The sequence below is a fragment of the Coregonus clupeaformis genome, chromosome 5 (assembly GCF_020615455.1).
Source record: "Coregonus clupeaformis isolate EN_2021a chromosome 5, ASM2061545v1, whole genome shotgun sequence".
Lineage (NCBI taxonomy): Eukaryota > Metazoa > Chordata > Actinopteri > Salmoniformes > Salmonidae > Coregonus > Coregonus clupeaformis.
The window spans coordinates 12,203,483-12,264,430 of NC_059196.1; the positions used below are offsets into that span (position 1 = coordinate 12,203,483).

Consider the following 60,948-nt stretch of genomic DNA (forward strand, 5'->3'; position numbering starts at 1 on the left):
GCCGAATACAACAGGTGCAGACATTACAGTGAAATGCTTACTTACAGCCCTTAACCAACAGTGCATTTATTTTTAATAAAAAAGTAAAATAAAACAACAACAAAAAAAGTGTTGAGAAAAAAAGAGCAGAAGTAAAATAAATTAACAGTAGGGAGGCTATATATACAGGGGGGTACCGGTGCAGAGTCAATGTGCGGGGCACCGGCTAGTTGAGGTAGTTGAAGTAATATGTACATGTGGGTAGAGTTAAAGTGACTATGCATAAATAATTAACAGAGTAGCAGCAGTGTAAAAAGATGGGGTGGGGGGGCAGTGCAAATAGTCCGGGTAGCCATGATTAGCTGTTCAGGAGTCTTATGGCTTGGGGGTAGAAGCTGTTGAGAAGTCTTTTGGACCTAGACTTGGCACTCCGGTACCGATTGCCGTGCGGTAGCAGAGAGAACAGTCTATGACTAGGGTGGCTGGAGTCTTTGACAATTTTGAGGGCCTTCCTCTGACACCGCCTGGTATAGAGGTCCTGGATGGCAGGAAGCTTGGCCCCAGTGATGTACTGGGCCGTACGCACTACCCTCTGTAGTGCCTTGCGGTCGGAGGCCAAGCAGTTGCCATACCAGGCAGTAATGCAACCAGTCAGGATGCTCTCGATGGTGCAGCTGTAGAATTTTTTGAGGATCTGAGGACCAATGCCGAATCTTTTCAGTCTCCTGAGGGGGAATAGGCTTTGTCGTGCCCTCGTCACGACTGTCTTGGTGTGTTTGGACCATGATAGTACGTTGGTGATGTGGACACCAAGGAACTTGAAGCTTTCAACCTGTTCCACTACAGCCCTGTCGATGAGAATGGGGGCGTGCTCAGTCCTCTTTTTTTTATTGTAGTCCACAATCATCTCCTTTGTCTTGGTCACATTGAGGGAGAGGTTGTTATCCTGGCACCACACGGCCAGGTCTCTGACCTCCTCCCTATAGGCTGTCTCATCGTTGTCAGTGATCAGGCCTACCACTGTTGTGTCGTCGGCAAACTTAATGATGGTGTTGGAGTCGTGCCTGGCCATGCAGTCATGGGTGAACAGGGAGTACAGGAGGGGGACTGAGCACGCACCCCTGAGGGGCCCCCCGTGTTGAGGATCAGTGTGGCAGATGTGTTGTTACTTACCCTTACCACCTGGGGGCGGCCAGTCAGGAAGTCCAGGATCCAGTTGCAGAGGGAGGTGTTTAGTCCCAGGATCCTTAGCTTAGTGATGAGCTTTGAGGGCACTATGGTGTTGAATGCTGAGCTGTAGTCAATGAATAGCATTCTCACGTAGGTGTTCCTCTTGTCCAGGTGGGAAAGGGCAGTGTGGAGTGCAATAGAGATTGCATCATCTGTGAATCTGTTGGGGCGGTATGCAAATTGGAGTGGGTCTAGGGTTTCTGGGATAATGGTGTTGATGTGAGCCATGACCAGCCTTTCAAAGCACTTCATTGCTACAGACGTCAGTGCTACGGGTCGGTAGTCATTTAGGCAGGTTATCTTAGTGTCCTTGGGCACGGGGACTATGGTGGTCTGCTTGAAACATGTTGGTATTACAGACTCAGTCAGGGACATGTTGAAAATGTCAGTGAAGACACTTGCCAGTTGGTCAGCACATGCTCGGAGTACACGTCCTGGTAATCCGTCTGGCCCTGCGGCCTTGTGAATGTTGACCTGCTTAAAAGTCTTACTCACATCGGCTACGGAGAGCGTGATCACATAGTCATCCGGAACAGCTGGTGCTCTCATGCATGCTTCAGTGTTGCTTGCCTCGAAGCGAGCATAGAAGTGGTTTTGCTCGTCTGGTATGCTTGTGTCACTGGGAAGCTTGCGGCTGTGCTTCCCTTTGTAGTTTGTAATAGTTTTCAAGCCCTGCCACATCCGACGAGCGTCAGAGCCGGTGTAGTACGATTCAATCTTAGTCCTGTATTGACTCTTTGCCTGTTTGATGGTTCGTCGGAGGGCATAGCGGGATTTCTTATATGCGTCCGGGTTAGAGTCCCGCTCCTTGAAAGCGGTAGCTCTACCCTTTAGCTCAGTGCGGATGGTTGGGGTATGTACGGTCACTGTGGGTACGACATCATCGATGCACTTATTGATGAAGCCAGTGACTGATGTGGTGTATTCCTCAATGCTATCTATAGAGTTTTTTTTTCCTCTGGTTGCACATTTAACATGCTGGTAGAAATTAGGTAGAACAGATTTAAGTTTCCCTGCATTAAAGTCCCCGGCCACTAGGAGCACTGCCTCTGGATGAGCGTTTTCCTGTTGACTTATGGCCTTATACAGCTCATTCAGTGCAATCTTAATGCCAGCATTGGTTTGTGGTGGTAAATAGACAGCTATGAAAAATATAGATGAAAACTCTCTTGGTAAATAGTGTGGTCTACAGCTTATCATTAGATACTCTACCTCAGGCGAGCAAAACCTCGAGACTTCCTTAGTATTTGATTTTGTGCACCAGCTGTTGTTTACAAATATACACAGACCGCCACCCCTTGTCTTACCGGAGTCAGCCGTTCTATCCTGCCGATGTAGCGTATGTTTCCATGTCGTCGTTCAGCCACGACTCGGTGAAACATAAGATATTACAGTTTTTAATGTCCCGTTGGTAGGATAACCATAATCTTAGGTCATCCAATTAATTTTCCAATGATTGAAGATTGGCTAATAGGATTGATGGGAGCGGCAGTTTACTCGCTCGCCGTCGGATCCTTACAAGGCACCCCGACCTACGTCCACGATATCTCTGTCTCTTCCTCATGCGAATGATGGGGATTTGGGCCTTGTCAGGTGTCTGTATGATATCCTTCGCGGCCGCCTCGTTGAAGAAAAATTATTAGTCCAATACGAGGTGAGTAATCGCTGTCCTGATATCCAGAAGCTCTTTTTGGTTATAAGAGACGATGGCAGAAACATTATGTACAAAATAAATTACAAATAACGCGGAAAAACACACATAATAGTACAATTGGTTAGAGGGCTGTAAAACGGCAGCCATCTTCTCCGGCGCAAACCCAACACCTCTCATCACCCCGAGAACACCATCCCCACAGTGAAGCATGGTGGTGGCAGCATCATGCTGTGGGGATGTTTTTCATCGGCAGGGACTGGGAAACTGGTCAGAATTGAAGGAATGATGGATGGCGCTAAATACAGGGAAATTCTTGAGGTAAACCCGTTTCAGTCTTCCAGAGATTTGAGACTGGGACGGAGGTTCACCTTCCAGCAGGACAATGACCCTAAGCATACTGCTAAAGCAACACTCGAGTGGTTTAAGGGGAAACATTTAAATATCTTGGAATGGCCTAGTCAAAGCCCAGACCTCAATCTAATTGAGAATCTGTGGTATGACTTAAAGATTGCTGTACACCAGCGGAACCCATCCAAATTGAAGGAGCTGGAGCAGTTTTGCCTTGAAGAATGGGCAAAAATCCCAGTGGCTATATGTGCCAAGCTTATAGAGACATTCCCCCAAGAGACTTGCAGCTGTAATTGTGGCAAAAGGTGGCTATACAAAGTATTGCCTTTCGGGGGAAGGGGGTGAATTGTTATGCATGCTCAAGTTTTCAAATTTTTTTGTCTTTCTTGTTTGTTTCACAAAAAAAAAATATTTTGCATCTTCAAAGTGGTAGGCATGTTGTGTAAATCAAATGATACAAATCCCCCCAAAATCCATTTTAATTCCATGTTGTAAGGCAACAAAATAGTAAAAATGCCAAGGGGGGTAAATACATTTGCAAGCCACTGTATCCATATGAACAACTTTTGCACGAGCATCGACCTGAGGGAACCGTACATCCATGTGCAGGTGCTTCCGTGTCACAGGAAGTTTCTGCGTTTTGATTTCCAAGGAGCAGCGTACGAGTACACAAGAATGCCGTTTGTGTACGCCTTAGCTCCTCGCACCTTTTACAAATGTGTGGAGGCTGCATTGAAGCTGCTGCATCATTAGGGAGTCAGGATTCTGGCATAGTTGGATGACCTGCTGGTTCTCGCCCTGTCAGCAGAACTGGTGATCACACACATGGCCCGACTGGTGATTCACCTCACACGTCTGGGGTTTGCAGTGAAATGGAAGAAGAGCTCGCCTTGGCCGAGTCAGCAGAGTGTCTACCTGGGTCTACAGCTAGACACCGCGACTATGACAACATGGCTTTCGGATCCACAGAATTCTGCGATCTTGTCGACCCTCAACCGGTTACATACAATGCGCACGGTATTGGTGCACTCCGTCATGTCCCTTCTGGGTCTCATGTCAGCGGCCCACACTGTGGTCCCTCTGGGGCTTCTGTGCAGACCTGGATCATTGGAGAGACCCACACGTTCTGACTTGCTGTGTTCCCATGGGCAGAGTGTCCTCGCACATCCCAGTCTTTACAGACGCATCTCTGATGGGATGGGATGGGTAGTGTCAAGCTCTGGCAGTGGGGGATGTGTGGCCTCCAACAGAGCATCACCTCAACCTCCTGGAGCTGGAAACGGTTCTATTGGTGCTACAGAACTTTGCAACCTTGCTCCGAGGATGCAGTGTGTTGGTGTGGTCAGACAACCGGACCACAGCGGCTTATGTAAACCGCCAATGGGGGGATGAGATCTCCTGCTCTTCACACCCTGGCGGAGGAACTGTGGCTGTGGGCTCACAAGCATCTTCTCTCGTTGATGGCAAGCCACATTCCGGGCCACCTCAACATGGGGGCGGACCTCAAGTACAGAGGAGGACCTCAGAAGGACGTGTTGCGCCTACACCCCGACATTGTCAGATCTCTTTTCAACACGAGAGAATGCACATTGTCCCCTCTGGTTCTCTCTTCAGGCCCAGGACGAACCACCAATGGAATTGGATGCGTTCGCACACCACCCGTGGTCGACAGTTCTCCTGTACGCTTTCGCCCCAACATCCTGCATTCTCCCATTGGTGGCACGGGTGAGACTGGAAGGACTGTCGGTCAATCTGATGGTTGGTGCCGCAGAGAATTAACCATTTGTGTTGTCCTGTGGAGAGTGTTCTCTCTTTCCTGCAATATTTGTTAGACATTCAACATTTGCCGTCCACCATTAAGGTGTATGCTTCTGTGATTGTTGGCTGTCATAAGGGTTTTGGCGGAAAGTCTGTTTTTAGCCTTGAAAGCATCTTCTGCTAGAAACGCGGTGGCTCTGGCCTGTGGCCTGAGCGACAGTTCAGCAGTGCTAGATGCCTTGACAACCGCCGTTTGAGCTTTTGGTCCAGGTCTCTTTGAGGATGCTATCTTTAAAGCCAAGCGTGTCAGTGATCTATGCGCTCTGTCGACGCGACCTGACTGTCTCCTCCATCAATTTTCGATCTGAGCAGGGCGGTGTTGCATCCTAATCCGGCGTTCATGCTTAAGATTATTAAGAGCTCTTAAAGATCATAGATCCTTGAGGTGTAAGCCTTCTCTCCTCCTCATCCTGGGGAGAGAGAGGAATGACTCCGTCGTCTGTGTCCTGTCCTCGATTTGGCGTGTTATGTGGAACGCATGACGATAGTTAGGTCATCACCCGAAATGTTTGTGTGCTATGGTGCTGCGGCCATCGGTTGGCCACTCTTAAAATTGCCGTTGTCTGACTGGCTCTGCAATGGCATTGCCTTGCCTTATGAGACTAAGGGGCACCCAGTGCCTTCATCCATTAGAGCTCACTCCACACAGGGAGCTGAGGCCTCCTCTGCCCTTTTCAGGGGTACAGGGGTCGAGGATATCTGCGCGGCAGCGCCGTGGTCGATGCCTTCCCCTTTGATCCGTTTCTTCCTTTTGGATATGTCATCGGGCTCTCTCGCACAGTCTGTACTTACATTTTTACATTTTACATTTTAGTCATTTAGCAGACGCTCTTATCCAGAGCGACTTACAGAAGCAATTAGGGTTAAGTGCCTTGCTCAAGGGCACATCGACAGATTTTTCACCTAGTCGGCTTGGGGATTAGAACCAGCGACCTTTCGGTTACTGGCACAACGCTCTTACCCACTTAGCTACCTGCCGCCCCCACTTGGCTTGCCTGCTGACACATACACTACAAAAGTATGTGGACACCCCTTCAAATTAGTGGATTCGGCTATTTCAGCCACACCTGTTGCTGATAGGTGTATAAAATCCAGCAGCCATGCAATCTCCATAGACAAACATTGACAGCAGAATGGCCTTACTGAAGAGCTCAGTGACTTTCAACATGGCACCGTCATAGGATGCCACCTTTCCAATAAGTCAGTTTGTAAAATGTCTGCCCTTCTAGAGCTGCCCCGGTCAACTGTAAGCACTATTATTGTGAATTGGAAATGTCCAGGAGCAACAACAGCTCAGCCACACAAGCTCACAGAAAGGGACCGCAGAGTGCTGAAGCGTGTAACGCCAAAAAATCATCTGTCCTCGGTTGCAACACACACTACCGAGTTCTAAACTGCCTCTGGAAGCAAAGTCAGCACAAGAACTGTTCGTCGGGAGCTTCATGAAATGGGTTTCCATGGCCGAGCAGCCTAAGATCACCATGCGCAATGCCAAGCGTTGGCTGGAGTGGTGTAAAGCTTGCCGCCATTGGACTCTGGAGCAGTGGAAACGCATTCTCTGGAGTGATGAATCACGCTTCACCATCTGGCAGTCCGACGGATTAATCTGGGTTTGGCGAATCCCAGGAGAACGCTACCTGCTCGAATTCATAGCGCCAAGTTTGATGGTGGGGTAATAATGGTCTGGGGCTGTTTTTCATGGTTCTGACTTGGCCCCTTAGTTCCAGTGAATTGAAATCTTAATGCTACAGCATACAATGACATTCTAGACGATTCTGTGCTTCCAACTTTGTGGCAACAGTTTGGGGAAGGTCCTGTTTCAGCATGACAATGCCCCCGTGCACAAAGCGAGGTCCATACAAAAATGGTTTGTCGAGATCGGTGTGGAAGAACTTGACTGGCCTGCACAGAGCCCTGACCTCAACCCCATCGAACACCTTTGGGATGAATTGGAACACCGACTGTGAACCAGGCCTAATCGCCCAACATCAGTGCCTGACCTCACTAATGCTCTTGTGGCTGAATGGAAGCAAGTCCCCGAAGCAATGTCCCAACATCTAGTGGAAAGCCTTCCCAGAAGAGTGGAGGCTGTTAAAGCAGCAAAAGGGGGACCAACTCCATATTAATGCCAATGATTTTGGAATGAGACACGACGATTTGGTAATGTAGTGTATGTCTCCCACAATGCAGGACATATGGGCTCCTGAGTGGTGCAGTGGTCTAAGGCACTGCAGCTCAGCGCTTGAGGCGTCATTACAGATCCCCTGGTTCGATTCCAGGCTGTATTGCAACCGGCTGTGATTGGGAGTCCCATAGGGCGGTGCACAATTGGCCCAGCGTCGTCCGGGTTTGGCCGGTGTAGGCCGTCATTGTAAATAAGAATTTGTTCCTAACTGACTTGCCTAGTTAAAGAAAGAAAATGTGTGCTCATGATTACTATTGCAGTTCAGTACATTATTTATCTTGCCCACCAGTCGTTGAATAGGTGGTGAGTTGACTAAGGACACAGTACTTACTCCGTTGGTCTACACTCTGTCGTACTTGGTCCTAGCCACATATGGGCCTGACCTTTTTTTCATGAGGGCAGGTCTACAAACATCTGACTCCTCCCTAAAAGCATTACCGCTCCACAATAAAGACCTATAGTTACTGGGTATGTAACTCCAGTTCTGTCAGTGGAGCTGAGCCCCATAGGTCTCGCTGAAGTTTTTTGGGAGGTTTTTGGGAGGTTGATTGTAGAGGCGCACTCCATTATATAGGGGCAGATGTGCTCTCATTGGCTGGATCTCGTGCATTATTAATTTGTCAGGCAATTGGCTGCCTAGGCAGCAGGGTAAACCAAAAGGAGCAAAGAACCCTTATGGGGCTCCACTCCACTCATAGAACTGGAGTTACATACCCAGTAACTATAGTTCTATGTCATCAGATCTGAAGGGACTGGACGGGGATACACTATGTGATGACCCTAACTAACTAGCCTTTCACAGGGGTATTTGGGTCCTGCCAAATTGCTTAAACCCATAGCTATTCTGTCCTTTCAGATCTTTCAGATCTGTTCATATCAGGACAGAATGAGTGAGTGAAAGGGGCTTGGGCTTAAATGCCCTGAATGGAACTGGTGTGGTATAATCTTTGGCTACCGTGTCAGTTTTCCTACCCCAGTAGAAGACGATCTGTGTGTGTGTGTGTGTGTTAGTGTGTGTGTGTGAGCGTGACAGGGCATGCAGAGCATTGCTGCGAGAAGACTTTCCATCTTGACCCCTATGCTCAGATCTTATCACTTTCCCACGCTTCACAGTCCCCCCCACACCTACACACACACAGTAAATAAGGATCTTTATCACCTCGACAGGTTAAATAAGCATTGCCCTGAGTGTTTAACTGGCATTAAATAGTGGAAAACAACACACTGCTTATCTCTGTATGTTCCGATTGCAACAAGCTCTCACAGTCTTACTGCAAATTTCTAAGTTGCTCCAAAAGTCACATTTCAAAGTGTTTTTGTTGCGCTTGCTGGTCTGTATAGTTCCTCCTGCTGCTCTGTATCCTTCCATTTCTCCAAACATCACATTTTGAAGTTAAGGGTTTAGGCACTCATTCCGAAAGGTTAAGGTAAGGGTTAAGGTTTGGGATAGGGTTAAAACATGAAGTTTAGGAACTCAATCCGAAAGGTTAAGGTAAGGGTTAAGGTTTGGGATAGGGTTAAAACATGAAGTTTAGGAACTCAATCCGAAAGGTTAAGTTAAGGGTTAAGGTTTGGGATAGGGTTAAAACATGAAGTTTAGGAACTCAATCCGAAAGGTTAAGGTAAGGGTTAAGGTTTGGGATAGGGTTAAAACATGAAGTTTAGGAACTCAATCCGAAAGGTTAAAGTAAGGGTTAAGGTTTGGGATAGGGTTAAAACATGAAGTTTAGGAACTCAATCCGAAAGGTTAAAGTAAGGGTTAAGGTTTGGGATAGGGTTAAAACATGAAGTTTAGGAACTCAATCCAAAAGGTTAAGGTAAGGGTTAAGGTTTGGGATAGGGTTAAAACATGAAGTTTAGGAACTCAATCCGAAAGGTTAAGGTAAGGGTTAAGGTTTGGGATAGGGTTAAAACATTAAGTTTAGGAACTCAATCCGAAAGGTTAAGGTAAGGGTTAAGGTTTGGGATAGGGTTAAAACATATTTTATTATTATTTTATTTATTTTTAGTCATTTAGCAGACGCTCTTATCCAGAGCGACTTACAGTTAGTGAATACATTTTTATACTGGCCCCCCATGGAAATCGAACCCACAACCCTGGCGTTGCAAACGCCATGCTCTATCAACTGAGCTACATCCCTGCCGGCCATTCCCTCCCCTACCCTGGACCAATTGTGCACCGCCCATGAGTCTCCCGGTCGCAGCCGGCTGCGACAGAGCCTGGATTCGAACCAGGATCTAGTGGCACAGTTAGCACTGCGATGCAGTGTCTTAGACCACTGCGCCACTCAGGAGCAACATAAAATGCAGGCACTTGTTATGAATGGTTAAGGTAATGGTTAAGGTTAGGGATAGGAAAACATTTATTTAAAAAATGTGTCCACGACTAGGGGTCGATCACGGAACTTTCTGATCCAGAGTCATGTGATTAACAGTGTCATGAGATTACGCCCATTCACGACCCCCGTCCAAAACGACCTAGCAAAACCCAAACTGACTTGATAGTGATAGAGCTCACTGTTGCCCCTAGTAGCCAGTTTTGAAGGCATTACCCGGCATCCTCAGGACATGGACAGATGTCCAATTTCAACGTCAAGTTTGAAAGATCTTCCTGCTGATTCTTCAGATCTGTAAATTAGATTAGAGCCTGTTTGACAGTTCAACGTTTGACATTTGATTTAGCTGTTCTGGTATTGTTGATCTAACTCAGTTTCACCCCACTGCCTTGTTTTGTGCTATAACCTATTCAACTGCAAACTTGTTGACATTGTCATAATCTGACATATACAGTACACACAGAGGCTGGCAGTTAGGCTACCTACCTTACCTGTGGGAACAATAACTGACCTGCCCTCTCACACACCCCATCAGCTGTCCACAGTGTTTTCAGGTCCGTGAGCACACACACAGTACTGAAGATATTATCAGGACAGGGAACAGTCTGATAAATGGCCTCTCATGCTTAATTTAAGTCCTTGTCCAAAGCAAGGCAGGTGCGGGAGGGAGATCCCACCTGCCAAAGCAGCCCATGTACAGTATTCACCACGCTGATCCAGCAAGTTGCCTTGGTGGGAGATTGTTGCTGTTTTCACATGCTTTTTGGTGTTTCTGGTTCTGTAATAGGCCAGCGAACAGGAAATTCAGCAGCTCTTAGAGGACAGTGAAAATTGATAAAGGTGCTTCAGTAAAACGAACGTGTTTCCGTCTTGTCGGAGTTATAGGTGGAAAACACAGGAGGCTGCTGAGGGGAGAACGGCTCATAATAATGACCGTAACGGAGAAAATGGAATGGCATCAAACACCTGGAAACCATGTGTTTTATGTATTTGACACCATTCCACTAATTCCGCTCCAGTCATTACCACAAGCCCAATCTCCCCAACTAAGGTGCCACCAACATCCTGTGGTGGAAAAATTAAGGACACTTTTATATATTTCAAAAAGCCTCCTACAGGTTCAGGGACCAATAAGGGACCAATCACAATGGGAATTGAAAACAAAAATGTGATTGGACTGGTTATTGAGAATGTTTCATTTTTTATTCTGATTGTGATTGGGCCCTGAACCAAAGGAGACCATTTCGAAACATATAAAAGCCTCAAGGCCGAAACGCATTCATTTTACTGAAGCACTTTTAGCAACTTCCACTGTCCTCCAAGAATTGCTGAATTTCCTCTTCACATCACATCACATCACTCTTCAATTAATGCACCTTGTTGAGCGAGGTATGCAGGCCTAATATCCCCTTCTAGGTGGTGGGCCGAAGGCGAAAAATGTGAAGTTGATCTATCCATGTCGAGGGAGAAGCTGATTTTTTGTATGTGACAGTAAAACCTTCATATGATGACTATGACATTTGTTGGCACCTTCAATTCTTGCATTTCAACACTGTCTGCTCAAGCAAATTTGTCAAACTGCTAAACTTAAAACCAATCAGAACACCCCTACAAAGCCCTTGTGATGAAGGCAGCCAATGTCCTGCTTCTATCTAATATGTAAACAGCCTCATGTGAAAACGCAAGCTGCTGACTGTCTGTGTGTGATGAAGAGGAACATATACAGATGTCGGATCTTAATTTGCTGACTCTTTTGTGGCGGAGAATTTTCCTGATGCATCAGGAAATTCAGATGAGCCTTGTGAGTGGCTGAAAATAAGCAGTTATCTTTCTCTCTATGCGTTACACTCCATTGCATTGGCTTGGCAGGAGAAAACAGTCCTCCCCGACTCGTTTCGAGGTAAGACATTTTAACAACATCTGATGAAAAAGCTGTGTTCTGTACAATCTAGGCTTGCTAGCCAGCCAAGTTATTTCTGCATTCTGTTGATGAGTCTGTTTTGCTAGCTAGCTGCATGAAGTGGCTGTTTCCCTGGCTAATGTTAGCTAACTTTCTCTTGACACTTTCCCTTCCCCTATTGTGTTGCACCATTGGGGTTGGTGTTACTAATTTAAATTAGAGGCTACGTTATTCTACTCTTATTGTAAACAACTTGACCAAGACAAAAAATATGCAAAACTGTTAACAAAACAGTACACAATCCCGTCACAAATGGCAGTAACCTACTGGAAAAGTGCTACCTATTTGATGATACTTGATGGTATGAGGTCGGTTGATTTACAGAGCCTTCCCCAAACCATAGCTCCCTAGGTACGGTACTGCACTGTATAGCCTACAAACACCGCTTGTTAGGTTAATGCTTCCAGCTATCTATCTGTCAGTGAATACACATTTTGAATCATGTTTTGGCATGATTATATGTATCATTTAAAGAAACTGTGATGAGTGTGATGGAAGGAGTCAGGCGCAGGAGGGTAATCACAGAATTCAGAGTTTATTCCTTTGTTACACAAAATACGCTCGAATAGCGACAAACGAAACAGGCACAGGGGAAACTATCTACCCTGGCAATACACTGTAATGGTATCTCCATACAATACATAGGCACAGAAGAAATATCTACCCTGGCAACAAAATGGTACGAGTAGCTCCACCGAGCTACACTACTCTCACATTCAAACAATCACCCACAAGGACAAGGGGCCAGAGGGAACACTTATACACAGATAATGAGGGGATTACAACCAGATGTGTGTGATTGACAAGACAAGACAAATGTGATGATGATGATTGGGGCGGCAGTGGTTAGTAAGCCGGTGACGACGAACGCCGAAGCCTGCCCGAACAAGGAGGGGAGGCAGCCTCGGTGGAAGTCGTGACAATAAACCCCCCTTGACGCGCAGCTCCAGCAGCGCGCCGACCCCGGCCTCGGGGACGGCCAGGAGGACACGGAGCAGGGCGAGCCGGATGGTGACGGTGGAAATCCCACAACAGGGAGGGATCGAGGATATCCCTCACCGGGACCCAGCACCGTTCCTCCGGACCGTACCCCTCCCACTCCATGAGGTACTGAAGGCCCCCCACCCGACGTCTCGAATCCAGGATGGAGCAGACAGAATACGCCGGGGCCCCCTCGATGTCCAGAGGAGGTGGAGGAACCTCCCGTACCTCAGACTCCTGGAGTGGACCAACCACCACCGACCTGAGGCCACCACCGACCTGAGGAGAGACACATGAAACGAGGGGTTAATATGGTAATTAGGGGGGAGTAACAACCTATAAGTGATCTCGTTGATTCTCCTCAGGACTTTGAACGGTCCCACAAACCGCGGGCTCAGCTTCCGGCAGGGCAGGCGGAGGGGCAGATTCCGGGTCGAGAGCCAGACCCGATCCCCCGGTACGAAGACCGGGTCCTCACTGTAGTGACGGTCAGCGTTGGCCTTCTGACGACGCACGGCACGCTGGAGGTGAATGTGGGCAGCGTCCCACGTCTCCTCCGCGCGCCAAAACCAGTCATCCACCGCAGGAGCCTCGGTCTGGCTCTGGTGCCACGGTGCCAGAACCGGTTGGTGCCACGGTGCCAGAACTGGTTGGTAACCTAAAACACATTGGAATGGTGTTAGGTTAGTAGAGGAGTGGCGGAGAGAGTTCTGGGCATATTCTGCCCATGGCAAGAATACCGACCACTCCCCCGGCTGAGCCTGGCAGTAGGACCGCAGGAATCTACCCACATCCTGATTTACCCGTTCCACCTGCCCATTTGACTCGGGGTGGAACCCAGAGGTCAGGCTGACCGAGACCCCCAGACGTTCCATGAATGCCTTTCAAACCTTGGACGTGAACTGGGGTCCTCGTCGGACACTATATCCTCTGGCACCCCATAGTGCCGGAAGACGTGAGTAAACAGGGCCTCCGCAGTCTGCAGGGCCGTGGGGAGACCGGGCAGAGGAAGGAGGCGGCAGGACTTGGAAAAGCGGTCCACAACGACCAGGATGGTGGTGTTACCTTGGGCGAGGGGAAGATCAGTCAAAAATCAATACTAAGGTGAGACCATGGTCCTTGTGGAACTGGTAAAGGTTGTAACTTACCCGCTGGGAGGTGTTTAGGTACCTTACTCTGGGCGCACACCGAGCAGGAGGAGATGTACACCCTCACGTCCTTAGCCAAGGTAGGCCACCAGTACTTTCTGATCAAGCAGCGAACTGTACGACCGATACCTGGTTGACCAGAGGAGGGTGACGTGTGTGCCCAGAAGATCAGACGATCACGGATAAGAGCAGGCACGTACCGCAGCCCAGCTGGACACTGAGGTGGAGATGGATCTGTGCGTAATGCCTGCTCTATATCCGCGTCCATCGCCCATACTACTGGCGCCACAATGCAGGAGCCCGGGAGTATAGGGGTGTTGTCTCTGGGCCTCTCCTCTGTGTAATACACCCGGGACAGGGCGTCTGCCTTCACGTTCTTCGTACCCAGAATATATGATAGTTTAAAATCAAACCGGGTGAAGAATAGGGCCCACCTGGCCTGGCGAGGATTCAGCCTCCTCGCTGCCCAGATGTACTCCAGGTTACGGTGGTCAGTCCAGATGAGGAAAGGGTGTTTCGCCCCTTCGAGCCAATGCCTCCACACGGTCAAAGCTCGGACAACAGCCAACAGCTCCCGATCACCAACATTGTAGTTCTGCTCCGCCGGGCTGAGCTTCTTAGAGAAGAAGGCACAGGTGCGGAGCTTGGGTGGCGTGCCCCAGCATTGGGACAGGACAGCGCCTATCCCTACCTCGGACGCATCCACCTCCACTACGAACGGTAATGATGGATCGGGGTGGGCCAGTAAATGGACCAGCCGCTCGCCCCCCCAGCCACTCGCCCCCCTGACCAGACCCTGCAGTTTCCTGAAGGCCAGGTCAGCCTCAGCAGACCAGCGGAGCCGGGATAACCCACCCTTCAACAGGGATGTAATGGGAGCTGCGACTTTGCCAAAGCCCCGGATACACCTCAGATAGTAGTTGGCAAAGCCAATAAAACGCTGCACCTCCTTTACCGTGGTTGGAGTCGGCCAATTACGCACGGCTGAAATGCGGTCTCCCTCCATCTCCACACCTGAGGTGGTAATGCGGTATCCGAGGAAGGAGACGGACTGCTGGAAAAACATACACTTCTCTGCCTTGGCATAAAGGTCATGTTCCAACAGTCGGTCCAGCACTTTGCGAACCAAGGACACATGGTCGGCGCACGTAGCGGAATACACCAGAATGTCATCGATGTAGACCACCACACCGCGACCAAGCATGTCCCGAAACACCTCGTTCACAAAGGACTGGAAGACTGATGGAGCATTCATCAAACCGAACGGCATCACCAGGTATTCGTAATACCCCATGGTTGTGCTGAATGGTGTCTTCCTCTCGTCACCTTCTTGGACACGCACCAGATTGTACGCACTACGGAGATCTAATTTTGCATGCCCCATGCATTGACTCGATCACAGATGGAATGAGGGGTAGAGGATAACTATAAAGAATAGTCCCATTGTTAATTGCTCGGTAATCAATGCGCAGACCTCCGTCTTTCTTCTTCACAAAAAAGAAACTTGAGGAGGCGGGTGAAGTTTAGGGATGTATGAACCCCTGGCCCAGGGACTCAGAGACGTATGTCTCCATCGCCTCCGTTTCAGCCTGCGACAGGGGATATACATGACTCCTGGGAGGCACAGCATCTACCCGGAGGTTTATTGTGCAATCCCCCACCCGATGAGGTGGTAATTTGTTTGCCTGCGTTTTGGAAAACGTGTTCGCCAAATCGAGGTATTTGGGGGGAATGCACAAGGTGGAGGTAGTGTCTGGACTTTCCACCGTGGTTGCACCAACGGAAACAGCCAGACACCTACCCTGACACTCTCGTGACCATCCCGTGAGAACCCTCTGCGGCCATGAAAAGGTGGGGTTGTGTAGTGCTAACCAGGGAACACCCAACACAACAGGGAAATCAGGAGACTCAATAATTTAAAAAAGTGACTTGCTCTCTATGGCTCTCTTGTGTAACCATTGTGACTGGTGCTGTAACCTCCCTAACGAACCCTGACCCTAATGGTCGACTGTCAAGTGCTTGGATGGGCAGTGGAATGGATAGGGGAACCAATGCAATAACTAGACTATGTGCTAACGACCTGTCCATAAAGTTCCCAGCTGCGCCTGAATCGACCAGCGCCTTACACTGTGGAACTACCGTGTAATCAGGGAAGTGGATGTGTAGGGTACAGTGCGCAGCAGAGGGCTCTGAAAGAGTGTAGGTGTTCGATACCTGGGGTGATGCAAGAGTGCCCTGCTTGCCGCCTCCAGACCCAAAAGAACACTGACGACAGCGTGCAGTAGAATGTCCTCTTTTGCCACAAGAGTGACACTGGCGCTGTCGCCCTCCGCTCTCCTGGATCGCCGCACCACCCAGCTCCATCATCTCGTGATCCGGGTTGGGGGGGTGGTGGGGGTGAAACGGGCAGGCCCCTCCCAGGACGTCTTCTAGAAGCCAGCAGGTTGTCCAACCGGATGGCTATTTCCACCAGTTGATTGAAGGACAACGTGGTGTCCTGGCAGGCTAGCTCCCTTCAGACGTCCTCTCACAGGTGGCATCAGAAGTGGTCGATGAGGGCCCGCTCGTTCCACCCGGACCCAGCTGCTAGAGTCCTGAACTCCAGGGTAAAGTCCTGCGCGGTCCTCGTCCCCTGCCTCAAATGGACCAGCCGCTCGCCCGCCTATCTCCCTTCGGGATTGTGATCGAAGACGGCCCGGAAGAGGAGAGCGAACTCCCAGTAGTTGTCCGACGAGGCTCCTCCTTCACTCCAGACCACATTGGCCCACTCCGGGCTTTGCCTGAGAGGCAGGAGACGAGGGCGGACACCTTCTCCCGCTCCGAGGGAGCCAGGCTGATGGTGTAGAAATAGAGTTCCATCTGCAGGAGGAAACCCTGGCAGCGGGCCACTGTCCCTTCGTACTCCCTCGGTCGGGAAAGGTGAATCCCTGTGGGTGCTGGAGTGTGGGTGGCTGAATCCGGTCGCTCAGCTGATCTCGAAGGGTCAGGTCCTCTCCTCTCCAGGCATTGGATGACTTGAAGAACCCGATCCATTGCCTCACCCAAGCTGGCTAGCATGTTCGAATGTTCCTGGACCCGCTCCACCACTCCAGACATATTCCCAGTTCCTGATGACTCCATGTTGTTCGGGTGTGTGATTCTGTAGCGAGTGATGTTGGACGGAGTCAAGCGCAGAAGAGGAAATCACAGAATAAATGGTTTATTCAACTAAACAGAGGTACACAGCAATACGTAACATACACCTGTGCGGTAAACGGCGCACTGGGGAAGACAAGGCACAAGGGTGAATATCCCGGCTAAACACAATACAAATCTAGCTCCACCAAGGTATATATCCCCTACAATCAACAATCACACACAGACAAGGGGACAGAGGGAACACTTACAGTGGGGGAAAAAAGTATTTAGTCAGCCACCAATTGTGCAAGTTCTCCCACTTAAAAAGATGAGAGAGGCCTGTAATTTTCATCATAGGTACACGTCAACTATGACAGACAAATCGAGAATTTTTTTTCCAGAAAATTACATTGTAGGATTTTTAATGAATTTATTTGCAAATTATGGTGGAAAATAAGTATTTGGTCACCTACAAACAAGCAAGCTTTCTGGCTCTCACAGACCTGTAACTTCTTCTTTAAGAGGCTCCTCTGTCCTCCACTCGTTACCTGTATTAATGGCACCTGTTTGAACTTGTTATCAGTATAAAAGACACCTGTCCACCTCAAACAGTCACACTCCAAACTCCACTATGGCCAAGAACAAAGAGCTGTCAAAAGACACCAGAAACAAAATTGTAGACCTGCACCAGGCTGGGAAGACTGAATCTGCAATAGGTAAGCAGCTTGGTTTGAAGAAATCAACTGTGGGAGCAATTATTAGGAAATGGAAGACATACAAGACCACTGATAATCTCCCTCGATCTGGGGCTCCACGCAAGATCTCACCCTGTGGGGTCAAAATGATCAAAAGAACGGTGAGCAAAAATCCCAGAACCACACGGGGGGACCTAGTGAATGACCTGCAGAGAGCTGGGACCAAAGTAACAAAGCCTACCATCAGTAACACACTACGCCGCCAGGGACTCAAATCCTGCAGTGCCAGACGTGTCCCCCTGCTTAAGCCAGTACATGTCCAGGCCCGTCTGAAGGTTGCCAGAGTGCATTTGGATGATCCAGAAGAGGATTGGGAGAATGTCATATGGTCAGATGAAACCAAAATAGAACTTTTTGGTAAAAACTCAACTCGTCGTGTTTGGAGGACAAAGAATGCTGAGTTGCATCCAAAGAACACCATACCTACTGTGAAGCATGGGGGTGGAAACATCATGCTTTGGGGCTGTTTTTCTGCAAAGGGACCAGGACGACTGATCCGTGTAAAGGAAAGAATGAATGGGCCATGTATCGTGAGATTTTGAGTGAAAACCTCCTTCCATCAGCAAGGGCATTGAAGATGAAACGTGGCTGGGTGTTTCAGCATGGCAATGATCCCAAACACACCGCCCGTGCAATGAAGGAGTGGCTTCGTAAGAAGCATTTCAAGGTCCTGGAGTGGCCTAGCCAGTCTCCAGATCTCAACCCCATAGAAAATCTTTGGAGGGAGTTGAAAGTCTGTGTTGCCCAGCAACAGCCCCAAAACATCACTGCTCTAGAGGAGATCTGCATGGAGGAATGGGCCAAAATACCAGCAACAGTGTGTGAAAACCTTGTGAAGACTTACAGAAAACGTTTGACCTGTGTCATTGCCAACAAAGGGTATATAACAGAAAGTATTGAGAAACTTTTGTTATTGACCAAATACTTATTTTCCACCATAACTTGCTAATAATTCATAAAAAATCCTACAATGTGATTTTCTGGAAATGTTTTCCTAATTTTGTCTGTCATAGTTGACGTGTACCTATGATGAAAATTACCGGCCTCTCTCATCTTTTTAAGTGGGAGAACTTGCACAATTGGTGGCTGACTAAATACTTTTTTCCCCCACTGTATACAGGTACTGATGAGGGGATATGAACCAGGTGTATGTAATAAACAAGACAAAACAAATGGAATGATGAGATGAGGAGCGGCAGTGGCTAGAAGGCCGGTGACGACGAACGCCGAAGCTTGCCCAAACCAGGAGAGGAGGAGTGCCTCGGAGGAAGTCGTGACAATACTCGTGATTATATTGCAGTTGTATTGTACTCATAATATCTACAGCATCCTTTTCTCGTAGACTCCAACAGCTCTGAATCCAGATGCAAGGCTGTGGCATGACAATAACTAATGGCCCATCCACAGGGCTCCCTCTATTTTTTTTGTCCCATAATCTAAATATCAAATCAATTCTACTGGAATAGAAATAGAGGATAATGAACTAAATGAAAACATTTATGGCTAAATAATAATAATTACACATAAAACCATATCATGTTTGTCCAGTCGCTGTTTGATATGGACACGGTATAAGCCACACAACAGATCATGATTTGGTCATTACTGTTCAGTTCCCTCTGGGATATTTATTAGTGGCAGGTCAAAAGGTCATCTTGGCGGGTCAAAAGAAGATCAAATTCAAAACTAAGTGAATGGTACACCCGGCCACAGACAGACAGGGATTGAATATAAATAATAATACAGTCAAGAAAGCAGCCATGCGCTATCACATATGAAAGTAAATCGTCTTTTGGAGTGAAATAATGTCTCACTTGGTTCTGTTTGTATCCGTATTGATTAGTCTATATGAGAACGGACAACGCGCAATCCGAAAGATGTGATTATGCCCAACCACGTAAGTGAGGGTGGGAAAAATATGTCCATCAAGATACACTACAGAATCCAAAAGTATGTGGACACTTGCTCGTCGACCATCTCATTCCAAACTAATGGGCATTAATATGGAGTTGGTCCCCATTTTGCTGCTGTAACAGCCTCCACTCTTCTGGGAAGGCTTTCCACTAGATGTTGGAACATTGCTGTGGGTACCTGCTTCCATTCAGCCACAAGAGCATTAGTGAGGTCGGGCACTGATGTTGGGCGATTAGGCATGGCTTGTAGTTAGCGTTCCAATTCATCCCAAAGGTGGTCAATGGGGTTGAGGTCAGGGCTCTGTGCAGGCCAGTCAAGTTCTTCCACACCGATCTCGACAAACCATTTCTGTATGGACCTCGCTTTGTGCACGGGGGCATTGTCATGCTGAAACAGGACTTCCCCAAACTGTTGCCACAAAGTTGGAAGCACAGAATCGTCTAGAATATCATTGTATGCTGTAGCATTAAGATTTCAATTCACTGGAACTAAGGGGCCTAGCCCAAACCATGAAAAACAGCCCCAGACCATTATTCCTCCTCCACCAAACCAGAGGCTGTTTGGAACATGGTAGTGCATGTTGCAACCGAGGACAGACAATTATTACGCAATACACGCTTCAGCACTCGGCAGTCCCGTTCTGTGAGCTTGTGTGGCCTATCACTTCGCGGCTGAGCATTTGGTGCTCCTAGATGTTTCCATTTCACAATAACAGCACTTACAGTTGACTGGGGCAGCTCTAGCAGGGCAGAAATTTGATGAAATGACTTGTTGGAAAGGCGACATCCTATGACGGTGCCACGTTGAAATCACTGAGCTCTTCAGTAAGCCATTCTACTGACAATATTTGTCTATGGAGATTGCATAGCTGTGTGCTCGATTTGATACACCTGTCAGCAATGGTGTGGCTGAAATAGAAAATCCACTAATTTGAAGGGATGTCCACATACACATACATACAGTGGGGAGAACAAGCTGCTTGCTTATTGTCCTGTAGCCCATCCCAGCCTTGTGCAGGTCTACAATTTTATCCCTGATGTCCTTACACAGCTCTCTGGTCTTGGCCATTGTGGAGAGGTTGGAGTCTGTTTGATTGAGTGTGTGGACAGGTGTCTTTTATACAGGTAACGAGTTCAAACAGGTGCAGTTAATACAGGTAATGAGTGAAGAACAGGAGGGCTTCTTAAAGAAAAACTAACAGGTCTGTGAGAGCCGGAATTCTTACTGGTTGGTAGGTGATCAAATACTTGTGTCATGCAATAAAATGCTAATTAATTACTTAAACATCATACAATGTGATTTTCTGGATTTTTGTTTTAGATTCCGTCTCTCACAGTTGAAGTGTACCTATGATAAAAATTACAGACCTCTACATGCTTTGTAAGTAGGAAACCTGCAAAACCAGCAGTGTATCAAATACTTGTTCTCCCCACTGTATATAGTGTAAGTCTATACAGTCTCCATTTGTAGATGTATTTTGTGTCCTAGATATATGTAAGACAGCGTTAGTCTTGATAGAAGCAAATCAATTATGAATTGCGAAGTCTGTGACCAATTGTAAAATGTATATTCTGGGCTGTTTGTGGCCGTTAGACATTGTTATGCGCCTGTTCATGGGCCCGTACGTACAGGATCAGAAAGCCTGTACGGCCTATGGGACCATGATGGTCAGGGAACTTGAATTCAGCATTGGCTTGACTTGCCCTTCGTAGAAGTCCATTGCTTCCGAGGCTTCCGTGAAGGTTTGGGTCTTGTTGTTGAAGGTGATCAGCAGTTTTGCCAGGTGGACCACGCCGTACCTCAGGTTGGTTTTGCGCAGCTTGTTCGCCATTGGCAATCTATCATAGTTCTTCTCCACCGTTTACAGCCAAGAATGTAATGGGGTAGCTGAAACCTCGAGATCGTTCACTTTTGAGTGACAGTTGTTGACCGTGGTTTGAAGTTTCTCGAGTGTGCCATGGATTGGGCTCATTGGTGTCGAGAGCGGAGAATATTTCCTTGCAAACAATGTCTCTGATCGTCTTTGCAAGAGCGTCGGGATCCATCGGAGTGCTGCGTGTGGTATACTGCATCCGCGTGGTTTGAGGTTAGCGCCAAACACAACATGTTTTGGGGTTGAAAAGTGAAGCCAATATCATTTCAATTTGTAATCTTGAAATAAAAACAATAGATCTGTCGTGGATAAAGTCTTAATTTGAGGGAATTCTGTTGTACAAGCTAAGCCTGTTTACTGCATGCCACCGGAAGTCACATCAGGGCCTAGTGGTAAAATGCACATGAGGGTACTTCAAGGGTACTCCGGCAGAGAACATTTCAGTTGATGGTACTATACCCGAAAAAGTTGGGAACCACTGAACTAGGCTGCAAGGAAAAGGATAGAGGCATGATGTTCTGCATCCTACTCCAACTATTTTTTTTATTTTTTTATTTTTATTTCACCTTTATTTAACCAGGTAAGCCAGTTGAGAACAAGTTCTCATTTACAACTTTCTTCTTATTGACAGGGATAATGTGGCATTTTTTATTTGTCAGTGAGAATGAAATTAGTGAGTCCTGCCTTGACGACTGTATTAGCTTTACAATACTTGTCCTATACATTTTAGTTGTCTTCAATTATTACTTGGAATAATGACAGCTAAAGCTAGTGATAACGCCATCTGCTCCTGCTAGCTAGCAACAGTCTACTTGTTGTAGCTAGCTAGCTACATTGCTATGTTCTCCACGTTTTAAGTAAAGTTGGGAGTTATTTTAAAGCTTGCATTGATGGTAGCATGTTTCTATGATCAAATAGATTACAAATATAAAAAAGACTTTACCCATAGCAGTTTGTCGGACTGAGATCTCTCTCCAGCTGTCACCAGCTGTGTTTAGTACAGAGAACATGATTGGCAGACGTGATCAGCAAAGAGGGTACCTGGATAGTACACAAGTTTTGATTTGTTTGCTGTTTAGTACTTGGCAGTATTTGCCTGTCCAGCTAGTGAACATAAAAGGAAGTATTTTGAAAATAATGTGCAAGAATTGACATTGCCAACAAATGGAAATGTGTTCAGAATAAATGAACACAATATGTAAAAACCAGCTCCTCCTGATCATCTCGAAAACTAAGGCAGATACGATACTTTGACACACTACCTCTTCCTCTTTGTTGTTCTAGAAGCCTGAGACAAAGATTGAGATGGAGGAATATATTATGCAGTTGCCTAGGCTAAGTAACCTTGTTTCGGGAAGGAAGACATAGAAAACACCAAGTCACGTTTGCCGTTATGGTGTTGTGGACTTGCCGCTGACAGCTACTGTCCCTGGCTGTAACTACTTATTTATTCTGGGATAATTAGTCAAGTGCAGCCCTGGCACCATGATTAATGCACTTTGTCATCTTCAGCACGACATAAATCCAACGCTGCCTGTAGCCTATAGCAAGATGAAACACTTCAAATCGAGTTCAATATCTCGGTATAGACAGTCATTGGGTGCAACACATTTCACGTAGCCTAGGCCTCGTCTATGGCCTTGGCATGGCCTACGGTCAGTTACATTGAAAACTGTACAATAACATCCATTCTTCTAGCTTAGGCTACATAGGCTAATAATTATGTGACAATAAAATAGGTCAAATTAAATATAGGTAGAGGTGGTCACTATCTAGGCTATTTTAGGCTTACCCGTGACAGGTTGCAAGGTCATGGGAATTCATGGAAAGCATAACACATAAAAGATGGGATGATTTTTTTATAGTTCGGAGAACTATAAGCCAAAATGTTGGCTGTTTTGTTAAATGTCCATAGGATATTCACCTATTTAGCCTATAGATAGGTGTGTGTGTGTGAGTGAGTGCGTTCCTGCCTGTGTGCATGCACGTGCGTGTGTGTGAGAGAGAGATGGTGATCAAGGAAATGTAAAAGAGCGAGAAAGATTATGATCACAATAGGATGATGATAGCTAAATTAGTCTCTCTCTCTCTCTCTCTCTGTGTGTGTGTGTGTGTGTGTGTGTGTGTGTGTGTGTGTGTGTATTCACACCTTAATACAGTGTAGCTGTTGTGGGGGTGAGGACGGTGTTTACAGAAGGACACTGCTGAGCCCTTTGACCTAGAGGAGGTCCTGTAGGAGCTGCACAAAAGGGACAAAGAGAGAGGTGAGTAGACTAAGCCTACTAGTCTATTAAAATGTGGTGTATTCATTAGTCGGGTTCCGTTGTAAAATGTTTTGCCTGTTGCAAAACGTTTTACAACAGAAACCGTTTACTCCAAACGCTCTTCAACGTTTCGTAAAATCTGTTTGGTTTTTAAAAACGGAAGTTGTAGTTCATTTAAATGTTATGGTTTCTAGTCGTTGCCATTCCAATCCGAATAGTTTGCTAAGTGTTTGGCACAAGCTGCACATCTATAAATTAACAATTCTTCCATGCTCCAAAGTGGAGTGAAGTCTGCTGGGTTCCATCCAACTTCTTCCACCCGCGTATTTTTTTTAGAGGGACGCGATTGAACTACAATTTCCATTTCAGAACAAAACAGAACTCAACAGCTTTTGGATTAAATAGACAAAATGTTTTGCAACGGAATCCAACTAATGAATACACCCCTGGTTGTTTTTCAGGTTTGCTCATAGCCTAAGACAAGTCTATGGTCATGGCCAAAAAATGTTTTGCTGCCATCTCGTGGCCATATACAGTATTCATTCACTACTGAAACGATTGAGAGGAGCAGGGTTAGAACCATCACATTTATGGTTACTGGGCACTTAACTTTCTGAGCCATTAATATCCAGACCTCTTGGTAGTGGTTCATTGTAGGCTTCTGCTAAAATGGAGGCTACAGTTCTGCACCCTCCGCTGCAACTTGCCAATGCGGCCATACAGCACTCCTTCCGTAGCCTCCAACTGCTCTTAAACTCGAGTAAAACTAAATGCATGCTCTTCAATCGAACGCTGCTTGCACCCGCCCGCCCGACTAGAATCACTACTCTCCGCGGGTCTGACTTAGAATATGTGGACAACTACAAATACCTAGGTGTCTGGTTAGACCGTAAACTCTCCTTCCAGACTCACATTAAGCATCTCCAATCCAAAGCTAAATCTAGAATCGGCTTCATATTTCGCAAAAGCCTCCTTCACTCATGCTGCCAAACATGCCCTCGTAAAACTGACTATCCTACCGATCCTTGACTTCGGCAATGTCATTTACAAATAGCCTCCAACACTACTCAGCAAATTGGATGTAGTCTATCACAGTGCCATCCGTTTTGTCACCAAAGCCCCATATACTACCCACCATTGTGACCTGTACGCTCTCGTTGGCTGGCCCTCACTACATATTTGTCGCCAAACCCACTGGCTCCAGGTCATCTATAAATCACTGCTAGACAAATCCCCACCTTATCTTAGCTCATTTGTCACCATAGCAACACCCACCCGTAGTATGCGTTCCAGCAGGTATATCTCACTGGTCATCCCCAAAACCAACACCTCCTTTGGCCGCCATTCCTTCCAGTTCTCTGCTGCCAATGACTGGAACGAACTGCAAAAATCTCTGAAGCTGGAGACTCTTATCTCCCTCACTAACTTTAAGCATCAGTTGTCAGAGCAGCTTACCGATCACTGCACCTGTACACAGCCCATCTGTAATTATCCCACCCAACTACCTCATCCCCATATTGTTATTTATTTTGCTCATTTGCACCCCAGTATCTCTATTTGCACATCATCTTCTGCACATCTATCATTCCAGTGTTAATACTAAATTGTAATTATTTTGCACTATGGCCTATTTATTGCCTTACCTCCATGACTTACTACATTTGCACACACGGTATATAGATTTTCTATTGTGTTATTGACTGTATGTTTTGTTTACCCCATATGAAACTCTGTGTTGTTGTTGTTTTTATCGCACTGCTTTGCTTTATCTTGGCCAGGTCGCAGTTGTAAATGAGAACTTGTTCTCAACTGGCTTACCTGGTTAAATAAAGGTGAAATAAATAAAAACAAATACAAAAACAGTAAAATCTGTCCATGTGCTCTTGAGCAAGGCACTTAACCCTGATGGCTTCTGTATGTCGCTCTGGATAAGAGCATCTGCTGAAATGTAAATGAGTCACTGAGATCATGTAACTCTATGGTATTAGGTCTATACTGGCCAAATAGGTTACCTCGGGGATTCAAACTGGTGACCTTTTGTTTACTGGCCCAACAATCTTAACTGATAGGCTACCTGCCGCCCAGTATAACGATTTTCAACTTACTTTGTAATAAACACAGGACAGCTACAGTGGGTCTACAGTTTATCAATACAAAAGGAATGCAGTCTCACACATTACAGTCAACAACATACAAGCGCCGAGCCGTCCTACGGTAGGTGTTGCTCTTCATCCTTTCTTTGCTGGAACACACATAGCAGAGGGGCAGGACATTAACAATAGAATTCACTGAATATTCACTGAACGTTCTCTTGTAAAAATAGTGACTTGTAAAAATAGTGACCGTTACAATGCCATTTTTATTCCTCCCTTCAGGTGTAGTAGATAGATCTAACATAGTCAAGTATTTAACTAATGTATTTTGGTATGACTGTGAATGAAAGCCTAAATTACTCATACTATTACATATAGTAATATGTATAACTGATTCATTAGAACTATATACATTGTGGACCATCATTTCTCACTCATGAACAAACTTGTATTCTTCCAGTACCCAAGAAACACTTGGAGGAAAGACGTCCAGGCAGAAATAATTGAGAGCTGCCACAACTGGTGTGACCTGGTAAAACTTGGCCCAAACCGAGTGAGATGGAGGGCATTCATCCACGTCCTATGCTCCATATAGTAGCCAAGCGCTTCAGTCAAGTCTTCCAGCCCCCTTACTCTATGTCTCAAAATGACCAGCAGATGTCACTTAAATACTGCTTTATAACTGCTTTCTCTGAGAGCAACTTGCTCATTGGATCACTATGGTTTCTACAACACCACATTTTCATTTATTGACCAATGACAGAGGGATGTGGACTGCCTCTCATTCAAGATGTAGCCTATATCTCATCTTCTTTGTATTCCATTGTCTGTTATCAGGACACTCACCCTGGGCTTTCCACACTTGCGGATTTTGTTGCCTAGGGGATGAGAGAGAAAGACAATCAGTGAGTACTGATGATACAGTCTATTACAGTACTCTCCATGCCCCTAACAGACAGCAAGGCAATAGAGAACACAATCATTAAATTGGTTTAAGGTGGGGTTGTTAGATCGCTTTAAGCCAGTCAGGTTGGAGAGAGTGCACACACACACACACACACACACACACACACACACACACACACACACACACACACACACACACAGTCTGGTCTGGGGACTCACTGGCCAGCAGGAGAACAGACAGGATCATGATGACCGCAACGAACGTCAGACCTCCAATACGTAGAGTCTGGTAGTCTACAACACAGAGGACACACTCATCATAAGCTCACCCATGGCAACATCTCTCTCTCTCTGTCTGTCTGTCTGTCTGTCTGTCTGTCTGTCTGTCTGTCTCTTTCTCTCTCTTTCTCTCTCTTTCTCTCTCTTTCTCTCTCTTTCTCTCTCTCTCTCTCTCTCTCTCTCTCTCTCTCTCTCTCTCTCTCTCTCTCTCTCTCTCTCTCTCTCTCTCTCTCTCTGTCTGTCTGTCTGTCTGTCTGTCTATCGCTCTTTCTCTCTCTCTCTCTCTCTCTCTCTCTCTCTCTCTCTCTCTCTCTCTCTCTCTCTCTCTCTCTCTCTCTCTCTCTCTCTCTCTCTCTCTCTCTCTCTCTCTCTCTCTAGCTCACTCATTCTCTCCTTGCCATTAGGCGTCATCAAATTACCAAATCACTATCTCTCTATCACATAATCATTACGTGCAGTACCATTGTGTTGTCTCTTACCATACACAAAGTCTGCATCAGGGTCATACTCAGGAGCTGAGGAGATAGCAGAGAACACATGAGATGAGATCCAAGAGGATATCCACACTCTACAGGCCAATACATTCAGAGGAGTGACAGAAATAGAGTAGACAGAGAAACATACTGTTGTCCCAGGAGAGGGGTAGACTCATAAAGAAGTAAAGTGGTCCCCTCTGATCCTCTAACTACATGGATCTGGGTAAACGTCAATGGCTGCCTATGCAGGAGGCTCCTGTCTATGTTTATGGTTGTGGATTTTCTGTGTCTAGTACCGGTAATTTAAATTCAGTGGTGTAAAACGTACCTCCAGCGGCGGACATGGTGGCTGGTCTGTGTGAGTGTCTGTTAAGATTAAGGAAATGAGTAAGATATATACAAAAGCTGTATCCATGTCTACAATAACAATTTCTGGATCCCTAGTCATTCATTGTAGTATGGTATGCTTAGAAAATCAGTTTTTGGTTTGACACCGGCATTGCTGACAGGGCAAAAGTAGTCAATATGTAACATATTTTAATGTGTCTAGTTAGCAAATCATTAATGTCAGTAGCATTACCAATGAAAACAGGCATTGTGTTAGTTCTGAAACCCATTGTCTCATGTGGTTATGGATTCAGATAGATTACATTTCAATAATCTGTTTTTAATAAATATGGGGAATGGTTTTTAATGCTTTTATCCAGTTTTTATGAAAGTCCGTTGACAGGATAAGTAACACTAGATGTCCAAACAAATTGCTTTAGCTGGTTCTTCATCTTCAACCTTTATATCTGACTAGTTGCTAGAGAGGGTAGTAGAGATATTGATTTACACACACAACACACACACACACACACACTCTCTGTTCTGTTCTTTGATATAAATCTCTATGCCTTTAAATAAATAGGTCATTTAGCAGACGCTCTTATCCAGAGCGACTTACAGGAGCAATTAGGGTGAAGTGCCTTGCTCAAGTGCACATAGACAGATTTTTCACCTTGTCGGCTCAGGAATTAGAACCAGCGACCTTTCAGTTACTGGCACAACGCTCTTAACCACTAAGATACCTGCCGCCCCTAATCATTAACTTACATGGATTGTGAGATTAAAACATCCCTGAGTCAAATTTGTTCGGGAAGTCTCACGTGTGTAAGTACGAGTTGTGAAAGATGTGCGTGTGTGTAGACCTATGTGTTTAAGGATTCTGTGTGTGTGGTTTTTCAATGCATGAGTGACATACTTTAGCATATAGAAAAGTTATTTATTGCCAAATGTCAACTTAATACATTAACCTTGACACCCCCTACAATCACCCTCTAAAAGGCATTCATATGAGACAAGAATACTTCTGCTTTTACTCAATGTAAAATGTACTCAGTGTACTCAATATTGTATTATTATAATTTTTGGGAAGGGCTCATAAGCAAGCATTTCACGGTAAAGTTTACACCCGTTGTATTCGGCGCATGTGACAAGTAAAATTTGATTTGATTTGTAGAACACCCTGAGAAAGTGAACATCAATAAAGGCTTATTGCTAGTTCGATAATATTATACAGTGTAATTATAGACCAGTACAGTTTTCCCTTTCACTGATCAATATGTAGGTATAGAAGAGTAATACACCATGTTATTGATATGTTAAAGATTGGGATCAAAATCAGATGATGCATGAAATGCTGGCCCTTTTCCCAACTATACAGTATTTCCCAACTATACATGATTAGCTGGCTGTGATTGCTTATGAGTTGCTTGAGTTAAATAAACAATAATTCAACAAGTAGGTATACATTTATCCAACGTGTGCTCCTGGGTATCATCAAGTATTAAGTATTTGAAGTACTAACGGTCTATCAATCTCTAGTCATAGCATTCATTAGATCCAGTTTGGACTCACCTGTGGACCTGTGGTGCTGGAAGGCTCCTCTGGCTGTGTGATATCCTCTCAGGTGTGTGTCCTTCTGTCTCTGTAGTAAGCTGCACTCCAGTCACCTCCTGCCCCATCTACCCCATTCCCTCCCACATCTCTCACTCTGTGACACCCATAATTCAGCCTGCCCGGCATGCCCTACCCCACCAGCCACTCATTTACATGTTTATAGACCTATAAAGCTTGGCTTTCAGAGCCGATAGATAATGTGAGATGGTAACCTTTGGAATCATTGAGGCAGTGTTCACATTACTGTGACTAACCTAGGAGGAAGTTCACGCCATTTTGTACCCTACCTTTGAAGTAGCACTCATACAACCTTGAGTGACTTTGAGTTTGAAATTGGCAGGTTGATTGCATTGTCATTGTGTTGTAGTTCTTGGTAGTATGACTTTGTAGCTTACCACAATTATGACTAGAATCACAGGTGAGCAGTGGTTGGTGGCTGTGTTTCTCCATATAAGTAAACTATACAAGTAACCCATAACATTACAATTAAAACTGTATAAATTAACAAATAAATACATGAAGGTTATTGGTGATAGACACTTTATTTCTATGTTAAAAGCACAAAATGCAGCTATACAATACAACCTCATGCACAGAATGAACAGAGTAGTTACTTATTGTCGTGACAGTGTTTTTTTGTAACAATGATACTCTGCATAAGACTCCATATATCTGACTACGTGACATAAGCTTTACCTCACATCTGATACAGAGCAAATGATCTTTTCCTTTTATTTTCTTCACCTAATTTGGCGTCTAAAACTATGACTCTGGCACACTTAGTATCTACACACAAACTCTCTCACACACACTCTCTCTCACTCACACACAGGCCCGCTCTCTCATTAACTAAATGCATGATCGATCATACAATACAAAACAGCGAGACACCATTGGTTGAGAGACTGATTTTGCAATCGGCTACTGTAACTTCTCAATTAAACAATATACGACACAGATTTGCGGCACTGGTGTGGGAACCGTCCAATCCTAGCCTGCCTCTGAGGGCGGTATCGCCCAGCTCAGCCAATGGCAGAGGAGGAGACTAGATTGGACGGTTGTCTAGGACAAGGCAGTGATACAGCTGATGTAGGAGCTCAGTTTACTACAGTAAGTACTGTTGGTGAGCTCCTAGTTAACTCTGATGCATTCTTGTGCTTGGTCAGCAAACTGTGGCAGTTGGATTCTCGTGTGTAAGATGCAACACAGTCAAAATACACACAAATCTCAGACACACACATACACACAAATATTTAAATATATATAGCTATAACTGTATACAGTGTATAGGCTATTTATACTAATATATATGCATGTATATATTGAATATAATCTACCACGTGAAAAACGGCATTGAGGACCATTGTTACAAGAGTGGTGATGATAATAACAACTTGTAAAAATATAGCAAACAGTAAAGACGACAGAAACACAGAATATAAGCTAAACACAAACAAGAACAACATTTCTTGACATATCTCTTATTATTAGGAACTGGGGTAAAGACAATCTGCAAAAAGGTGTCACTGGCTAAGACAACAAACTGGAGACAGACTGTCGCAGAAAGGCACAGGTACACACAAGATCACTGAGACACGTATACGGGCACAGAGCACGGAACAATAGGCTAGAGGTTTATTTACATCTGCATTATCCCCCCACCCCCCTCTACACACTCCTATCATCTGTCCTGTGATCGCACAGTATGCCTTTTGCAACATCTTCATTCTTCATTATCATCTTTGTTGCCATCGTCATGGTTATTGTGTTGGTCATTAGGTAGTGGTTCAGTGGCAGATATGGTTGATTCGGTCAGGTGGGGTTCATTCTGGTTGGGCTGACTCAGTTCTCAGCCTTAGCTTCAGGCTCTGGCTCTGGCTCCGGCTCCTTAGCTGTGATCGGACAGAAGAGGGGGAATCAAGGAAACTCATATGACTTTATGAAAAGACAGTGAGGTTGGGGTTGTCATTTCAAACAGTGGCCGAAACATAGGGGGAACCTAGGAATCGACTACGAAGAATCATTCCCAATGGTTGAACTCAACTATGGATTGGTGTCAAGGGTGTTCTAAGGGGTGTGTGAGGGGTGAGTCGGTAGTGACAGTTGTCTCACCCTTGGACACGATTAGGGTCTCTGCCGTAGCCTCTTCGTCTCCAGGGGCCCTGCAATAGAACCAAGAGGACCAATGTTGGTTGTCATGGTGACCAGAGATGGAGAACACAGCCCAATAACAACAGAGCAATCTACCAATCAGGCACAATTGCTGACTTACTTGGGCTTCTTCTCCTGATTGGAACTGCAGCGACATTTTCGGCCTAGAACGGACAACAAATCAATATCATGATCTTAATCAACAACCAAAGAACCATAAAGTACATGAGTTGCGTAGGTAGACTTACTGAAGTATGAAGACTTACTGAGGATAAGGAGGATGCCCAGCGCGAAGAGTACCACGCCAAATACCAGTCCACAGATCCGCAGGCTATGATAGTCTACACAGAGACGGACACATAGAGAGGAGGGACGTCTACTTATGAAAGTCTTCTTTCATGGCTATTGGAAAATTTTGAGTTGATGGAACATTTTGAGTTGATGGAAAAGAGCAACAAGATGCACTAACAGTGGTCTACTTACCATAGACAAATGGGTCTGCATCTTTCTTCTCCTTTTTACCATCTGAAAATACAGGCACAGAGAAAGGCAAGGCAATGAGATACTAGCCGTAGCGGACATCTAACAATCATAGCATTTTTCAATGCTTTACAGACCAAACAGTATAATGGGGCTCGGGTTAACATGGCTAAACACATGGATTACATACAGGTTACTCACCCTCAGCACTTGGGTCAGCTACTGCTGAGAGAGAGAGAGAGAGAGAGAGAGAGAGAGAGAGAGAGAGAGAGAGAGAGAGAGAGAGAGAGAGAGAGAGAGAGAGAGAGAGAGAGAGAGAGAGAGAGAGAGAGAGAGAAGAGAGAGAGAGAGAGAGAGAGAGAGAGAGAGAGAGAGAGAGAGAGAGAGAGAGAGAGAGAGAGAGAATCTTATGATTTCTTAGACCATACAGTGCATTCGGAAAGTATTCAGACCAAATGACTTTTTCCACATTTTGTTATGTTTCAACCTTATTCTAAAATTGATCAATTTACTGTTTTTTTTTTATCTACACACAATACCCCATAATGACAAAGCAAAAACTGTTTTTTAGACCTTTTTGCAAATCTATAAAATAAAAAAACAGATACCTTATTTACAGAAGTATTCAGACCCTTTGCTATGAGACTCGAAATTGAGCTCAGGTGCATCCTGTTTCCATTGATCATCCTTGAGATGTTTCTACAACTTCATTGGAGTCCACCTGTGGTAAATTCAACTGATTGGACATGATTTGGAAAGGCACACACCTGTCTATATAAGGTCCCACAGTTGACAGTGCATGTCAGAGTAAAAACCAAGCTATGAGGTCGAAGGAATTGTCCGTAGAGCTCCGAGACAGGATTGTGTTGAGGCACAGATCTGGGGAAGGGTACCAAAAACTTCTGCAACATTGAAGGTCCCCAAGAACACATTGGCCTCCATCATTCTTAAATGGAAGAAGTTTGGAACCACCAAGACTCTTCCTAGAGCTGGCCGGCCGGCCAAACTGAGCAATCGGGGGAGAAGGGCCTTGGTCAGGGAGGTGACCAAGAACCCGATGGTCACTCTGACAGAGCTCCAGAGTTCCTCTGTGGAGATGGGAGAACCTTCCAGAAGGACAACCATCTCTGCAGCACTCCACCAATCAGGTCTTTATGGTAGAGTTGCTAGACGGAAGACACTCCTCAGTAAAAGGCACAAGACAGCCCGCTTGGAGTTTGCCAAAAGGCACCTAAAGGACTCTCAGACCATGAGAAACAAGATTACCTGGTGTGATGGAACCAAGATTAAACTCTTTGGCCTGAATGCCAAGCGTCACGTCTGGAGAAACCTGGCACCATCCCTACGGTGAAGCATGGTGGTGGCAGCATCATGCTGTGGGGATGTTTTTCAGTGGCAGGGACTGGGAGACTAGTCAGGATCGAGGGAAAGATGAATGGAGCAAAGTGCAGAGAAATCCTTGATGAAAACCTGCTCCAGAGCGCTCAGGACCTCAGACTGGGGTGAAGGATCACCTTCCAACAGAACAACGACCCTACGCACACAGCCAAGGCAACGCAGGAGTGGCTTTGGGACAAGTTTCTGAATGTCCTTGAGTGGCCCAGCCAGAGCCCGGACTTGAACCCGATCGAACTTCTCTGATGAGTCCTGAAAATAGCTGTGCAGCGACGCTCCCCATCCAACCTGACAGAGCTTGAGAGGATCTGCAGAGGTGTGCCAAGCTTGTAGCGTCATACCCAAGAAGACTTGAGGCTATAATCGCTGCCAAAGGAGGCTTTAACAAAGTAAAATTGAAGGGTCTGAATACTTATGTAAATGTCATATTTCTGTTTTTTATTTGTAACACATTTGCAAACATTTCTAAAAACCAGTTTTTGCTTTGTCATTATGAGGTATTGTGCGTAGATTGATGAGGAAAAAATACAGTTTAATCGATTTTAGAATAAGGCTGTAATGTAAGAAAATGTGGAAAAAGTCAAGGGGTCTGAATACTTTCCGAATGCACTGTAATTCAGAATTCTTATCGGCTCTTATTTGAACTACAGTAAGCTTGGATAGGGATCTTGGCAGGTTACGATATTCACATCCGGTTGTGCAATAGCACTGGCCTTGTGGATCACCTCAGTTATCTCCCCATCCTCCTCCTCCCCTACTCTATTCTTCCAACCCTCGCTCCGTGTCAATTAAATTCCTAAATTCCCATCAGCAAACACTGTCCGGCCCATTGCACAAACCCCAAACCTTCTATCTGCCCTACTCCCCCATTGTGTGTGTGGGTACTCTACTCAGCATGTGTATTCATATCAACAGACAGGGAGTCACACAGAATGGGGAGTGAGTGTATGAACAACATTGAATTATAGTGGGAGGGAGATTAATAGAGGAAAATATACATCTGGAGATTGAGAAAGGGAAGAGGGAAAAGGAGAGATGTATAGTCTGGAGACAGAGACAAGACAACATAAGGAAGGAAGAAAGAGAAAGCAGAACAGACAGTGTGAACAAAACACAGAAGAAAGAATGGAAAGGATACAGAACGGGTGTCAGGAAAAAAGAAAGGAGGACAGGAAAAGAGGGAGGTCGAAAAGAATGGGAACTGGACAGAGGTGTGAAAACACCAAAGCAATAGAATGTGGAAGGTTAGTCTGATTGACAGACAAGGAAGAGTGAGAGGCAAACAGTGTGGATAACACCAGACTTCTGTAGAAGAAGAAATGACATGGATGGCTCAGTTGCTCTCTCAAGTGATGCATTGAACCTATGACCTGTGGCAGAGTTACACAGTTACTGTGTGTGTCATGGCCTAAATATACTTGTGATATACAGTATTTTACATTATACTTGGGATATACATAACACACACACACTGTAGTACGCATGCAAAGGAAGGAAGCCTCAGGCTCCAGAATAAGTCAGTCCATTAATGTTCAGTCAAAACCCCATGCCTGCCATGTTATGCCACGACCCTCCCCTGTGTGTCCTGCCTCCCTGTGGATAGTGCAGTAGTCGTGCTGGTGTTAGTGGTAGTGGTGTTGGTAGTGGTGGAGGGGAGGAGGGGGCACTTACCAGCCACATACACCAGGAGTGAAAAGAGGAAGAACATAATAGTTTCCATGGTAACTGCAGAAAGAGAGAGAGAAAGAAAGAGCGAGAGAGAACCGTGTTAGTGGGTTACATGCCACACACATACACACCAAGACACACATGCTCACACAGACACATACAGTATGTAAGGTTGGAAAACGCCTCCCCCCCATCACCTCTCCCACTTGTATTGAACCAACCTGTTGTGTAACCCCACTAACCTTTATTATTCTTACATAACATTACATGTACAGAATATTGGAATGGACACTCTTGGATTGTTCCTAGTTCCCTATGGAGGCCACAGTGAATTGGCCTACTTCTCCATATGTCACATACGCACACACGTACACACACACACACACACATATATATATATGCATGCGCACACACATATACACACACAACTATAATGTCACAGAGGACCACACACAGGCACAGCCCACTAATTGCCCTCATTACAAGTCAAGATATGACAACGGACCAATCTCAGACACATTTTCTCTTTAGTCCAGTATTGGTATTTCAGGTTCCAAGTACCACAATCTTAAAATGGTGGATACCTCACATTTTACACATAGACTTGTGCAATGGGACAGACAGTGTTTGCTAATGGGAATTTAGGAAATTAATTGACACAGGGAGCGAGGGTTGGAAGAATAGAGTAGGGGAGGAGGAGGACGGGGAGATAACAGAGGTGATCCATTCAACAAATCATCCACAAGGCCAGTGCCATTGCACAACTGGATGTGAATACTGTAACCTGTCAAGATCCCTATCCAAGCTCTGGATGTGACATCTTACTGTAGTTCAAATAAGAGCCAATAAAGACCATCAGAATTCTGAATTATGTTCTAAGAAATCATAAGAGAATCTCATAAGAGAATAATTCTCTCTCTCTCTCTCTCTCTCTCTCTCTCTCTCTCTCTCTCTCTCTCTCTCTCTCTCTCTCTCTCTCTCTCTCTCTCTCTCTCTCTCTCTCTCTCTCTCTCTCTCTCTCTCTCTCTCTCTCTCTCTCTCTCTCTCTCTCAATTTCAATTTCAATTTAAGGGCTTTATTGGCATGGGAAACGTGTGTTAACATTGCCAAAGCAAGGGAAGTAGATAGTAAACAAAAGTGAAATAAACAATAAATATTAACAGTAAACATTACACTCAGAAGTTTCAAAAGAATAAAGACATTTCAAATGTCATATTATGTATATATACAGTGTTGTAACAATGTGCAAATAGTTAAAGTACAAATGGGAAAATAAATAAACATAAATATGAGTTGTATTTACAATGGTGTTTGTTCTTCACTGGTTGCCCTTTTCTTGTGGCAACAGGTCACAAATCTTGCAGCTGTGATGGCACACTGTGGTTTTTCACCCAGTAGATAAGGGAGTTTATCAAAATTGGGTTTGTTTTCGAATTCTTTGTGGATCGCTGTAATCTGAGGGAAATATGTGTCTCTAATATGGTCATACATTTGGCAGGAGGTTAGGAAGTGCAGCTCAGTTTCCACCTCATTTTGTGGGCAGTGTGCACATAGCCTGTCTTCTCTTGAGAGCCAGGTCTGCCTACGGCGGCCTTTCTCAATAGCAAGGCTATGGTCACTGAGTCTGTACATAGTCAAAGCTTTCCTTAAGTTTGGGTCAGTCACAGTGGTCAGGTATTCTGCCACTGTGTACTCTCTGTTTAGGGCCAAATAGCATTCTAGTTTGCTCTGTTTTTTTGTTTGTTCTTTCCAATGTGTCAAGTAATTCTCTTTTTGTTTTCTCATGATTTGGTTGGGTCTAATTGTGTTGTTGTTGTTGTTGTTGTTGTTGTTGTCCTGGGGCTGTGTGGGGTCTGTTTGTGTTTGTGAACAGAGGCCCAGGACAAGCTTACTTAGGGGACTCTTCTCCAAGTTCATCTCTCTGTAGGTGATGGCTTTGTTATGGAAGGTTTGGGAATCGCTTCCTTTTAAGTGGTTATAGAATTTAACGGCTCTTTTTCTGGATTTTGATAATTAGCGGGTATTGGCCTAATTCTGCTCTGCATGCATTATTTGGTGTTTTACGTTGTACACGGAGGATGTTTTTGCAGAATTCTGCATGCAGAGTCTCAATTTGGTGTTTGTCCCATTTTGTGAATTCTTGGTTGGTGAGCGGACCCCAGACCTCAGAACCATAAAGGGCAATGGGTTCTATAACTGATTCAAGTATTTTTAGCCAGATCCTAATTGGTATGTCAAATTTTATGTTCCTTTTGATGGCATAGAAGGCCCTTCTTGCCTTGTCTCTCAGATCGTTCACAGCTTTGTGGAAGTTACCTGTGGCGCTGATGTTTAGGCCGACGTATGTATAGTTTTTTGTGTGCTCTCGGGCAACGGTGTCTAGATGGAATTTGTATTTGTGGTCCTGGCAACTGTACCTTTTTTGGAACACCATTATTTTTGTCTTACTGAGATTTACTGTCAGGGCCCAGGTCTGACAGAATCTGTGCAGAAGATCTAGGTGCTGCTGTAGGCCCTCCTTGGTTGGTGACAGAAGCACCAGATCATCAGCAAACAGAAGACATTTGACTTCAGATTCTAGTAGGGTGAGGCCGGGTGCTGCAGACTGTTCTAGTGCCCTCGCCAATTCATTGATATATATGTTGAAGAGGGTGGGGCTTAAACTGCATCCCTGTCTCACCCCACGGCCCTGTGGAAAGAAATGTGTGTGTTTTTGCCAATTTTAACCGCACACTTGTTGTTTGTGTACATGGATTTTATAATGTCGTATGTTTTTCCCCCAACCCCACTTTCCATCAATTTGTATAGCAGACCCTCATGCCAAATTGAGTCAAAAGCTTTTTTTGAAATCAACAAAGCATGAGAAGACTTTGCCTTTGTTTTGGTTTGTTTGTTTGTCAATTAGGGTGTGCAGGGTGAATACGTGGTCTGTCGTACGGTAATTTGGTAAAAGCCAATTTGACATTTGCTCAGTACATTGTTTTCACTGAGGAAATGAACTAGTCTGCTGTTAATGATAATGCAAAGGATTTTCCCAAGGTTGCTGTTGACGCATATCCCACGGTAGTTATTGGGGTCAAATTTGTCTCCACTTTTGTGGATTGGGGTGATCAGTCCTTGGTTCCAAATATTGGGGAAGATGCCAGAGCTAAGGATGATGTTAAAGAGTTTAAGTATAGCTAATTGAAATTTGGGGTCTGTATATTTTATCATTTCATTGAGGATACCATCAACACCACAGGACTTTTTGGGTTGGAGGGTTTGTATTTTGTCCTGTAGTTCATTCAATGTAATTGGAGAATCCAGTGGGTTCTGGTAGTCTTTAATAGTTGATTCTAAGATTTGCATTTGATCATGTATATTTTTTTGCTGTTTGTTCTCTGTTATAGGGCCAAAAAGATTGGAGAAGTGGTTTACCCATACATCTCCGTTTTGGATAGATAGCTCTTCGTGTTGTTGTATGTTTAGTGTTTTCCAATTTTCCCAGAAGTGGTTAGAGTCTATGGATTCTTCAATTACATTGAGCTGATTTCTGACATGCTGTTCCTTCTTTTTCCGTAGTGTATTTCTGTATTGTTTTAGTGATTCACCATAGTGAAGGCGTAGGCTCAGGTTTTCTGGGTCTCTATGTTTTTGGTTGGATAGGTTTCTCAATTTCTTTCTTAGGTTTTTGCATTCTTCATCAAACCATTTATCACTGTTATTACTTTTCTTTGGTTTTCTGTTAGAGATTTTTAGATTTGATAGGGAAGCTGAGAGGTCAAATATACTGTTTAGGTTTTCTACTGCCAAGTTTACACCTTCACTATTACAGTGGAACGTTTTGTCCAGGAAGTTGTCTAGAATGGATTGAATTTGTTGTTTCCTAATTGTTTTTTGGTAGGTTTCAACACTACTTTCCTTCCATCTATAGCATTTCTTAATATTATTCAGTTCCTTTGGCTTTGATGCCTCATGATTGAGTATTGCTCTGTTCAAGTAGACTGTGATTTTGCTGTGGTCTGATAGGGGTGTCAGTGGGCTGACTGTGAACGCTCTGAGAGACTCTGGGTTGAGGTCAGTGATAAAGTAGTCTACAGTACTACTGCCAAGAGATGAGCTATAGGTGTACCTACCATAGGAGTCCCCTCGAAGCCTACCATTGACTATGTACATACCCAGTGTGCGACAGAGCTGCAGGAGTCGTGACCCGTTTTTGTTGGTTATGTTGTCGTAGTTGTGCCTAGGGGGCATATGGGGGAGGGAATGCTGTCACCTCCAGGTAGGTGTTTGTCCCCCTGTGTGCTGAGGGTGTCAGGTTCTTGTCCAGTTCTGGCATTTAGGTCGCCACAGACTAGTACATGTCCCTGGGTCTGGAAATGATTGATTTCCCCCTCCAGGATGGAGAAACTGTCTTCATTAAAGTATGGGGATTCTAGTGGGGGGATATAGGTAGCACACAGGAGGACATTTTTCTCAGTTGAGATCATTTCCTTTTGAATTTCTAACCAAATGTAAAATGTTCCTGTTTTGATTAATTTAATAGAGTGAGTTAGGTCTGCTCTATACCAAATTAGCATACCCCCTGAGTCCCTTCCCTGTTTCACACCTGGTAGTTTGGTGGATGGGACTACCAGCTCTCTGTAACCTAGAGGGCAACCAGTGGGTCCGTCTCCTCTATACCATGTTTCTTGTAGGATGACAATGTCTGTATTTCCGATTTCTTTGGTGAAGTCCAGATTCCTGCTCTTTAGGCCAAAGGCAGATGACCTCAGGCCTTGGATATTCCAGGATGAAATAGTGAAGGCTTTGTGTTCCATAAAGTGTCTAATGTTGTTGGTTGTGTGGTTTGGCCTCAGGCAAGTAATTGTGAGCAGAGCCTGCTGAGCATCTGGTACATGCCATTGGCTTGGGCTAGTGTAAGAGTGGGTGTTGGGCCTGTTTGCCTGCTCACGGCCTGGGCGTATGTGTGACTTTCATGTTGAGGCCCTCTTTGTGGGAGTGGGGGCTTGGGGTGGGTAGGAGGGGCATAGGTCTGATCTGAGGGGGCCTAAATGGGGTGTGGGCATGGTTGACTTGGGGGGGAGTTAATTGGTGGGGGTGGGGGTGTAGATGTGGTTGATGGTGCTGTGGTCTGGATGTAGGTCCTCTCTGCGGGGGTCCTCTATGTGTAGGTCCTGGGGGGGTCCCGCAGGTCTGGGAGGGTGTCTCGCTGGTCTGGGCGGGGTGTCTGTTGATCTGTTGCTCCTGTGTGAGGTGTTGTGTCTGCGGTTGAGGGCGATATCCTTTAGGGTCCGGGCGAAGGTGGGCACTGCTGCCTTGTAAAGGTGGACCTGGTCATAAAGGCTGTTCACGTCCAGGGTGGAGTGGTGGGCCAGGTAGACATTTGGTTTTGATGCACAGTCACGGGAAATACTTGCGTTTACCCGCTGTATGGTAGCAGGGTGGAAGTATTTTTGTGGTAACAGAGTTGAGATAACCACTTGTGCGTTGGGGAAAGTAGAAGAAGCTTTTTCTATCACTCCCTTGAGTGATGTGGCCACCCTTTCCTGCTGTGTTCTCAGGTCGTTTGTGCCTGTGTGTATTATTATGTGGCTGGGTGATCCTAGTCGGTCCTCAGACAGAAGGTCTAGGGCGCGCTGGGTGTTTGGACACCAGAGTTTAGACACTGTGTGTTTTGGAAAAAGTTTATTTTCTTGTATGTATTTCCCGTTTGAGTCCATAAGGAGTACAATCTGTGGCTTGTGTATGTCCTCAGTGGGTGTGGGGGGGTCGTCATGAGGGCTATCAGGGTGTCTGACTGGGGGGTTGCTCAGAGGGGTTGGGATCCCCTGGGCTTGGGGTTCTTCATTTGTTTGTCTGTGTGTGATGTCGAGGCTATGGTCAGGGTCTAGGGTGTACTGTTCTGCTGCGGTGTCGAGACTTTGGCCAGGATCTGAGGTGGGCTGTTCTGCTGGCTTCTCTGCGGGGGTGGCCAGCTCTCTAATGGGTTGTTCTATGTCACCCGTCATCGTTCTCACCTTCTCCTCCAGCACTCTGATCCTCTCCTCTAGTGCTCTGTTCTTCTCCTGCTCCTGCTCTTTCTCCTGTTGTAACGATCCCGGCAGTCTGAGTCGGGTCCTGTCTGGTGACTAGTTTTTCTGTTCGTGATCTCCAGTTTCCCGAGGGTTCGGGAACGCTCCGGGGAGCTCTCTTGATTTCCGCACCTGCATCCCATCAGCAATCTGCACACCTGGTCCTGATCATCACCCTTCTTAGGCTCTGGCCTAACATCCATTCCCTGCCGGATCGTTAGCCATGAACAGTAGGTTTACCAGAGTATCAGTCTTAGAGCCTAGCGTTAGTTTTGTTGTTTTTGCACCTTGTTGGTTTGTTGCTTACTTACCCCGTCTTGTTCCATCTGCAGTCACCCGTCCGGAACCTTCATCCAACCTCTGCCTGGTGGTCGGCGGCTGCCGACCCAGGATGGGATCAACCACTGCACCCCCCAACAACTAATCAACGCCGCCCGCTCTGTTCCCTGGATTATTCAGCATCACTCTTGAATTTGTAATAAACACTCACCTTCGTTTCAACTTACCTTGTCCTGGTCTGCTTCTGGGTTCTGGCTTAGCAACTCGTGACAGAACGATCCGGCCAGTAATGAACCCAGCGGACCTGGACTCTGTTCGCCATGCCATTACCCATCAGGAGAAGATGTTGGGCCATCATAGCACGGTACTACAGGAGATCGCGTTGTCAGTTCGGAACCTTTCTACCGGTCTGACGGAGGTCCAGAACCAACGCAAGTTTCCGGTGGAGGATCCACTACCGGTTGCACCCATCTCGCCTGCCGCTTCTGGAGCTGTGTCCTTCCGTGAGCCCAAGGTTCCGACGCCGGATAAATATGAGGGGGAGCTGGGAAGATGCCGTTCCTTCCTTATGCAGTGTGGATTAGTGTTCGATCTACAGCCCTGCTCTTATGCCACAGACAAGGCTAGGATAGCCTTTGTGATTGCGTTGCTGCGTGGTCGAGCGCTGGAGTGGGCTTCAGCCGTTTGGGAACGACAAGACCCCTGCATGGCTTCATACCAGGGGTTCACGGCCGAGATGAGGAAGCTCTTCGACCATTCCGTCCGAGGGAGGGACGCAGCTAGGCGCCTGTTTTCGCTTCACCAAGGAACTCGCAGCGTGGCCGACTTCGTGATCGAGTTCAAGACGTTGGCTGTGGAGAGTGGGTGGAACGAGGGAGTCTCTGCAAGCGGCCTTTTACCAGGGTCTGTCGGAGCAGCTCAAGGATGAGTTGATCTCCTATCCGGAGCCTAGTGACCTGGACAGCTTGGTAGCCTTGTCTATTCGGGTGGATAATCGAGTCCGAGAGCGAAGGAGGGAGAAGCAATGGGGTCCGTCCAATCGATCAGCTTCTCAGTTCCCAGTCGGGTCGGGTGGTGGACCAGAACACGTCGATCATTCTCCACCACAAAGGATTAGTGGAGAGGTCCTCTCTCCCGATTCTGAACCCATGCAAGTGGGGCGGCACGGGTTAACCAAGGAGGAGCGTCAACATAGACGTAAGACCAACTGCTGCCTCTACTGTGGTAGCTCGGGACATTACATCTCCACTTGTTCCCGGCGGTCGTCAAACTGCCCGGCTCGCTAAAGTTGGGAGGACTTTTAGCGAGCCAGTTTCAACCTCTCAGTACCTCTGTCAGACCCCGCTTCCCGGCTACCCTTGTGAACAGGAATCAGAGCTTAGCGATTAACGCTTTATCGATTCAGGTGCCGATGGAAGCTTTCTTGATGCCGAGTTGGTGGAACAGCTGGGGCTTTCCAAGGAGCAATTGCCGGAAGCCATTGAAGCGACCACTCTGAACGGCAGTAGTCTGGCACGTATCACGATGAGGACTGAACCGGTTAAGATGCGGTTGTCGGGGGAATCATTCTGAGATGATTTCATTCTTCATTCTGCCGTCTTCCCATGTTCCTCTGGTCCTTGGATACCCCTGGCTGAAGGAACACAATCCCACGTTCGATTGGGTGACGGGCAAGGTAACGAGTTGGAGCCTTGATTGTCATGCTAACTGTCTCAAGACTGCCTGCCCCCATTCGGTTCCCAGTCAGGTGATTGAGGCTAAACCCCCAGATTTGTCCCTGGTTCCCGAGACATATCACGATTTGGGGGAAGTTTTCAGTAAGCAGAGGGCTCTGTCACTCCCTCCCCACCGACCATATGATTGTGCCATCAACCTGTTCCCTGGAGCTGTCTACCCCAAGGGAAGGTTATACAGTATCTCCCGACCTGAACGTGAGGCTTTGGAGACCTACATCAAGGAGTCCCTAGCTGCTGGTCTCGTTCGTCCCTCGTCATCACCCCTGGGGGCAGGATTCTTCTTTGTGGGTAAGAAGGATGGCTCTCTTCGACCGTGTATTGATTATCGGGGGTTGAATGACATCACGGTCAAGAACAAGTATCCCCTGCCCTTGATGAGTTCTGCCTTCGACTCCTTACAGGGTGCTACGGTGTTCACCAAGCTAGACCTACGCAATGCGTATCACATGGTCCGGATCAGAGAGGGGGACGAGTGGTTGACGGGTTTCAATACACCGATGGGTCACTTGAGTATCAGGTGATGCCGTTTGGACTGACCAATGCTCCAGCGGTATTCCAGAGTATGGTGAACGACGTCCTGAGAGATATGATCGGTCTCTTTGTGTTTGTTTACCTGGATGACATTCTGATCTTCTCGAAGGAACCTTCCGACCACGTCCAGCATGTCCGGCAGGTTCTGCAGCGATTGTTGGAGAATCGCCTGTTCGTGAAGGCCGAGAAGTGCGAGTTTCACGCCCACACGACATCCTTTCTCGGGTACATCATCTCCAGGGGAGAGATTAGGATGGACCAGGAGAAGGTTAGAGCGGTTCTGGAATGGGCCCAGCCCGGTACGAGATTGCAGCTCCAGAGATTTTTGGGGTTTGCGAATTTCTACCGCAGATTCATCCGGGATTACAGCCGTGTGGCCGCTCCGTTAACTGCCTTGACTTCCAGTATCAGGACCTTCAAGTGGAATCCGGAGGCGGATCGAGCGTTTCTGGATTTGAAGAGGCGATTCACCAACGCACCGATTCTCTCTCAACCGGACACGGCCGTCAGTTCGTCGTTGAAGTGGACGCGTCTGATGTGGGAGTTGGCGCCATCCTGTCGCAGCGATGCTCCACGGACAGTAAACTCCATCCCTGCGCCTACTACTCTCGTCGCCTTTCGCCTGCGGAGAGGAATTACGATGTGGGTAACCGGGAGCTTCTCGCGGTGAAACTTGCCTTGGAGGAGTGACGCCACTGGTTGGAGGGGGCGGAGCAACCGTTTATTGTCTGGACTGACCACAAGAATCTTGCTTACGTGCAATCGGCTAAACGTCTCAACTCCCGTCAGGCCAGGTGGGCGTTGTTTTTCGGACGATTCAAGTTTTCCCTGACGTTCCGACCTGGATCTAAGAACGGCAAGGCGGACGCCTTGTCCCGGATGTTCTCCAAGACGGAGGAGAGTGGGTCCAAGACCGAGACAATTCTCCCCCGGAACTGCGTCGTGGGAGCAGTTATGTGGAAGATTGAGGAGGAGGTGCTGGCGGCCCTTCGGACTCAGCCCGGTCCCGGTAACGGTCCACCCGGTCGGTTGTTTGTGCCTGAGTCGGTTCGTCCTGCTGTCCTCAAATGGTCCCACGCCAGCAAGATGGCTTGTCACCCTGGCGTGGCTCGGACAATGGCGTTTCTTCGCAGACGTTTTTGGTGGCCTGCCATGGCCGAGGATACTCGGGGTTTTGTTGCTGCCTGTCCAGTGTGTGCGCAGAATAAGAGTACCAATCGGCCCAGCTCTGGACTACTTCACCCCCTTCCTATTCCCCGGCGACCATGGTCGCATCCGGCCCTGGACTTCGTCACTGGGTTGCCCGCTTCTGAGGGGAACACGGTCGTTCTGACTATCGTGGACAGATTCAGCAAGTTCGCCCACTTTGTGCCAATTGCCAAGCTTCCCTCTGCCTCGGAGACGTCCGAGATCCTGGTTAGGGAGGTTTTCAGGGTCCACGGTTTGCCCAGTGATATCGTTTCCGACCGTGGCCCTCAGTTTACCTCTGCTGTCTGGAAGTCCTTCTGTTTGGCCATTGGAGCTACAGTCAGTCTCACATCGGGTTTTCACCCCCAATCCAATGGTCAGGCGGAGAGAGCCAACCAGAAGATGGAATCCACGCTACGCTGCCTGGTCTCTTCCAACCCCACCTCCTGGGTCTCTCAGTTGCCTTGGGTTGAGTATGCCCACAATACTCTCCCTACATCTGCCACTGGGATGTCTCCCTTCCAGTGCCTGTATGGCTACCAACCTCCCCTGTTCCCTTCTCAGGAGAAGGAGCTCTCAGTGCCTTCTGTTCAGGCCCATATTCGTCGTTGCCACCGGACCTGGCATCGGGCCAGAAAGGCACTCCTTAGAGTTTCGGACCGGTATCAGCTCCAGGCGAATCGTCGCCGGATCCCCGCTCCCACCTATTCCATCGGAGATAGGGTCTGGTTGGCCACACGGGATCTTCCGTTACGGACTGAGTCTAGGAAGTTGTTACCAAGTTCATTGGTCCGTTTGTGGTGGAGAAGGTGATCAATCCGGTGGCAGTTCGACTCAAACTCCCGAGGACGCTCAGAGTCCATCCCACCTTTCATGTCTCCTGCCTCAAGCCTGTTTTCCTCAGTCCTCTGTTGCCTCCTCCGCCTCCTCCTCCTCCTCCTCGGATGATCGGAGGTGGTCCTGCCTACACGGTGCGTCGCATCATGGATTCCAGACGGCGGGGCCGGGGTTTCCAGTATCTCGTGGACTGGGAGGGGTATGGTCCTGAAGAGAGGAGTTGGATTCCGCGGCGACAGGTCCTAGATGCTGACCTCATCAGTGACTTCTACCGCCTCCATCCTGGCGCTCCGGGAGTCCGCCCGGTGGCGTTCGTCGGAGGGGGGTACTGTAACGATCCCGGCAGTCTGAGTCGGGTCCTGTCTGGTGACTAGTTTTTCTGTTCGTGATCTCCAGTTTCCCGAGGGTTCGGGAACGCTCCGGGGAGCTCTCTTGATTTCCGCACCTGCATCCCATCAGCAATCTGCACACCTGGTCCTGATCATCACCCTTCTTAGGCTCTGGCCTAACATCCATTCCCTGCCGGATCGTTAGCCATGAACAGTAGGTTTACCAGAGTATCAGTCTTAGAGCCTAGCGTTAGTTTTGTTGTTTTTGCACCTTGTTGGTTTGTTGCTTACTTACCCCCGTTTTGTTCCATCTGCAGTCACCCGTCCGGAACCTTCATCCAACCTCTGCCTGGTGGTCGGCGGCTGCCGACCCAGGATGGGATCAACCACTGCACCCCCAACAACTAATCAACGCCGCCCGCTCTGTTCCCTGGATTATTCAGCATCACTCTTGAATTTGTAATAAACACTCACCTTCGTTTCAACTTACCTTGTCCTGGTCTGCTTCTGGGTTCTGGCTTAGCAACTCGTGACACCTGTTGATGTTGTCTCACCACAGTCCAGAGGGCAGACATGTCTCTCTCTACCTGCAGCTCTCCAGGTCTAGTTAAGGGGGTGTTGTTGTGCTGGACTGTTGTCTGGGTCTGTGCTGACTGGAGTGTGTTCACCTGCTGTTCCAGCTCCACCTGCCTTACCTCCAGCTGGGTGAATTTATCCTTCATTTCAATGAGGGAGTAGTACTCTGTGCTGGGAAGTTGACTTTCTGCTTGGGGTTGCTCTGTGGGGTTATTTAATGAAGAGGTCTGGTCTGACCCGCTCGGGGTAGGGGTATCTTTCTCAAGGGAGAGCTTCTCCTGCTGAGCTATTTCTTTGATTAGGTGAAAGTCCAGCTGGAACTGTTTGGTGTTGCCTTGAACCAAAACGGTTCCAGATTTATAGAGATTAATATTAGACGACTCAGAGTCCTCGTTGTCCAGTATCCTGAGTTTCCACCCGTCGCTAACACCCCCCCTCTTAACAGAGGGGTAGTGTGCTAGTATAGCACTGTGCCATGCCAGGGGATGGTCTGTGTGGAAGATAAGGTTGCTTATGTTCCCATTTTTATACAAATCAGCAAAAAGTGTCTCCTGCTTCCCCAAAAGAAGTTTCAATTTGTACTCTTTTCGTGTCTTGTCGTTTTTTACATTCAGAGGGTACTGTATTTTAATGACCTCTGAACAGTGGGGGGGTGCTTCTAAGGCCTCTCCGTTTGGTTGGGGTAGACTGTACGACTCTCCTGCCATTGTTGGGCTCAGGGGCTTTGACACCTCTCACTTCACACGTCAGTGCTAATTGAAATTGTATCTCTTTGTCAAGTAAGCTTAAGCTTGGTGGCCTTAGCATTCAGTCCTTATAAAATAAAATATATCATTGTAATGTATTTTTCTTCTTGGTTTTTGAAAGTGAAAAATAGCTTCATACTAAACATTACTCACTCAGTTCCAGGTTGGATGGCGTTTTCAGGTTTCTGTTTGTTTGCCAGAGCATTTGCTGTATAGTTTGAGAATAGTAATCCTTGGTAGTAGAAAACTTTCCAGGTAATTCCGTCCAAAATCAGGTTGTAGGTTTGGAGTTTTGGTTTGGAATGAAGGTTATGTTGTGGAGGGTAGCATCCTTTCTTATAATACTACAGTAGATTACTTGGATTCAGGCTTTTTATGGAAAGAAACTTGCCCTCTAGGCAGAGAGATGACAACAATCCCTCCATTACTTTTCCTCTCCTCTCCTAGCTTTTCCCCACTTCCCATGAAGCATATCCTTTATTGATACCACCATGCAGATTGTGGGGGCATAGTCGCTTAGCATCACAGTCCAGATGCTGTTTGTGTGCAGTGTTCAGCATCAAACTCCCTTAAAGACCTTGCCCTTGAAACAGCTTTAGGTAGTGAGCCCAGCCCCATGGCCACAGGTTAACGTTTTTTTAGATGAATCATGTTCTGGAGGAAGGTAATTTTCTCAATGATAGGGCACTTGATAGTAATTGAGCAACAAATGGCCTAATGAACTGGGAGAGAGAGCCCTCACAGCACACATTATGTTGTCATGTTGAATCCAGAAAATTATTCACAGAGCTACACATTTTACATGTCATTCATGGCATTAAGAACATTGCATGTAAAAGCCAAACTGACCTCTAAGTCTAGTACAGTAGGTACATAATTATGTGGATTCATTTTAGTCCGTAAAATGGCTGCATATTTTACCTGGTTGCATGTTAAAAATCAAATCCAAATCAAATCAAATGTATTGGTCACATACGTGTTTAGCAGATGTTATTGTGGGTGTAGCGAAATGCTTGTGCTTCTAGCTCCGACAATGCAGTAATATCTAACAAGTAATATCTAACAATTTCACAACATATACCCAATACACACAAATCTAAGTAAGGAATGAATTAAGAATATATACATATATGGACCAGCGATGTCAGAGCGGCATGGACTATACAGTAGAATGTTATCACTATTCTACCTGGTTACAGTATGTGTGCTTTATTTGCCTGCTGTTTTCTATATCCAAACAGGTTCTGGGTTATGACTGGGACCATAGCACTCAACCACCAGTCATACTATGGAGCAGACATAAGTGGGTTGTTATGTCTGGCTCTGTGATGTTGCGTCTACTCCCACCACCCTCCCTAGCTGCGCTAAGTAGAAAAATGTTGTATTCATTATCCTTTCATTCAGTCAGTCACCACCCATCCTGACCCTATAGCCCTGGGCTATTCATTAGAAGGAGATACACAGGCAGGGAGGAAGTCTACAGTGTGGATGATGATGTGTTGTGAAGGCTAATAGACATCTACAGATGTGGCCAGAGGTCTTCTCAGAGAGAGGAACGGGTTAATCTGCTTGGTGATTGAGGCGTAACAGCTGCTACAACCTCAATAAAGAAGTTCCTGACACCATGAAGCTCCGCTCTGTGACTTTTGACCTTTAACTTTACATCCTCTGGTTGTTCAACAGAGCATTCTTATCCTCTTCCTTATTCAATCATCATATCCTGTCCTTTTTACCCATCTGGTGTATATATATAGAGAGAGAGAGACAGGAATAGATGTATGGATGGATAGATGGAGGCATAGAGATATAAAGCGAGGGAGAGGAAGAGAGGAGCCCACTTAGAACTCTTACACATAGCTACCTTGTTAATGGTACTGATAACGCTTTAACACAGCGAGTGTAAAGGCTAAAGGCTAAGTGACACCTTGGATGACCTCTATGGGGATTAGATAGCCTTATCAAAGCTCCATACTTCTACTACTAGTCTACACTACAGTGCATTCAGAAAGTATTTTCCACATTTTGTGACGTTACAGCCTTGTTCTAAAATGGATTAAATTGTTTTTTTTCCCTCATCAATCTACACACAATACCCCATAATGACAAAGCAAAAACAGGTTTTTAGAATATTTGCAAATGTATAATAAATTGAAAACTGAAATGTAACATTTACATAAGTATTCAGACCCTCTGCTCAGTACTTTGTTGAAGCGCCTATGCCAGCGGTTACAGCCTCGAGTCTTCTTGGGTAATGGTTTCTCCCATTATTTTCTGCAGATCCTTTCAAGCTCTGTCAGGTTGGATGGGGAGCGTCGCTGCACAGCTATTTTCAAGTCTCTCCAGAGATGTTCGATCTGGTTCAAGTCCAGGCTCTGCACTGGTGCCTCCCACTCCTCTTTCTATTCTGGTTAGAGCCAGTTTGCGCTGTTCTGTGAAGGGAGTAGTACACAGCATTGTACGAGGTCTTCAGTTTCTTGGCAATTTCTCGCGTGGAATAGCCTTCATTTTTCAGAACAAGAATAGACTGACGAGTTTCAGAAGAAAGTTATTTGTTTCTGGCCATTTGAGCCTGTAATCAAAACCACAATTGCTGATGCTCCAGATACTCAACTAGTCTCAAGAAGCACAACAGTTTTCAGCTGTGCTAACATAATTGCAAAAGGGTTTTCTAATGATCAATTACTTTTAAAATGATACACTTGGATTAGCAAACACAACGTGCCATTGGAACACAGAACTGATGGTTGCTGATAATGGGCCTCTGTACGCCTATGTAGATATTCCATTAAAAATCAGCCGTTTCCAGCTACAATAGCCATTTACAACATTAACAATGTCTACACTGTATTTCTGATCAATTTGACGTTTTTTTAATGGACCAAAAAATTGCTTCGAAAACAAGGGAATTTCTAAGTGACCCCAAACCTTTGAACGGTAGCGTATATCTCGTTTTTTTTTATGTTTTCTCTAAAACTTTGTTGCACAATTCAAGGTCAGATACACTGCATTTCAAACAGTCAGCAATAATCGAATGAATTCGGGATTTTGAAATTATACTTAGGCTACATTTTCCAGAATCAATATTCATTGATACTACCATTTTAGTAGTCTGCTCTGCGCGCAATTTGAGGAGTTGAGACAAAAAGGGTATTGTTAGAAAGGTTAACTTCTCTATTACAGTAAAATAATGTCTCAATGTGTTTCGGTGTCCATATGACCGATTCTGTTGGACCAAACCACAAATGCAAATAACAAGTTGAAACTGCTTGTCAGAGAGGAATAAGTGATCTCTCATCTTTGTTGTTGTGAGTGGAAAGGGGAGGGGCTTGGTGTGTGTGTGTACATGGGAAGCGGACATGAAAACACATGAAAAATAGAAACCGTGATTCTTGCGATACAGGCATTTGGAATTGCGTTAAAAACATACATTCAACTTAATTGAATTAATTCTATAGATCGCCTAGCCCTAACTGACAGAGTGAGGAATGACCTGCTGTCTACTGTCTAACGACCAGGACTAGAGGGCAAGAAAAACACAATGTTAATAGTCTGAAATTCCACGCAGTGGAAAATTGCAATGCAACCAGTTCAACCTCTCAGATCAGAGGTTGCCAAGTTGGCCGTATCGCTCAGAATCCCATGGGGAAGCTGCTGTTGGGGAGTGGCACTGCCAGCCAGGCCAGTGCTAGTGACACAGACACTGAAGTTCACCTCCCTCGCTAGAAATGAGAAGTGTCACCCGATGCACTACCCTCTATGCCTCTCCTTAACCCACTTTTGTCACCCCATTGTTTGTCAGTGCCGCGTTTCAGTCCCATGGTGCTTGCCTTTGTCTGAGAGAGAAGGGGAAGGGCAGGCAGAAACTGAGGCAGAAGCAGCGGTATCCTCGGGTGACGTCGGTGTACACATCTACAGAAGCAACAAACCCAGGGAGGGAGCTATGACTCAAGCCCAAGACATGAATGATGAATTATGCATATGGGAAAAGACAGACAGGGAGGGAAAAACATTGAAATACACACTGTGGAAATGCTGTCGTGTGTTGTGACCTGTTGTTTATCTTCCTTCTCTGTGTGAGTGTGAATCTTTTCACACATGAATGCTCACACCTTTGTTTGCGAGTGTCTAGGACATGATCAAACCTACACTCTTAGAAAAAAGAGTTTGAAGTCAGTGACTCTTATTCCAAAGCATACATAATTTTAGACCTTGATGAAAAAGTAATGTATGTCAACTAGGCAAATGAGAAAGCAAAAAATATGTAGAGAGTTTCACTTACTGCCTAGTCCACAAGGGCCCAAAACTGTAAACCTCAAATAAAATAAAATAAATAACACTAAATAGATTCTACTAATTAGATTTTACATTTCTACATGGAACTAAAAAGGGTTCTACCTGGAACCAAAAGGGTTCTACCTGGAACCAAAATGGTTCTTCAAAGGGTTCTCCTATGGGGACAGGCGAAGAACCCTTTTAGGTTCTACATAGCACCTTTTTTTAAGAGTGTAGATATGGTTGTGTGAAATGATATCTGGGAGCGTTGTGATCTGATCTGATTGCTGGAGCTTGTTTTCTCTCTTGATCTTACCCATTATGGATATTTCTGTGTCAATTTGACACTGATCACTATCTCTCTGGGACACCCAGGCTCATGTAAAAGCTCCCATACTTAGGTGTTTGGAAGGTAGGGCAGGTGTTGATTGGCGTTTGGAGAGTTGAGAATGAGAATCTATCTACCCCATCTCTCTGTCTTACTGACTCTGGGAACAAAAACAGCTGCTCTTACCTGAGACAAACCCCTCTATTACTGACAATATGATTTTAGAGTACCTCTCTGCTGATGAAAGATACATGTAACTGCGAAAATAAAGGAAACACCAACATAAAGTACCACGAGCCGCCAGAACAGCTTCAATGCGCGTTGGTATAGATTCTACAAGTGTCTGGAACTCTATTGGAGGGATGCGACACCATTCTTCCACGAGAAATTCCATCATTTGGTGTTTTGCTGATGGTGGTGGAAAACACTGTCTCAGGCTCCAGAATCTCCCATAAGTGTTAAATTGGGTTGAGATCTGGTGACAGACGGCCATGGCATATGGTTTACATTGTTTTCATGCTCATCAAACCATTCAGTGACCACTCATTCCCTGTGAATGGGGAAGGCATTGTAATCCTATGGGAGCATTATCATCCTGGAAGAGACCCCCATCTGGATAGAAATGGTTCACCATAGGTTGAAGGTGATCACCCAGAATGGCTGTGTATTTATTGGCGTTTACCTTGGCCTTCTAAGGGGTTGAGTGGACCTAAACCATGCCAGGAAAAAGCACCCCACACCATAACAGAGCTGCCAGAACCCTCATTTACTCAAGTGTTTCCTTTATTTTGGCAGTTACCTGTAGCTCTCCACAATGCAGCTGCCTCTGATTAGCTCTCAGGTGTGTGTGTGTGTGTGTGTGTGTGTGTGTGTGTGTGTGTGCATGCGTGCCTCATCTGTCGCTTTACTACAACTTGTTCATTCTCATGATCTGATCCAGAGTTATTATAATAGAACCCAAACAGAACAAGCAAATTATGAGTTAGGGCAAAATACAGGTCAAGATCCTTTCTGGAGCAAGACCCATGGCTTATGGCTTATCTCATAATGATGGTAAATCTCCATGACAACAAGACATTGGACGTGCCTCCTGTCATGGTGCCGGGTATTGCTATGGCAACTGTTTCCATCAGGTGACTACTATTAGAAGTACCAACCAAATACTGTCGGTGAGGGATCTATGCCGAGGGGAGGAGGTGGGCTTGAGATGGTATCATCAAGAAACACTTTAGTACGTGAGGAGAGGAGAAAGGGGTGGGGCACAGTGATGTGATTCAAATGTTAATTAATGCGTGTTCGCGCTCATGATATGCCTTTATACAACAGGGTCGTTCAATTATAAGAGTGCCTTTTCATATTTTAAGTAGAAATTGTGCACCAATATTTAATTTGACAAATCTATTATATTAAGTGCCCTTGAATTAATGTAGACCACATGGAAAATCCTATAAATCTGATTTAAATATGGGGAAAAATACTTGCTAAAGTGCCAAAATTCAGCATTTTGACTTGTCAGTTGGTGCAGCCTCTGTGACTTCTAGGAAGATTTTAACCCACTTAACTCCAACATTTCTCCCAGTTTTCCCCATCATTGTAAAACCCTAGTTATTTTGTTGCTTTGACAGTCATTTTTGAAGATGATAATTTACTTAATTTGATTAGTGATTTATCCAATCTCATGAAATGTCTGTCCCTTATTTTAAGATCAGCCCTGCTACGTGAACTGAACTCTCGTTTTAATATGGTGAAACTATTTCTTTTTAAAATATTTTTTCAAAAGAAACATTGAACATCTAATAGTCAAATCATAGTGTTAAAGCAGATGAGCTGGTTCTACTCCTTTTAGCCATTTTCTGGTGTTTTGTGGTGGAAAACGAAGCTGGTCAACCATAACAAATTAAGCCTGTTACCCAGAAAGACCAGCTATAAATGAACGTTTTTGTGAAGCTTGCATTCAATTGCCCCTCCCTGTTGCACACACGCTTCCATTCCCCCTGTCACAAAGGGATGTATGGCTTATTTAAGATGAAATCACCAACCCTGTTACAGTAAACCCTTATATGTTCCTTTATTTTGCACTCAATAGGCACTTACTATAGTCATTTTTCAATTGAACCTCTTGAGATGCTAAAACGTGTTTTTTATTAAGTCGATCGTGTTGTTTATGAAAGAATGTTAAAATAAAGGTGAAATAAACATTTTGGGGGACTAAGTTACACTACCCTAAAAGGTACTCATTATGTGGAACGACCCAACAGTTCATGACAACCAGATTAGCACAAGTGCCTCAGTTTTATAATTGTAGCCTACCTACCACATAAGCTATCCATCATTCACGGATAAGCATCAGTTGTCAGAGCAGCTTACCGATCACTGCACCTGTACACAGCCCATCTGTAATTAGCCCACCCAACTACCTCATCCCCATATTGATTGTTATTTACATTGTTATTTATTTTGCTCATTTGCACCACAATATCTCTATTTGCACATCATCTTCTGCACATCTATCACTCCAGTATTAATACTAAATTATAATTGTAATTATTTTGCACTACGGCCTATTTATTGCCTTACCTCCATAACTTACTACATTTGCACACACTGTATATAGATTTTCTATTGTGTTATTGACTGTACGTTTTGTGTATTCCATATGTAACTCTGTGTTGTTGTTGTTTTTTCCGCACTGCTTTCCTTTATCTTGGCCAGGTCGCAGTTGTAAATGAGAACTTGTTTTCAACTGGCTTACCTGGTTAAATAAAGGTGAAATAAATAAATTAAATAAGCTTTTTTCGCACACCCGACCACTGTCACTGCCCAAATGAAGACAGGGCGGGACGATAACCCCTCCGAAAAATTGTATCAGTTGAAATAGCATTGCCTATAGCGTGTCTCTGGTGTTACCTACAGTGGCTTGCGAAAGTATTCACCCCCCTTGGAATTTTTCCTATTTTGTTGCCTTACAACCTGGAATTAAAATGGATTTTGGGGGGGGGGGTTGTATCATTTGATTTACATAACATGCCTACCACTTTGCAGATGCAAAATATGTTTTCTTGTGAAACAAACAAGAAATAAGACAAGAAAAAAGAGAAAACCTGAGCGTGCATAACTATTCACCCCCCCCAAAGTCAATACTTTGTAGAACCACCTTTTGCAGCATTTACAGCTGCAAGTATTTCGGGGAATGTCTCTATAAGCTTGGCACATCTAGCCACTGGGATTTTTGCCCAATCTTCAAGGCAAAACTGCTCCAGCTCCTTCAAGTTGGATGGGTTCCACTGTTGTACAGCAATCTTTAAGTCATACCACAGATTCTAAATTGGATTGAGGTCTGGGCTTTGACTAGGCCATTCCAAGACATTTAAATATTTCCCCTTAAACCACTTGAGTGTTGCTTTAGCAGTATGCTTAGGGTCATTGTCCTGCTGGAAGGTGAACCTCCATCCCAGTCTCAAATCTCTGGAAGACTGAAACAGGTTTACCTCAAGAATTTCCCTTTATTTAGCGCCATCCATCATTCCTTCAATTCTGACCAGTTTCCCAGTCCCTGCCGATGAAAAACATCCCCACACCATGATGCTGCCACCACCATGCTTCACTGTGGGGATGGTGTGACGGGGTGATGAGAGGTGTTGGGTTTGCGCCAGACGTAGCACTTTCCTTGATGGCCATAAAGCTCAATTTTAGTCTCATCTGACCTTAGTACCTTCTTCCATGTTTGGGGAGTCTCCCACATGCCTTTTGGCGAACAACAAATGTGTTTGCTTATTTTTTTCTTTAAGCAATGGCTTTTTTTCTGGCTACTTTTCCGTAAAGCCCAGCTCTGTGGAGTGTACTGCTTAAAGTGGTCCTATGGCCAGATACTCCAATCTCCGCTGTGGAGCTTTGCAGCTCCTTCAGGGTAATCTTTGGTCTCTTTGTTGCTTCTGATTAATGCCCTCCTTGCCTGGTCCCTGAGTTTTGGTGGGCGGCCCTCTCTTGGCAGGTTTGTTGTGGTGCCATATTCTTTCAATTTTTTAAAATAATGGATTTAAATGGTGCGCCATGGGATGTTCAAAGTTTGGGATATTTTTTTATAACCCAACCCTGATCTGTACTTCTCTACAACTTTGTCCCTGACCTGTTTGGAGAGCTCCTTGGTCTTCATGGTGCCGCTTGCTTGGTGGTGCCGCTTGCTTAGTGGTGTTGCAGACTCTGGGGCCTTTCAGAACAGGTTTATATATACTGAGATCATGTGACACTTAGATTGCACACAGGTGGACTTTATTTAACTAATGATGTGACATCTGAAGGTAATTGGTTACACCAGATCTTATTTAGGGGATTCATAGCAAAGGGGGTGAATACATATGCATGCACCACTTTTCCATGATTTATTTTTTAGAATTTTCTTAAATAAGTTATTTTTTTTTTCATTTCACCTTACCAATTTGGACTATTTTGTGTATTTCCATTACATGAAATCCAAGTAAAAATCAATTTAAATTACAGGTTGTAATGCAACAAAATAGGAAAAACGCCAAGGGGGATGAATAATTTTGCAAGGCACTGTACATTACGAAATAGCCATAATTTGCATAACTGTGCATGTGTTTTAGAATATGCATAGCCGAGAGTCTGCCACTATTTCCGATCCTAACCTGTGGCTTTACCACCAGACTTGCCAATATTGTGGAAGACTGAGGAGTATTCAAGTGCTTCAAATAATTCGTTCTACATACCATTTAGACTAGGACTAACTATACAAACGGTTGCATGTTTTGTGTCTGATCTGCACGAGACGATTTGGCTGATCTAACATCATACACTGCCACTGTGAAAAGGACACACCCTCATGGCATAGAATAGATGGCATTCAAAAACAACGCTCGACACCACACAGTTTAGGCCTATTTGAAAATAGATTATGCTTGTACAGACGTTATTTTTGCAAAATAAAATGCAATGCAATGAGTGATTTTTATTTTATTTCTATATCCATCATGCAACTTATATTAGGCATGCATAGGCATATACAAATTGAGACAAGTTGAAGTTCTCAATAAATGATTCACATCAATATTTCAGGAAATTAAATGTTGCCTATATTATTGATTAGCCAATACATCCCTCACAATAACACCCACGTAAAAAAACAACAACGTGTTATTATCCCCCTAGCACTCGTTTGACCAGAAACCAGATTCCAACATTTTTGCTCCAACTAGGCAGACAATAACACACTGTAGATATGAGAACGCACACACCCCTTTTGCATTATGTCGAAAAACAAAACATGCCCAATTGATCTTCTTACCTCTTTCTAGTATCTTGACGTTGAACTACAAATTGATTGACCCCAATCCAAATCAACGACAATGATCAGCTTCTTCTCTCAAAGCGTTATTGTTCAAATTTGTATAACCTGTGCCTTCACACTGTTCAGTTGCAGTCCACGAAGGGTTCTTGATGGAGTTGCGCTCTTAGAATGCAAATCGTAAAAATAGTTTGCCAATGTCTTTGTTGGAGAATCTCAATGTTTCTTTTGTTTTTACTGATTCCAAAACGTCTCTGGATGTCTGTCACTTTCTGTCTGTCTGTCTCTCACTCTCTCTGCCTCACACACGACCACTGTTCATGTTCGTGAGCGTCTAGCCATCTATCCACAGCTTTGCCCGCGTCTCCCAGTTGGTGAATGGGGTACCCGACCGGTTACAAATATACACTGATTGTATTTTAGATGTAGGCTACAGTGTATTCTGTGTTAAACCATCAATATTGGGAGACTGGAGAGAGAGATTAACATTAGGGAGCATTCGAAATGTACACAATTGTTACCTGGAGGAAAATGGGGGAGGGTCATGTTTTTTCAATTTCAGTCAGGGGGAGGGCTTAGTATTATTATTATTTTTGTCCAGGGGAGGGTCATGTGATTTGTAATAGATTAAATGTCATATTGTTCAGGGTTTGAGAATTAGTTGCTTATTATAGTATCTAGATGTGTGCCCGATGATGTGTGCATCCTTGATTCTCTGATGGGCATGCAATATCAAGTGCGCCAAGTGTGGTCTTAATAAAATGATCCATAGCCTTTACGAAGAGCATGCTCGGAGAAGCACAGGGCAAAGTTATATTTCTAAGAAAATGTACTTCCTGAGTTTTTGCGCTCTTGGGATGGTGTATATAAAACGAGGCTACACTGCATTACACATCGCAATGAATAGGCCTTCCCAATAATGAGCCCCAGCCTGCCCTGCTCTTGCTGATGGAACAACAAGCTCTCACAGTTTCACGTCAGACTTGGACGTTCATCCATGTTTCTCAAACTTCAAATTTGGAAGTTGTTCAAACTGGACATTTCAAAGTGATAAAGGTTAACTTTAGATATTAACTCCAACATATTAAGGTTAGGCATTAACCCCTGAATGGTTAAAGTAAGGGTTAATTTATTTATTTATGATTATTTTTAGTCATTTAGCAGACGCTCTTATCCAGAGCGACTTACAGGAGCAATTAGGGTTAAGTGCCTTGCTTAAGGGCACATCGACAGATTTTTCACCTAGTCGGCTCAGGGATTAGAACCAGCGACCTTTCAGTTACTGGCACAACGCTCTTAACCACTAAGATACCTGCCGCCCCTAATCATTAATTTACATGGATTGTGAGATTAAAACACCCGTTGTATTCGGCGCATGTGACAAGTAAAATTTGATTTGATTTGTAGAACACCCTGAGAAAGTGAACATCAATAAAGGCTTATTGCTAGTTCGATAATATTATACAGTGTAATTTTAGACCAGTACAGTTTTCCCTTTCACTGATCAATATGTTTGTATCGAAGAGTAATACACCATGTTATTGATATGTTAAAGATTGGGTGCTGTGCTGTGGCACTTCAGGGGGTGATTTGTCCAAAAAATTATAAATCCTGTTCAGTTTGAGAAGGAGAGCGTGAAGAAGAGGAGGACTCGCGGTAAGTTTTCTACTGCTCTAATTGATTTTGATAAAAACAATGTTTCGTTGCCCATAATGAAGCTATTTATCAGCGTTATTGACCTCACAATAAGCCATATTCAAGTAATTTACATAACTTACATTACTATGAAGCAGCAGCCACGGAAATGGACAGCGCATGGGTGCTGAAAGTAGGCTAATTAATTTCAACAGTCTTCATTTTAATTTGACTTTAGGCTACTAAGTAGAGGGCTTTGTGTTGGAGCCTATTTCTTCCTATTCAAGAAATAAGAGGTAGGCCTACCTGTTTGACAGACAAAATTATAGTCTACTATCCATAGATTTTGATTTTGTCAGCCAAATTACTTCAGTCACCATGCACTCCTTAAATATCTCAGTGTCAGTGAAGATCTTGGTGTAAATTAAAACCAGGGCTCGAATTGAGGGGGTATGTGAGGGTAATTTGGCTTTTGTTAAAGAATATGGCTAAAGGCATATCCATTTTAGTTTAAGACTTAAAATAATAAAACATACTTAGAATTAAATGATAATGAAACGAAAAATGCCTTACTAGGCTTTATACAAGGAGTGGGTCTAATCCTGAATGCTGATTGGTTAAAACCGCAACAGCGGAGAGTCGGGACGAGACAGACAGGCAGGCAGCGTTCCCCAGCCAGTCAAAATCATGAATCAGCTGGCATAGTTTTTATGGATACAAAAAAAATTAAATTGAAAAAGGTCAAACGAAACGAAGTGCAGCTAGTTTGCAGTCTTTCCAGCTCCAGTTTGAAGTGATTGTGTTAGCTGTGTTGTTGGCTAGCTCCTCTGAACAACAGTGTCCTGACGAGTGAGCAAATGTTCTATGCCAGGCGAAATCGCGCCTCATTAGCTCATTGTTAAGGATGTATCCAAATAAATGTCACTAGAAAACAGCTTAAACAAATGCAAATGCAGCTACTTTGCTGTTATTCTGGCTGCACTTTTTGACGTGACTGTAAATTACACGTAGTTGGCTAGCTAGCAAGCAAGGGATAAGAACGTTGCCAGCCAATATGGCAATGGAACATTTACAACTAATGACTGGATAGCGTCCATAGATACATAACAAAAGATTGAACGACTGGTTCGCGTCTCTGGCAACCGGATCATGCGGTGAGCTATGCATGCCTTGTTCGTTCATTTAGCCTAGCAGATGCTCATATATTCCCATGCCACAGTCAACACAAATCTACTCTGTAACAACAATATCATTGAATACATTTGAAAATGAAAGATTCCCAAATGTTAAAAAGTTACAAGTGCATATAGGCCTACCTGATGATATGTGGCTGCTGTGTTAAACAACAAATGATTTTTTCTTGAATTCATTGATGATCAGATACTTCAGTTGTAACTGGTTCTACATTCTCTGCTACCCAATTTATGTTTTAATCATTATTTTGGGTATGGGGAGGGTCACTTTTTTTTTTTTTTCAAGCGTTCAGGGAGGGTCAGGTAAAAATATATTTTACTGAAGGGAGGGCCATCCATTTTAATTTGAGTGGTCTGATCTTCTTAGGTATCCCTCATTATAAACAACGTACAGTCCCTTATACAGAACATTTGTATTACATCCGGTTATGCAAACCTAGAGCGTAATCGGTGTTAACATGCTTGAAGGGAGTGTGATCAAGACAAAACACATCCTTTCCACTATTATCACACTGATTTAGGTCAAGTTATGGCATGGCACTAAGAGGTGATATCTACCTTAGTCAACAAGAAGAATGAGACAAGAAAGTAGGGACAGACGATTAAAGTAGTTATACTCCTTTCTTTCCTATGAGTTTCACATAATTAACACTGAATCATTTCTGGAGATGCATCACAAAGCACATTGCATCTCTACATTCCTTATAGATGCAACAGAATTAAGCATGAAGTCTCCCACAAAATATATTTTTTTTTATTATTTTTTTTTTAAACATAGGAGAGATGGGAGGCATGAGTGGATATGAGGGGTGCATAGACTTAGAAAAGAGAAAGGCCATCCATCTTAGAACCTACTATCTCAGGTAAATATCATAAATATACTTACCGTAAGATAGAAAAACAGATAGGATTTAAAATCATTCAAACACAACACTGGAATCAGTGCACATAATGGATTGGTCTAGATTAACATATTATACATAATGTAGCAG

General features: G+C 45.2%; 2 protein-coding genes across 4 annotated transcripts; both read right to left on the reverse strand.

Annotated features, from left to right (window-relative positions):
* Positions 1-25,693: 25,693 nt before the first annotated feature.
* Positions 25,694-29,337, reverse strand: LOC121567082 (FXYD domain-containing ion transport regulator 6). Its single transcript, XM_041877021.1, has 6 exons — positions 29,216-29,337; positions 27,645-27,682; positions 27,320-27,355; positions 26,781-26,855; positions 26,502-26,533; positions 25,694-25,804 (listed from the first exon to the last, which is right to left on the reverse strand). The coding sequence occupies exons 1-6, from the start codon at positions 29,320-29,322 to the stop codon at positions 25,772-25,774; spliced, it is 321 nt and encodes a 106-aa protein (XP_041732955.1). The 5' UTR covers positions 29,323-29,337; the 3' UTR covers positions 25,694-25,771.
* A 443-nt stretch (positions 29,338-29,780) lies between these two features.
* LOC121562204 (FXYD domain-containing ion transport regulator 6) lies at positions 29,781-58,245 on the reverse strand. 3 transcript variants are annotated; one of them, XM_041874548.2, is made up of 8 exons: positions 57,129-58,245; positions 34,955-35,008; positions 32,090-32,113; positions 31,892-31,933; positions 31,657-31,749; positions 31,530-31,572; positions 31,370-31,419; positions 29,781-31,149 (listed from the first exon to the last, which is right to left on the reverse strand). In XM_041874548.2, exons 2-8 carry the CDS (start codon positions 35,001-35,003, stop codon positions 31,100-31,102), a joined length of 351 nt encoding a protein of 116 aa, XP_041730482.1. In that variant the 5' UTR covers positions 35,004-35,008; positions 57,129-58,245; the 3' UTR covers positions 29,781-31,099. The 3 variants fall into 3 exon arrangements, with proteins under 3 accessions (XP_041730482.1, XP_041730488.1, XP_041730486.1); XM_041874554.2 differs by having other exon boundaries at positions 31,675-31,749; positions 57,129-58,242; XM_041874552.2 differs by having other exon boundaries at positions 32,090-32,110; positions 57,129-58,241.
* Positions 58,246-60,948: the final 2,703 nt, after the last annotated feature.

Coding starts and splice junctions, on each gene's coding strand:
- LOC121567082 (XM_041877021.1), bottom strand. CDS start 29,322: ATGGGGCAGGAGGTGACTGGAGTGCAGCTTACTACAGAGACAGAAGGA. Junction 26,534..26,780: donor GTCTGTTCTCCTGCTGGCCA/GTGAGTCCCCAG, acceptor CTCATCCCCTAG/GCAACAAAATCCGCAAGTGT. Junction 25,805..26,501: donor GCAAGTGTGGAAAGCCCAGG/GTGAGTGTCCTG, acceptor TGTGTGTTCCAG/CAAAGAAAGGATGAAGAGCA.
- LOC121562204 (XM_041874548.2), bottom strand. CDS start 35,003: ATGGAAACTATTATGTTCTTCCTCTTTTCACTCCTGGTGTATGTGGCT. Junction 32,114..34,954: donor ACTCCTGGTGTATGTGGCTG/GTAAGTGCCCCC, acceptor TCTCTCTCTCAG/CAGTAGCTGACCCAAGTGCT. Junction 31,934..32,089: donor AGCTGACCCAAGTGCTGAGG/GTGAGTAACCTG, acceptor CTGTATTTTCAG/ATGGTAAAAAGGAGAAGAAA.